The 72,089-nt window shown below is 35.5% G+C and overlaps 1 pseudogene; it reads left to right on the plus strand.

Annotated features, from left to right (window-relative positions):
• Positions 1 to 10,137: 10,137 nt before the first annotated feature.
• LOC143639825 (BCL-6 corepressor-like) lies at positions 10,138 to 58,433 on the plus strand (annotated as a pseudogene).
• Positions 58,434 to 72,089: the final 13,656 nt, after the last annotated feature.

Genomic DNA, 72,089 nt, shown 5'->3' on the forward strand with positions numbered 1-72,089 from the left:
AAGCCATTTTTCTTTATCAGTTTATATAATGAAGGACACCTATAATGATTCTATAATTTGACAATCGGAAGATATACTGCAGTAAACATGGATTTGCATATATCACTAAAATACACTGACTCTGAAGTCTTTCAGATAAATACTGCAGAATGGTATAGCTGGATCAGAGGGTAGAAAGTTCCATAGTAAATATATGATTTTAAATTTCCAACAACATGTATAAGTATTAATTTCTCCTGCATTGTCACTAGAATTTAATGTCATTTATACACTGATTGCCATTCAGACTGGGGTGAGATTGAATCTAAATAAATTCTTTTAAAAGTCATTTCCCTGATGGCCAAATATGTCTGGGTGGGTATGGAAGATGCCAATTCTGAGAACTTAATGACACTTTATGAAATGTGTCTTGTAATTGTGCTTGCCTTTTCTGCCCCACTCCTATATAAACAGTTTTTATATAATTATTAGCAATTTGTAATTCTTCATTTGAGAGTTGTCTGCTCATTTCTTTTGCCAGTTTATTGAATGGGATATCTGTGGTTTTCCTGTTGCATACTTTTAAAATATTATTTTGGCGCTAATATTTTTTATAGAAGGAATTGCTGGCAATGATTTATCTCTTTCAGTAAGAAAAATTCAGTAAGAAAAATCTCTTCATTCTGTTTTTCCATTGCTGTGAAGAAGCTGTATAGTCTGATGCTGTTCTATTATTTATTCTTGCTCTTATTTTATAAGCTATTAGTCCTATATAGGAATCCTTTGCCTACACTGTTAAGAACTACTCCAAAATCCAAATAAAACTCCAGGTCTTTTTGAAGTAAAGACAAAGGGTTTATCTGGCCTGGGCCAAGGAAGCAGAAAGGAGACAGTTCTGTAGCCCAAAACACTGAATGCAGGTCAAGGAGCCTTTTGGACAGAAAAAACACAAAGGAGTGGGGCAGGAAAGGCAAGCACAATTACAAGACACATTTCATAAAGTGTCAACACGTTCTCAGAATTGGCATCTTCCATACCCACTAAGGAAATAAGCTAGCACCAGCTTCATATTTTAAAGACATTGTGATTAGGGAACAGGAGATTGATGGTGGAGATGGTCAGCTTCTATGCAATTGGGCTTTTATAGGAAGGGGTGCCAACTGCTTGCGCAGAATGAGATGTATGAGCAGAATGAGGTCAGCATGACTTAATTTTCAAATCAAACAATAAGTGTCTTACTTGTTGTCTTCAGAACTTTCAGTTTCATATTTTGACTAAGTCATTGACCATTTTTAATTAACTTCTATATAACATGATAAACATTAACATAGTTTCACTTTTGTATATATACATACAGTTTTCTCAGGACCATTTGTTAAATCAGTTCTTTTCCTCCATGTATTTCTTTTTTGGAAAAAAATTAAAAATAAAAAAAAAACAGTATGATGATTTCAGATGTGTGGTTTTTGTCTTTGTATTTTCTGTTCTATTCCTTTAGTTAATGTGTATTTTTTTAGGCTAGTGCCATGATGTTTTTATTACTATAGCTCTGTAGGACAATTTAAGATGCCTCTAAATTTTCACTATTTTGCTCAGAACTTTTTTGGCTAGTGTGTATCTTTCATGCTGTCACTTAGTAATTCTAAGTTTTTCTCTATTTCTGGGAAGAATGTCATTGCTATTTTGAGGAAGGTTACATTGAATGTGTAGATTACTTTTGATAGTAGGGCCATTGTACCAAAAAAAATATGGTTATCCTTGATCTTTCTATCTTCTAATGTTTTCTTCAATTTGTTTTACAGTTTTCATTGTAGATAACTTTATCTTATTTGGTTAAGTTTATTACTAGGATTTTTTATTAGTGCATAACTTTCATACACACACACACACACACACACATATACATACACACACACAAGATTGGGATCATAGTTCTAAGATATAAATTGACTCTACTGTCAACTACTCTATAAGTAAAAAAGAACAAATAAAACACTTTGGAAAAAATAAAAAAAATAGAAAGACTATAGATTTTTGTATATTGATCTTGTATCATATTGACTAAATTTGTTTATCAGCTCTATATGTCTTCTGGTGCAGCTTTTCAGGTCTTCAAGTATAAAAGTCTATCATCTGAAATGAGGAATAATTTTTAATTTCACCTTTGCTATTTATATTCATATTACTTCTTTCTTTAGACTAAAACTTCAGGTACTCTATTGAATAGTGGTGAGAGTTGCTGTCCTTGCCTTGTTTTATATTTTACAGAAAATGCTTTCAGTTTGTCTCTATTCAGTATGTTTTTGATGTTGCATTCTTCAAATATATCATTTATAATGGATATGTTCCTTCTATGCCTAGAAGGAGGAAATAAAAAATCAGAAAGTAGATAAAGACTGCATAGTAAATTCGAATCACAAATTTAAAAATATGTGAAATTTTATAAAAATTATAGTAGAAAATATTGGAGGAATCAAAACACTGAAAAAAAGTACAAGAAAAAATAAAACCTAACATCAAAATGAACAAAAAAAATTCTTCCTGTTGAAGTAAGTTAAGTTGGAGAGATTTCTTTCAGGGACTTGTAGGTTTGGGATTACTTGTAGGTAAGGGGATCAGGTCAATATTCAGTCCTATATGATATATCATTTGAATGTCTCTGTGGATAGAAGCAGTGACCTGCTTGCTTGGGGTCCTTTATATTTAACTATTGTACAAACATACCACTTGATATTTCAAAACATTGGATAGAATCATAAGCCTATCAGTCCAGTCCTAATCCCTTCTAGTTCTGGATTGCTAAGTAACCTGGATTTCACAGTGTACCTCAGTCCACCAATTTCCAAAGAACTGTGCTCTATAATTTATCTACACCAGGTCTCTTTTCCTGGATCCAAATTCAGTCTTTGGAACTCAGCTAATGAAGAAGAAATACGTGAAGGGAAACTACATCTGGGAGGCAGGTCTTTGGAATGCCTCTGGGTATGGTGTGATAGATATGCCCATGGGGATCTGTTTGAGGGAGAAATGCTGCTGTAGGCACGAAATTTTGCTCTGGACCAAGCCATAGCACTCCCTGCCAAGTTCTCTACCCTCCCAAATTTGTGTACAGCTGTACCTGCCCCCTGTCACAAAACAACAAACTGTCAATTTTATATACCAATACCGTCTGATTGTTTCGCCTAGAAACATTATAAAAACTCATAGACCAGCAGACTTTGACTCCCACTGGCCAGTTTTCAGCTGATTGTTTTCATAGACTGGATATATATTCAGAGTTGGAGAAACCTATTTTTAACTGCTTCAGCAACATTGATGCCTTGTACTTAGCAGCTGCTCCATCATATATATATATATATATATATATATATATATATATATATATACACACACACACACTCGTCACAGTACACACATGTAAAATTTTCTCCATTTCCTTTCTGATTTTTGTATTTTTATGTTTTTTTAAATTTTGGAAAGTGATCATCTTACAGATGTGAATTAATATTTCTCTCTCTGTTTGGTGTGTGTGTGTGTGTGTGTGTGTGTGTGTGTGTGTATGTGGGTATTCTCTTCATTTTGCTAGTGTACAATACACAATCATGAATGGGCTATGCTTGGAGTTTTGCATAGCCCATTTTTTGGGGTTTGTTTGCCACCAAATAGAAAAAAAGCTTATTAGTTTATTTTAGGCCCAAATGTTAGGCTTTGTGGGTCTACAGTGTATGTGGAAATAGGTGTCTACAACAGGTGACTGATTTAAAGGATAGCAGAAACCTTACAGTTCCTATGTGAATTAAAATCTAGTCCTTCTTTACAGGTGGATTTCCTCCTACTTTCCTGAAGGTCTTATTGCCCTTGTCACTTCTTAAGTAGAAACATTTGCTTTTTCTCTAGTTGTTGATACCCTGAGTCAGTGGGAGGTGACAACAAATTGTGGCAGCCAGTGTGCCCTCATGGAGAATTTGGTGTCCAGATTGGATTCTGTGATTGAAGACAGTTCTGTAGTGATGGTTGAGACTGGAGAATCCTGCTTGACTTGGTCAGTTTAATATTCCTCTAATCTGTACTAGAGGCAGGATTTGGTTTATTCTTCACCACTGTTTTCTTCACTGTGGTTTTGGTTTGTTTCTTCTTGTGCTTAGTGATTTTTTTGAACATTTTTTTATCTTCCTTGACAGTCATTTACATATCTCTGAAGGCGTACATATTTATGTCCTTTACCCATTTTTGAATTGGGTTGTATGGTTGTTGAATTTTTAAGACATCTTTATATTATATGAATATATACTGATTATCAATATATGATTTTTATTATCTCCTAATATATGATAAGTTGTTTTTCAGTTATTTATTTGTGTTTATGTAATTTTAGTGTCCAAATTTCAGATCATTGTAATATTTATGATTTTAAGTAAAAAATAAATAAAAATTTTATTGTACAATGTGATGTTTTGAAATTTGTATATTGTAAAATTGTTGAATTAAGCTTGTTGATATATTTTACCATATAAACATTTGCACAGTGAAGGAAACAAATATAAAAGGCTAGTCTGTGGTACCCATTTTATGGGGAAATCATTTAATATTTACTGTTAGCAGTTTTCAAATGATAGTTGCTGACTGGTGATGATTGCATGTATGATTTTTTTTTACTGTAAGAATGTGCAAAAGTGATATACATTGAGTAGAGACTATAGCCTACATTTTCTCTTTTCTGTCGCTAGAGTTAGAGATACAGTTTTGTATTTCTAACCTGTAGGATATGTGGATTAAATGAATTTTTGAATTATTATATTTCCAATCACAGTGGGTTTTTTGGGGACATATTCTTCTCACAATTAAAAGAGCATCCATACTTTCCTAGCTGTAACAAATTTCCAGACTTTATTAATTTTCTGTGACTAAACTTTGTAACATTTGACCAATATCTCCCACTTACTCTTTTACCTTCATGGTTTTTAGTTCCTATTAACCAATATTATACTTGTAGCTGCTATAAGGTCAAATTGTATAGCTTCCATAAAAAATAATCATCTTTCAGTGCTTTTCTACACTTCACTTATTTCACTTACATAATAGGCTCTGTGTTAAGCTACATTATCTCAAAGACAGGTTTTATTCATTTTTTAAGACTGAATAATATTTATTTATATTTCTCATATTTGCTTCACATGGTCACTCAATGATGGTCACTTAGGCTTAGGTGGATTTTATTTCCTGTGTATTGTTACCATATATATATGATGAAACATATACATCTGTCCACCTTGGTTATATTTTTTGGATATATAGTGGTTATATTTTTGGTGTATCAATGGTAGTTGTATTTTTAATTCTTTTGAGAGGCCTCCCTATTTTTTTTCATTATGGCTATATTTATTTACTCTAATATCAGTAGCGTGTAGTGTTCCTTTTCTTCACATTTTCACCAGAGTTTTTACAATTTGTTTTTTTTTTGTTTTCTTAATAGGATTATTATTGAAGTGAAGTGCCTTGTTCTTTTGATTTCTACCTACTTGCCATTGTGTTTCTGTCTTCTATTGAGAAATGTCTGTTTAGGAATTATATCTGCTTTTAAATCAAGATATTTATTTCTTGTCTTTATGTTGATTTATGATATGTTTTGTTTTTAATTCAAAAGATGAGATGAATGACTTGTGAATATATTTTCACATTTTGCAGGCTAGCACTTTATATTTGTTTTCTTCACTGTGCAGAGTTCATGTAATATGATTTGTCTGTTTTTAAAGTTTTATATTATTGTTAATTGACACACAAGTTTGTACATATTCTTGGGGAACTTTTGGATGTTTCATCATTTGTATATATTGTACAATGATAAAAACAAGCTAGGAAGTATATTCATCACTTCAATAATTTATCAGTTCATGGTGATGAAGACATTTAAGGTTTTACTAATTATTTGGAAGTATACAGTGTTATTTAATATAGTTATACACCTCTGCAGTCTAAAAACAGAAAGTAATTATTTTGTTATTCTGTGCATGACTCAGCCTTTTGATGACCCAATCTCCATCTATTTCTCTTTCCCCTCGCTAGCCTCTGGTAACTACTTTGTACTTTTTGTGAGGTGGGGGTGGAGGTGGGGATTAGTACCAGGTATTGAACTCAGAGGCACTTGACCTTGAGCCACATTCCTAGCCCTATTTTATAATATTAGAGACAGGATCTCACTGAGTTATTTAGTGCCTCACTAAATTGTTGAGGCTGGCTTTGAACTTTCATCCTCCTGCCTCTGCCTCCCAAGCCCCTGTAGGCATGCACCACTCTGCCCAGCCCTACTTGGTACATTTTAAAGAATACTTTCTGTGTTCCATAAATTAGTGACACCTTGCCATGTTCATTTTTCTGTAACTGGGTTATTTAATCTAACATGATGTTCTATAGGGTTATCTATGTTTCTTCACATGACAGGATATAATTCTGTTGGGAGAGTAAATGATAGTTCACTGTGTAGTTTCTTCAATCCAGTGTGGTTCTAAGGTGGTAAAAGACCACAGAAGAGGCAGGCAAATCCAGAAATGCACAAAAGTCAGGCATATTCTGATGTCAAGTCCTAGGTATAAGTTTACATCTACTTTGTGGTTTTGTCTATTTATGGTATACTGGGAATCTATGTAGGAGAAACCAACTTGGTGTTACACAGGGACAATTACAGCAGATAAAACTCAAGAAGGATGCAGTTAGATTAAGCTGAATCTATACAATATGAATGTATCACACTTTTAAAATATATTTGTCATTTGATTAAAACTAAGGTTAATTTTTTTTTCAAAGTTGTGAACAGTGCTACAGTAAATGATGGACTTCCTTTTTTACTTGAATCATCATTTGGTTTTAATGTAGGTTAAAACAGAGGTGCTTCATAATGGCAGTTCTTACATGTACAGTTTAGATTCTGAAAAGATTTATAATATGAAGATTAAGTGAGAATTATTTCATGATATGGGTATGTCCTTTTAAACAGAGAAAAATGTGTATAGTGTTCATTTAAAAACCATACTGAAACTGAGGGGAAAGAACCTCCTGACCATAATGTTATAGGAGATTGATGGTTTCAGTTGATGTGAGACCTTAGTACTAATGATTGGTAATCAATTACACATTTATTTGCATCATATTAAGGAGCTTATTAAGGGATTAATAAGTAGACTTAATTAGAAAGACTCTGGTACAAAACGTGGGTCCCCATCTCTTGGAAGTACTCTTATTTAGATTGGCTGCTCCACTGTACTTTCCCCTGTTTATTGGCAAGACACGTGTACCTTTTCTTTAATAATATACATTTTGCTTAGTACTCTCAGATTGGTAAATTTATGGCTTCCATGGCTTATATTTCCAGGAAAATATGAAACATTCTACTGACTCTTCAGGTACTTGGAAGACAAATTCAAAAGATACACCACAATTTTACTCCAGGCCTCTTTATTGATTTAGAAATGGGGCAAACATTGTTTTTTGGTTTCTGTCCTCCAAAAATCAATTTCTGTTCAATTAAATAATACCTTTCTTCACCCAGGAAAAACAAACTGAACGTCCCACTTCAGTATTAAAAGACTTGGGGTATACCCTATATGCCTTTGAGGATGATGCTGAGAATTATTAGACTTGTCTTTCCACTTCCAGCAAAGGACTTTTGCAAAGAAGGTGACATTTCCAGAGTTAGTAAATGACTTAATAACCCTTCAGTCTAAAAGTATAAATGTCTGTGAGATTGTAGAATTCAAATTCCAAAAACTGTGAAGAAAACAGGCATGATGCTGCCCTTAGAGCTTGGATAGGGGAAGACAGAGGCTATGTGGATACTTTGTATTTAGTTCATCTTCATCTATTTCTGTTCAGTTTGTTAGGCTTATATCATGTTGAATTAGTTGTCAGTTTCTCTTCTGTTCTTTTTCTGCAAAGGTAGATGCAAAGCCCATAAAATCCTTGACCTGGAAATGCTGAGAATGAACCATGCTGGCGTGAACTAGGATGGACTCTGGGTTTCAGGAAACATCATGTATTCTGGACTGGGCTCAGAGGAGCATCAGGAAATTACCACAAACATTCCAGTTTTTAAAAAATGTTTCTTGCTAAAGTAATCCAGACACACAGTTCAAACCAAATACTCCTGAGACAATGAAGTCTTCCACCAACTCTAAAAATCCTCCAGATGGCCTCAATGATATGTGTGTGTGTGTGTGTGTGTGTGTATATATATATGGTATTTCAGGTAATTTTATATATATAATTACCTGAAATACAAAAAGATCCAGTGGTTGCAGAGGAAATTCAAAGCTTAAACAGGCCTGAGAGTGGCAAATGTATTCCTCTTAGCCTCAGTAGTACTAGTAATCCACAGCTGTCTTGGATCAATCCTTACACAGAGGAGGTCACTCCAACCACCCATGCTTTCTTAAGCCTACCAAATAATGTTCGCAGAACAGGTTCAAGGACTTGGTACCTAAGCAGTCCTTCAATTTTGGCTCAGCCACTGTATTCTGCAGTCTACTCTAATGGAGAGAATTCCATCTACCTTTCACCACCTCATTGTGTCAGTCCCCACATCCCATCATCCTTAAATTTGCCCTAGAAGCTCTCAACATTTTCATCGATTCAAGGCACCTCACCTCTTGGCAGCTTCTCACACAAAAGCTTCCATGGAAAATGGACACCAGCCCTGAGAACTCTAGAATTTCCCATTCCTTTTCCAAAATTCAGAACATTAAACAGCATTGGGTGCCCTCTGTCACAACGAGCTCTAGGGAATCAATAGGGGAGACAACTATTATGTTGTCTCTCTCTCTTCAGTCCTTATCCCAGATCTGCTTTCCCACCCTACTCACTTCAGAAACCCATTTTGAGGGTCAAATTTTGAATCCATACATGATAGTCAGCAGCAAGTTCTACAGGGCCACTCTTTCCAATGGCAATAATTTTAACTTTTTGGAAGAGGTAAGAAGTGTCCAGTCTGTACCTGGGAATTCCCAGAAAAGAGTGGTTCAATAGAAAAAAAAGCGATTGCCTATCTTCTCTATTGGAGAAGCAAGTAATTACCACCGGGAACAAAGATAAGCCACTAGGATTGTCTTCTAAAGAAGATATGGATATAGATCCTTCCACTGCTATCAACATGGGAAAGATGCCTCCTGTGGTCTTGATTCATTGTAGAACCAAAAATGGCTTAGTGCCCTCTGCAAATAAAATTCTGAAAGAAGCATTATTTCCTCCAGAAAATTATGTTCTACTCATATATATGAAATTGATTATTTTTACTCCTCAAACTTGATGCTTCCTGGGCCAAGACGGAATGAAGGAAACCATGTAAAATACATGTTAATGGAAAACGTGGTGTTGGACTGGGTGATTTCCAAGCAACAGAGTTTATCACTTCCCTGCATGGGTATCACAGATGCTGAGATCGCCATTATTTCAAGGTCATTTTTTAGGATGGGATGCTCAGCTTCTGTATCACTCCCTGCTAATGCCAGTGAAGGTGATACCAAAACTAGTAGGTATCCCATGGATACTGCATCATCCATTATTCAGCACATGAGCCATACTTAACCATTTCTATGAAACACAAAGGCAGCATAAGCATTACTGGTGTCACAGCCAGCAATCCAGAACCAAGTTTCAAAGCAAACAAGTTTCAAAGCTCAATATTTCTGACTCTAGAGGGAGCATTCAGGTCCTTATTGCAGGAGTTTCCTTCATTACCGAGTACATGAGATAATTGATACTGGTTCACATAGTATAGGACCAGTCTCTGTCAGTCTTTTCATCTCATGGCAGTTTGTTTCCTAGGAAACTTGCTCCAAAGTCTGGCCTGATATAGGCTATCAGATAACGTAACTTACAGTGCCATAGGTTTGGGAATGGTACATACCATGTCAATATTACACTCACCCACAGAGATCACTGAAGAGGAGAAACAAAAGAGGAAGTCCCAGCCCCAGTTTTATAAGAGAAATATCTGTGGAGACACAACTTTCAATCAATTTCCTGAGATACTGGAAGCTAATATTACAACCAGAAGTTTCCACCAAGAACCAGAGACTGAATCTCGGCAGGAATCAAGGAAAAACTAGCTATGAGATGTCCTTGTAAAATTTCTCCTAGAAAAAATTAGATGCTAAAACTGCAGTAAATATGTTCAACGAAGATTTCAAAGCTGGTTATGATGAACAGATCTCTGTGCCTGACAAGCAGCTAAATCTGGTCTTGTAGCAACACTGCAGTTTCATCATTCTGAAAAAAGTAGTTGGGACAATTGATAACTTCCTTGATGCTGATAATTTCAAACAGTCTTCAGGCCAACCAGTCTTCAGCTTAAACAAGGATGGTATCTTAGCAATAAACAATAAAGAGAACCAAGTGGGTCCACACTCAACTCTATTCCTGGAGCCAGCTTTGGGACATTGTGACCCTGCTATAATTTTGTGAGACCCAAGAGGATACCAAACCATGTTGTTTGGCCAGTTTCCTTCAGAGTGGAAACTCCACCCCTATCTATACCAAAGAAGTAGCTTATGAGGCAAAAATCAAAGAGTAAAGTTCTGAAATCAAAAGTAAGTGTCAAAGAGAATTAAAAATTCAATTCAGCAGGTTACATGGGGGACCAATTCAAGTGTGTCACTAATGAACTGTATGCAGAATCCAGACAACTCAGCTGGGAACAGCAAGCATTGTAAGTGAGTTCCCCACATGAATGTCAGTAACTCGTCAGTCATTTTAATGTACAAAGATGATTAGGGAGTATGGTAGGGCAGGGCACCAGGCATTTTTGATTTTTGAAGTTTATTGTAATTTAAATGTATCAAACATGGTCAGTAAGAGAATCTGAGTAGTTACTCGGGTATTTGTGTGTGTGAGAAAACTTTTAATTTATTCTGTAGATTATAAAGAAACTTCTCAAATACTGATAAAATATTTTAGTTATTATAAAGGATAACAGAGACTACATAAAGTTCATAGTTTTTCCAATTCTATACAATAAGATAATAAAATACCTAGAACTGCTGCTTAAAAATTCCCTTATGTAGTAAAGTGGTGGGATGTAATCTAGCATTAGATAGTTAATCATGGCAGATTTTTTTTATGAACTTCCTACTGTGTTTTACATAAATTTTAAAAAATGAATAGGCTAATTTATTTTTGCAGTGTTTGGAAAAAATACGTTGTTACATACTTATAAAAACAAGATGAAGTTATTTAATGATCTGCTAAAGATCTACTTTAATTATATCATGAAAGGATAATGAGAGAGCAATCTTTATGTCTGTTCAGTGAGCTATGAGCTCAGTTCTGTAAATTCTCTTTTTCAATCATCTTACTAGAAAATTACATAAACTTTTGAATTTTATTTCCAGATATCAAAAGGAAAGTGAATAACCTAAGTTTATCTAATTCACTATGCAGTTTTCCTCTTCTGTTTCTTTTTCGTGTGTGTGTGTTTCAGTATACCATCAAAAAGAAATGTCTGTCTCATTAATTTCTTAGGGGATAACGTTACAGTTACTGAATGTTCTCACCTAGCATCTGCTAATTATTCTGCATTTTAAAGTTTCCAATAAATCACACTGATAGATATTTGAAGAGAGACTTGGGATCCATACTCTTTGGAAGAAAAGCTAGGGATTCCAAAGTGTGAAGAAAGAGGGCTAAAAAATTATAAAATCTTGACTTTTCAGAACAATCACTGAAGAACAACTACAATTGAGTAGGGTAACACATATATCTTAGTGAAAGAGATCACTAGGCATGGATCTTTGCAGAAGTCAAATTCTTCCCACTCCCATCTTCCACTCACAAACTTCATTCTTTTTCAAATCATTCCTAGACTGCCACTCAAGCCCATATCAGTTCAGATCCCTCAAGTTGGGCATTTCCATGCTTGAAAAGATACTTCACTTGTGGTTGACCTCTGAGAAACAACACACAAAAAATTCCTTTTGTAAGCTTAGTTTGTTACCAAAAACAAGGAAGAAAAGGCAAAGATCAAAGTTTATCCTCATTCTTTCTTCCTCTCTCTTTATTTCTCTTGTCTCTCTCACACACAAGCACACACACAACTAGATATTTGATGAATGAGTACAGGAAGGAACTTGATAATTTGGAGGCAAATATTTATAAAATGTTGAAAGTTAAATTGTCACCAGGATTTTTGAGTATATATGAAATATTGTGTAAAATCTTTCTCTTTTATTCCATAACATGTACAAGATCAGTTTTTTGAAACTAATGTAATTCAGTGAAGACCCACAAATTCAGGGAGTAATGGTTTGGATAAAATTACCATATCATTTTCTTGATAGTTAGAAAATTTAAAGCAAAAGAGAGACATGATTTTCCGTGTATAGGTATGCATCTTTATGTCTTTTATATAAAATATGTCTTTTACATATATATGTGTGTATATATATATATGTTTATATATCTTTATATTTTTAAAATTATATTTTATATATACATGTGTGTATATATATATGTCTATACATATATCTACTGCTATATCTATATATATATGTGTGTATATATATGCTCCTTTTGGTACGTATGTATGTGTATATATATATATATATATATATATATATAGAGAGAGAGAGAGAGAGAGAGAGAGAGAGAGAGAGTCTATGAAAGAATGTGGTAAATAATTTTATCTCCTAAAATTTAGTTGTTTTGACAAATCTTTCTTCAGAAATCCTTTTGTTTAATGTAAAACCAATGAATAGCTTCTATGATAAGATGCTATCACTATTATTTTTCAATGACCTAGTATGCAATGATACATTTCTCTGAGATGGAGATGAAAGAGAGGAAACATGGCTACCCAGCAACCAAAGAATCCAAAATGCACAAATTCAATCCAATAGACTGTGATAGATGGAAAGAAAATCAGGATAAAAAGTTGAAGTTGCTCACCCTGGAGAAGGCCATTGTAGGCCAGAACAACCAAGAGAAATGTAAGTAAACCTGAATAGCTTGTGAGCAATGATATTGTTGGTAAGAATGGGATAATATCTCTTCTAGAACCCAGAAAGGTGAAGCAAAGGAACTGTTGGTTTAGATTTAAATAGATGGCTTTTGACATTCACAGAGGAAAGAGCTGATGGTTCTTTTAAATATTGTGGTAGGCAGGGATAAGGCAGTGTGAAAAATTATTTTTCTGAGACATGGTCCTATAGTTAATAAGTAGCATGTTATGCAAAAGAACTACAGCAGACATAATGTGGTATATATTTGTTTGTATAGATGATGGAATTTGCCAGCTAGAAGCTCTGAGGAAGATCGCCTAACTTATCCTCTTTGCTAGGTCTTTGTGGCATCTCTCACGTGGGGTCTCAGGTTCTGTGCTGTTTTGAGATTCTTCATTTATAGTTTCATAAATATCACCCTGGCTGAATGTCAACCTGTGAGTATATAGGAGATATGGGAATTCTGATGAGAATTTGCAGTAGGTGGGATTTATTAACACAATACAATCATATTACCTGCAGTATCTCACAGCTAAACTGGAGGACAAATGGATAATGAAAGGAATTTGAGATTTTCTGGACAAATATTGAAGTGCACCCTACTGTCATGGCTCTCTCCTCCTGGAAGATCAGCAGCTTCTGAGATGGTGGGTGGTCATGTTCTCAGCCACAAACATGAAGATGTCTTTTTCTGGGAAGGGTATTTTTATGAAAAGTGAATTAGGTTGAAAACACTCACTGCCAAGATTTTTATATTCTGTTTTTTATAACGTATGTGGCTGAGTTAAACTTTCATTTTAGAAATTGAACTAATAAATTGAACTAATAAAAGAAATTTCCTCATACTTGAAACTTCATTAAGTGCCTTCATTATAGGCACTTTCTGAATAATATCTTTTTTGCTAGCCACTGGGCTTGTGTGAATCTCAGCCCTGTTTATTGGCAATGCTTGGGTGGGTGGGAGCTGAAGGAAGCCTGAGTTAAGGAACTATGGGGAACTTCCTGTCTTAGGAGACTCCTCTGGAAGAGCACCTGCATTCTTTGTGAGGAATTTTGATTTTGGAAGAGAGATATGGCTGATGTCTGCACTACAGAGGGGGTGAATCAAAACAAGGAATCTTTTGCCAGAGGAAGGTGATTGAGCTATTTGAAGAGAGAATTTGTAATCAGGGCAATGCTGAATAATCTTGAACCCTTCCCCTTATTAGGGTTACCAATCATGGCTGCAACCATAGGAAGCTACTCAGTTGCCATGCTGGCTTTTAAATATGCATAACAAAAATCACATGTTGCTGTGACACAGTATAACAAATAGTGGCTGTGAGCCATATAACTGAGTTGCAGGAAACTATGTTAAATCATGATCAGTTCAGACATATTCACTTCTGCCTAGATTGCATGTACATGGACATAAGGCTTCCTGGTTTTTATAAAAGGCTAAAAGAGAAGAGATGATAACATCTAATGATTAGAGTCTGTCTCTACCTTTGCCTCACTGGGTAATACTCTGAGTAACATTGAAGTGGCTTCATTTGGGAAAGTACAAATCAACATGTGTGAAATGGAGGCTCTTTTTAAATGGTAGCCTGTATATCTTGAGTAGTCGCTGCAAATATCCACCAGGATATTTGCTGCTTCATATGAAGTTATGCTAGTATAATGTCTTATCAGCAAAGAGATGGGGGTTTACTTAAGAATCATAATCTTAGCTAAGTTTTTTTTTAAATTTTAGTTTTGTTCCTTATAATGACTATGAGGATTGGTAAAACAATGTATTAAAACTAGTTTAGAAAAAGTGCCTCTCAAAGATAGGAAGCTAAACTGTGTGAGTAATGTGATCTTACCGAAATGAGAATCTAACAACAGTCAGTTCCTAACCAAAATTTAGTATGTGTAACTACCCTTGATGCTATTTGGGTTCTCCCAGGATGAGGAAAAGGAGGAATGATTGTATAATGAGCAATAGTCTATCTAGTGCCATTTCTAGCTGATTAGGTATGTGAGTCACACAGGATCATCCTTGTGCTTCACCTTTACCTGCCTGCCTCTTTGTGAATGGTGGTATATGAAATGGTGCTTTATATTTCTATGTCAGCCTTTCCCATATGGGAAATCTCAGGATAGACAGAGAAATTGTTTGATGGTTTTGTTGAGCAAGGAGCAGGGAGATGAAGCCATTTGCAAAATGATTGATCACAAGGCTTCCTGATATTGTTTTATTTTTTCCTTCAAAAGATGTCAGAAGTTTTAGCAAAGATATATAGTGAGACATAAATTCATTACATTTTTTAGAAAAGGAACTAGGAAATTTTAATAGGATAAGACTTAAGTAGAAAATCTCTTTGAACAAGAGGCCTTAGAGGGGTCATTGCTATTATAAGTAAGAGGTGGCTGCATGAGATCTGAAATTCAAATGTAAGATGTAGTATTGAATGTGAAACATTTATGTTTAAGAGATTCTCTGTCTGATTGTAGAGGAGGGAATATCTACTATGGAAGGTGACAGAGTAAGGTGGTTCTATTTGGGTCACCCCTATTCAGTCTATGCTGCTCTCTGGCAGTGTCCCTGGAAGGCATTAAGTATCACTCACCTCTGTTTTCAAACTATTAGTTTTTCAAGCGTGAGAGGATACTTAAAAAGTTTGAAAGTACTTTTTTTCTTTTTAATTTTCACATGGTGCTTTTGAACAGTTCTTTTATTTTTATTCTGTATCAAATTACCCACTATTCCAGGGTCTTCAGGAAAGACCAAAGAATTCATGTCACATGCTTATATTTTATAAATAATGATGATAAAGTCTAAGCTGGTCTGAGAATCATAACATTCTTTGGTAAGTATTTTCTCTTCCTTTGATGATGTCCACCTATATTAGAGCTGAAGGATGCAGATTCATAAGTGATGTTTTTCTTTTCTGGTTAATAGGGTCACAGAATAGTCTAAGTAAGGTCTGACAGCCTAATCATCACTGCCAACACAACTATAGAAGTTGTTCTTTTGTCTGTGTTCACTTAAGCACAAACTGGGCTAGAGATTTAAGCAACCTATTTTTTTTTGGCCTAAGGTCAAACATTATAATAGGATTGTACCATGATGGAAAACCTACCTGGGCTATATGTTTGGGTTAGGTGTATCTACAAATACCTGAAGGGAATCTGATTGCTGAGTCCCAGACTCAACTCCTTGGTTCCTCTGATGTACCACTGTGAGAAAGTGAAATATTTGGAGAGATATTGACATTTCTCTGCTAGAATAGATGTGGCACTATTTGCCATGCCTTGGATATTCTGAAGAGGTAAAATTGTCCCTTATCTCTTCTTGAGTCTGTATCCTGAGGACAAAAGCTCATTTCTTGCCAAGTACAGAGAGAAGCTTTCCCAGAGGTGACTAAATGCTGGGAATGACCTTATAAGAAGGATGAAGAGGATGAGAGGGATGATACAAATTGGGAGTAATATTTGGAGTAAGTTGTGTAGAGGGGGGAAAGAATCATTCTATGAGGAATATGATTATAATTTCATCTAGAAATTGACTTCTGTAGCTTAGATTGGGGGACTTTGCTTCACAATTATTCTGTGTTCCTGAATTGTGGAAACTGGTCTCCATGAAAATCATAAAGGGTAACTTGGGCCTTTATTTATCTTCAGGTAACAGATTGTTTACTGATAAACATGGCAATTTTATTGACATAGCCAGTCAGGCCAGAGTGGCCTTAGGCCAATTGACCTTCAAAAAGAAGCATGTTAGGTCAGCATATTCATCCTTGTTCTTAGAACCCTCCCTCTACTTTAGGACTGTACAGTGCATGTATCTGACAGCTATTGTAACCCACTTAAGTACTGGGTTTACTAAATTGTTTTAGGATTTTGGATGATGGTTTTATATGGGTTTTTGTTTTTCCTGTTGAGAAGGTGGTATATACAGGAAACAGATTCAAATGCCTTGATCCCTGTCAGGATGAGTAATGGACAATAAAATATATTTAGCATCAGGGTGATTCAGAGTTCCATGGTGGCTTAGCCAGGCTACCGGATTAATAGAACAGAGATCATGTTAACCCAATAAATAACAGGTAGCAAAGCACTTTTTAAAATAACATAAATTTTCACAAGATGTTGTATTCATCCAGTCTTTTAAAACTATGAAGAAAATAATTACAGCTTAAGGTGGAGTCAAACAGCATTGACTTATGAGAGAAGATGACTTAACATTTAAGAAGCATTAGCCAAATTGTTTCATTATGATGATACTGATGCCCCACTTGAACTTAGTTATGTTATACAATACCACCTCATTTGTGTAAAAAAACTTTATCATTAGTCTTATTTCCATATTGAAGGGAGAGATCTTATCTATATTATTAGTGCTCTCTTGATAAAAAGTTAGGGCTAACTATGTGCCACATTATGTTTTTGAGACCTGTGAGGAATAAATATTGGAGCTAGATTATCATACTAAAGAAAAACAGATTAAGTTTTTCTATGTAAGAGTTTAAGAAAACCTTTAGGTGTATAAGTTTAGGCTCAAATTGACTCAGGAAAATCTTAACTCTGGCAGAGTCTTTTGTTATAGTTATTATCAGGTGTTTCTGCATAATAACTTCTTGGCTATACTTTCTTTTGGTGTGATTGACCCAAGCATGCATTTCAAATTACACTGAAAAGGACAATTGAACTTTAAGTATCTCTGTATGACCATTAAATATCTTTGCATTGGTTATGCTTTTCTTCCAATTGTTTAGGAACAAGTAAATAACTTTTGAGTACTTATGAGAAGTTTCTTATCTCCTTTACCGATCCTCTACCAGTTATGCCATTCATCATCAGGATCTTGGTAACCACAAATGTCTTACCTTGGAAAATTAGAGATATTTCCCTTGCCATTGACTATTTGCTTTACGGAATGTACACTGATTGGTTTCTTTTTCTCTAGGGTCTTCCTGGTCCCCTGATAGAGTGGTAGGTTGATCCATCAGTTAAAAGTCACTTAGAGAGGGTCCCATCATACCCTGCATACTTATTGACCATACAGGGCAACAGACAAAATATTAGTTGCTTTTCATTATTGACCTTCATGGCTTTGGTTTGCTCTCCAGGTCTTGGTTTTAAATATCGACTTGACAAGTTTGATTAATCTTTAAGTGATGTTAGTGTTTTTAGCTTTAATGTCTATCATTTAGTAGTTCTCCTTTTAATCTAATGAGGGTCAGAATTAGTGCTGAGAGTCAGCCATCATATCCTATCTGACCTTGAGGTGACAGCTTATTACTTTATATTAACTCAGGTTATTCTGATAAAATAGTAGTCCTGTAAAACACTAACAAGAAACAGTTATAATGTTTCATGAGGAAAATGCAAAATGAAATTAAGAAGGGCAAAAATATAGTTTGTATAAAAGCTTTGAAATAAGAAAATTAATTTCCATAATAACAATAATATGTTTTTAAAAATGTAATGTGTTTTCTTAGATATAGATGATGTAGAGTGCATGTTGACATTCTATGCGTATACGGAATATATTTTTTTCCTAATTAGGATCCCACATGGTTGTACTTGATGTGGAGTTTTACTTGTCATGTATTCATATATAAACATAGGGAAGGTATGTTTGATTCATTCTGCTCTTTCCTATACTTTTGATATCTATTTAGTTCTCCAGAATCCCATTTATTTGTCAACTCTATCACATATACAATGTTTTTTACTTTATTTAAAAAACTATTTTAGAGTCAGACCTGGTAGTGAACCATAATGACAGTGACTCGGGAGGCTGAGGCAGGATGATCCCAAATTGAAGGCCAGCCTCTGCAACTTAGCAATGACATAAACAATTTGGCATAATCCCATTTAAAAATAAATAATAAAAAAACTGGGAATTTAGTTCATTGGTAGAGCACCCCTGTTGAATCACCAGTACCAGAACAAATTTTACATCCTTTGAATACCTTTTATGATTTTGTAATGAGTGTCATACTTTAATATACATGAGTATATACCTATATATGCATGTATATGAATATATACATACACATACATTTACATTTTAAATGGATTTTACAATTGGTACTCTGATTGATATGTGAAGGTGTCACTCACAGTTAGCATCACAGTTAATCATATGATACCCTAGATTTTAACTACTTTAGCCTATTGTGTTTTTCTTTCATTTAATTGAGAATTCTTTCTTCTTCAATTAAATAACACATTTATAGTTTCTCTGTTTTATGCAAACTGCCAGAGTTGCTATTCTTTGACTTTGTGTAAAATAAGGGTTTTATTAGTTTAATAAAACTAAGGATTATGTGAAAAAAGTGAAGTGGAGGTTCTGTGAAAAAGCACATTTTGATAATTGACATGGTTGCTGAGTAACTAACTTGAAGATTGTGTACACAGTGTGAAAACACTGGACAAATAGATGATTTACATCCATTTCTACTAGTCAGGATAGCATGATGTGAGATTTTATCTTACTACTCATAATTGCTTGTAATTTAAAAATTATTAATTGCTTTCATCATGAATGTTCCAGGTTATATTTTTAGACTACAAGTGGACTTACAATAATATAATTGAAAAAAACCTGCATTTAAGGGGGACAATTATTGTGGATTTCTCATTTTGTGCTTTATTTGTTGATGATTTTAGTTGTGCCCTTTTCTTTGGAAAGTTCTGTTTCTGAGTATTTTGTTCCAAGAAAGTGCAGATTTCACTTTTCAAACAAGAATCTGTTAATAACAGATTACTTTGTGTAGAGAATAATAATAATAAAGAGTAGATTGAGACAAAGTACAGAGGCAGGGAAGGTGGCAGAGTGGCTCTTTGTAAAAATAGGTTACATTAGGTCATTAGTACCAATAACCATATTATTGTTTAGACTATCAGTAAGGTTGTGTATTCTGAAGTTTCATTTCATAGCTACAATGTACAATGCTATAAGTTTTGTGCAGTTCTCAAGAAGGTCCATTGTCTGAAGTGACTGTTAGGTGGGCAGCTCCAGGAGCACTGAAGCTTGGTGAAACACTGTATTTACCAAATAAGCAAATTCCTTTATTCCCAGGAGTTATGTGCCTAAGATTAAGGTCCAAGCTGATAAGACTCTATAATAGAGGGCATTACCATAGCAACCGAGCATCCTATGCCTTTGCACAGAAACTTTCCCAAGCACCAAGCATGCCATAGCCATGAAGTCATCCAGGACTGTGTCCAAAACACAAAATTTCTACAACTCCCCTCTCTTGTTATTTAAGGTCTTTGGATGAATAATATTAGTTTTCTTCTTAATTCTGGTAGAGGCAAAAAATAGGGTAAGCATTGACAACAACAAGCATAACATAACAAACTCCATATTAGTAAACATCCACCTATGAATAATTGACCCAAGTAGAATTGGGTGACCATGAAGTTAGCCGACTCAGTAAGTCTGCACCTCTATCATCTTGTCAGAACTTATCAATGTTATCATTAAAGTAACTTAATACCTTCAAAATAGAGTTACTGTTATCATTTAAGTTAAAGCAACACCTATTAAAACTCCTGACATCCTATATGATGCAATAATAATAACTTCTCAGTTGCAGCCTGATTGTCAAGTATGGTTTGAGGATATTGTTTTTGTTCTTCATTAAGCATATTAATTGTCATAGGGGTATGATTAATACTATTTACCAGAGCACAGTCCAGTTTTACAGTGGTTTTGACAAGTAGGCCAGGGATACCTTAGAGAAAGCTTACTGAATCATCACAGTTTTGTATCAAGGGGGAAAAAATTGTAAACCTTTTATGAATGCATTATATAGGATGGTAGCCTATTAAATCCTGTAGGGATGGTGAGAACAGTTAGCCTTTTAAGACAACAGTGGGTACCATGAGATATTTTTGTACATAAATTATAATGAGTTTTAGAAGTTAAAGAGTCTGGCTGTACTCAATTTCCATAGCTGGTGTACAACAGCACAATGACATTACTGTTAAGACCAAAGTATTTACAGAGATTTATGTGTGTTTAGCAATCAAATCAGTAACTAAGTTTTCTGGAGTACATTTTATCCCCATTTGAGCCAAGAGCTATTGAATTGATGATGTTAATTATTTTGTACCTGAACAAATCACTGGAACTCTATTAGCTTAGGGTCCTCTTTTAGTGTATCATATCTTTCAAGGAGAGTGATCAGTGTCCTTTTGTTTGTATCAGTGTCCTAATCCACAATCAAATGAAACTTGAGGATCAGACTGTGAAATCCTTGATGTCTTTTCATAATTGACAGTAATCGTGCATCAAGCTGGAGTCCAAATAAGAGTTGTTGGTGTAAACATAGTAGTCTGTCCTTTTCCTATGTGATCAAAGGCATAGGGTCTTGTTGCCTGGGTCTGTTGGAAACCAATATATTGCATAATTTTTTGGTAATGGCTGTTTGGGAATAAAATATCTATCCAAAGTGGATGACCAGTTGAGAGTATAAATTTTGCATTATATGTTGAGCACATTACTTATAAGTAAAACAATATTTAAAGCATTATTAATATGAGAGAGACTAGATCCCCTTTTTTTGTTTTATTTTAAAAGGTAAGTTTTAAGAGTACAATATGTTTGTTTAACCAAAGCCTGTCCAGTAGGATTATGAGGAATTTTATGATTTAAAATTATATTTTATTGATTACAAAATTGTGTAAAAGCACAAGATGTGTATGTAGAGACTTATCTGTTTTTAAATGAATTGGCTTGCCTTTGGTGGCAAAACAAAGCAATAAATGAGAAATGTAAGTAGATACTTATCAGACCTTTGGGCAGTAGCCCCAAAGAATTTAGAATGAGTATCAATAAAAACGTGAAGAACAATGGAGTGAGGATGAAAAGGAGGGAAACGGGTAACATTCATTTGTCAAAGTGTACTAGAATGTAGGCCTTATGGATTTACAGATTTTTACATAGGGGCCTGAAAGGTGAGAATAGTTGTTGACAATAGCATGCATGAACCTGTTGAGAAGATATGGAAAATATTTTCATTTGTAATCAAGCATTTTGATGAAAAAAATCCATGGGATTTTACAGTATATGAAAATAAAAAACAAAGAGATTTTGTAACTTTATCTGTGTGAGCTTAACCTTCCAACAAAGGTTTAGGAATTTTGGTGTGGCCTTGTGTGTATAAAAGAGGAAGTTAGGAGACATGTGAAACTTAAAAGAGTTTAAAGGGTTAACAAAAGAGATAGTAAATTGGAATCAAACAAGGGCATGATACAGTTATAAAAATATGAGGAACAAGTTTAGTTTTTTATTGAGAATGTGTAATAACAATAAAGTAATAGAAAATAGTTTTATCGCCAGGACAATGGTAGTTAATTCTGCTTGCTGTGGAGAGATTTGAGGTAGGATATAATAGTCAGTCCATTTATTGTTAATTGCCACAGTCCGGCTGCAGCAAAATAACTGGGGGGTGTCGAGCAACTTGTGTACATTGATACAGCAGGAGTGGGAGCCCTTTATTGTAGGACAGGAGGGGTATATGTACATTACACACAGCTTATTTTAATTAACATAAACTAGATACAGCAGTCAACCAATAAGGAATCTCCACACTTAATGGCTCACTGGCATTACTTCATTAACCACTCCCTCTAGCAAAATGCCAGGAGCCATCTTGACTTGTTTACAGACCTTAACAGTTAATAAGAACAGATATTACTCCTCTTTGTTTATCTCTATTTATGTACACATTTAATCCATTTATAAGAGGAATGGTAGAAATTAAGGAACAAGAGAAATATTTAACCTGATACAACAAAGAGAATTGTTCATCATGAGGCATGTGAAAATCAATTGGTGGTAAAAAATTGTTAATACAAATTTGTAAATACAAATTGATAGTAGACAAAGAACTATAAATATTGGATATATAAAGTTTTTCCATAAGTAAGATGTAAAACATGAATTTCCAAGTCTGCTATAGATAAAATGTCAGTATGGGCATCAGTATTTAATTGACCATACATAACAGTAAAAGGCAAAATATCATAACCTGACAAATGAAGAAAATATAATTATTCTAATATATGTGATTTTTTATTATAATCAGCAACTAGTGTTACAAAAGAATAAGGTGTCTTCACAAAAACCATCAATGAAAGATATTGAAATTTGATCCACCATTATTATTGATAATCTTTTAAATTTTTTGTTAAGCCTGCTTTAAAGAAGGAATTAAATAAAGAGAGGAGGCAATGTCCTATTTCTTCAACAACTAGAAAAAATGAGTTTGGCATTAGCTATAATTTTTAATTTATGTATTTAAGAAACTATACTCATGAAGATCAATCTCTTTTATGTTAAATTTATTTATTATAACATAAAATATAAGAAAACATGATTAATAGTATTATTTACCCCTGTTTTATTGAAGAAAAATTTTAGAAGTAATGAATATTATATATATATATATATATATATATATATATATATATATATATATATAATATTTTTTTTTTAAATTAAGACTTTATTATTGGTCATCTAGAAAAACTCATAAGTTAGAACCTTAAAGACATTTATATTTTTATTTGATTACTTGATTTGCATTAAGTTATTTGGATCCATTTTTAATTTAAATTTTTAATTTGAATGGTCATTTGTCTAAATGTCAATTTTGACATTAAATACATGATATATAGATATAAGACAAGTTTGTACAATTGGAAATGTCAGGTATAGAAATCTTAACAGATATCATGGATATGAACTCAAAAGAATTTCAGGTTAGCCAGCATTTTTGTCCTTGATACTTATCAGACTCATTGCCAACACATACATTTTATATCTTTGTAAGGATTTATTAAAGCAAATTTTTAAATGTATTCAAGAGTTAACTCTGGATAAATTGGCCTTTGGATAAAGACAGAATGTAAAAACCTTTATAGTTGGATAAAATAAGACTGATCAGAAAAATACATCAACTTATATAGCCTTGCTAAATAGGAGAGAAAGTTCCGCCTGATGACATCATTGAGCATCAGATAGAAATAGAGAATTACCCATAGTCTACTGATTAGTGATCATTTCCAGCCTATGAAAAAGAGGTGTGTCAAAAGTCTATTCCAGCATAAGTAAGCTACTCCCTTTACTCTTACTCTTACCTGACTGTGTCTGGAAGGGTCTCTATTAAGGCCGATTTATTATCTCAAACTCTCTGTGGACAGAGAACTTTTGGGGAAAGAACTTTTCTTATGCGCTAATATTGGTATCCATTTATAAAGAATAATAATAAAGAGTAGACAGAGACAAGGTACAGAGGCAGGGAAGGTGATAAAGTGCATCTTTGTCCAAGTGGCCACATTTATTTATAATAGGTCACATTAGGTCATTAGTACCAATAACCACACTATTGTTTAGACTATCAGTAAGGTTGCTTATTCTGCAGTTACATTTTGTAGTTACAATGTGCAATGCTAAGAGCTTTGTGCAGTTCTCAGGAATGTCCATTAGGTGGGGAGCTCCAGGAGCATAGGAGCTTGGTGAAACATTATAGTTATCAAGCAAGCATGTTCCTGTATTCCCAGGAGTTTTGTGCCTAAGATTAAGGTCCAAGCTGATAAGACTCTATAATGGAGGACATTACCATAGCAACCGGGCATCCTATGCCTTTGCACAGAAACTTTCCCAGGCACCAAGCATGCCACAGCCATGAAGTCATCCAGGACCCTAGTCCCAAACACAGAACCCCTATATGTTGGCCAAAATTTTTACCTGCTTCCTGAATCCTGCTTTCTTGTGCTTCTTTTCACCTTTCTTTTTTTTCAATTTTTATTGTTGGTTGTTCAAAACATTACATAGTTCTTGACATATCATATTTCACACTTTGATTCAAGTGGCTTATTAACTCCCATTTTTACCCCGTATACAGATTGCAGCATCACATTGGTTACACATCCACTGTTTTACATATTGCCATACTAGTGTCTATTGTACTCTGCTGCCTTTCCTATCTTCTACTATCCCCCCTCCCCTCCCCTCCCCTCCCCTCCTATCTTCTCTCTCTACCTCATCTACTGTAATTTATTTCTCCTCCTTGTTTTTCTTCCCCTTTCCCCTCACTTCCTCTTGTATGTAATTTTGTATAACCATGAGGGTCTCCTTCCATTTTCATGCAATTTCCCTTCTCTCTCCCTTTCCCTCCCACCTCTCGTCCCTGTTTAATGTTAATCTTCTTCTCATGCTCTTCCTCACAACCCTGTACATTTGGCATTTGTTTTTTAGGGATTGCCTAGCTTCACTTAGCATAATCTACTTTAATGCCATCCATTGCCCTGCAAATTCTATGATTTTTCTCATTTTTTAATGCCTAGTTATATTCCATTGTGTGTAAATGCCACATTTTTTTATCCATTCATCTATTGAAGGGCATCTAGGTTGGTTCCACAGTCTTGCTATTGTGAATTATGCTGCTATGAACATCAATGCAGTGTCCCTGTAGCATGCTCTTTTTAGGACTTTAGGGAATAGACCAAGAAGGGGAATAGCTGGGTCAAATGGTGGTTCCATTCCCAGCTTTCCAAGAAATCTCCATACTGCTTTCCAAATTGGCTGCACCATTTTCCAGTCCCACCAGCAATGTACAAGAGTACCCTTTTCCCCACATTCTCGCCAGCACTTGTTGTTGTTTGACTTCATAATGGCTGCCAATCTTACTGGAGTGAGATGGTATCTTAGGGTGGTTTTCATTTGCATTTCTCTGACTGCTAGAGATGGTGAGCATTTTTTCATGTACTTGTTGATTGATTGTATGTCCTCCTCTGAGAAGTGTCTGTTCAGGTCCTTGGCCCATTTGTTGGTTGGTGTCGACTCCGACCAGCAGAGTCGAACAAAAGAAAAACAAGGACCCGGCGGAACTGTGACAGGTTTTATTCAAGGCGCAACAAGAGGAACCCGGTACCAAGAAAGTGAGTAGTATAAATAGGACATAGGAGCCAATCACAGAGAAGGTCACATTTCAACCTTGTGGACACATAATAGGGAAGACAGGAAGCATTTACTGGGCCCGAGCTCTTGTGGTTTCTACCGGCAAATGGGGTGGACTTCCTGGTCCAGGCACAAACTTGTTTACGCCAAAGACGGCTGATTTGGCCCAAAACCAAGCCCCATCTTTCCTTGGGCAGGGGACAGCCCTCGGCCACAGGAACTGTCCCCGACAGATTGGGTTATTTGTTTTCTAATTGTTTAATTTTTTGAGTTCTTTGTATATTCTGGATATTAGGGCTCTATCTGAAGTGTGAGGAGTAAAGATTTGTTCCCAGGATGTAGGCTTCCCTATTTACCTCTTATTATTTCTTTTGCTGAGAAAAAAACTTTTTAGTTTGAGTAAGTCCCATTTGTTGATTCTAGTTATTAACTCTTGTGCTATGGGTGTCCTATTGAGGAATTTGAGCCTGACCCCACAGTATGTAGATCGTTGCCAACTTTTTCTTCTATCAGACACCATGTCTGATTTGATATCAAGCTTCTTGATCCATTTTGAGTTAACTTTTGTGCATGGCGAGAGAAAGGGATTCAGTTTCATTTTGTTGCATATGGATTTCCAGTTTTCCCAGCACCATTTCATGCTTTTAGCCACTTTATCAAATATAAGATAGTTGTAGTTTTGTGGATTGATTTCTGTGTCCTCTATTCTGTTCCATTGGTCCACCCGCCTGTTTTGGTACCAGTACCATGATGTTTTTGCTACTATTGCTCTGTAGTATAGTTTGAAGTCTGGTATCGCTATACCGCCTGATTCACACTTCCTGCTTAGAGATGTTTTTGCTATTCTGGGTCTTTTATTTTTCCATATAAATTTCATGATGCTTTATCTATTTCTACAAGAAATTCCATTGGGATTTTGATTGGCATTGCATTAAACCTATAGAGAACTTTTGGTAATATCACCATTTTGATGATGTTAGTTCTGCCTATCCAAAACAGGGTATATTTTTCCATCTTCTAAGATCTTCTTCCATTTCTCTCTTTAGGGTTCTGTAGTTTTCATTGTATAAATCTTTCACCTCTTTTGTTAGGTTGATTCCCAAGTATTTTATTTTTTTTTTGAGGATATTGTGAATGGAGTGGTTGTCCTCATTTCCATTTCAGAAGATTTGTCGCTGATATACAGGAATGCCTTTGATTTATGCGTGTTGATTTTATATCCTGCCACTTTGCTGAATTTATTTATTAGCTCTAATAGTTTCTTTGTAGACCCTTTTGGGTCTGCTAGGCATAGAATCATGTCAGCTGCAAATAGTGATAATTTAAGTTCTTCTTTTCCTATTTTTATGCCTTTAATTTCTTTTGTCTTTTGTCTGTCTAATTGCTCTGGCCAGTGATTCGAGAACTATGTTGAACAGAAGTGGTGAGAGAGGGCATCCCTGTCTTGTTCCAGATTTTAGAGGGAATGCCTTCAGTTTTTCTCCATTCAGAATGATGCTAGCCTGAGGCTTAACATAGATTGCTTTTACAATATTGAGATATGTTTCTGTTATCCCTAGATTTTCTAGAGTTTTGAACATAAAGAGATGCTGTACTTTGTCAAATGCTTTTTCTGCATCTATCAAGATGATCATATGGTTCTTATCTTTAAGTCTATTGATGTGGTGAATAACATTTATTGATTTCCATATATTGAACCAGACTTGCATCCCAGGGATGAATCCTACTTGATCATGGTGCACAATTTTTTTGATATGTTTTTGTATCCAATTCGCCAGAATTTTATTGAGGATTTTTGCATCTAGGTTCATTAGAGATATTGGTCTGTAGTTTTCTTTCTTTGAAGTGTCTTTGTCTGGTTTAGGAATCAGGGTGATGATTCGTAGAATGAATTTGGAAGTTCTCCCTCTTTTTCTATTTCCTGAAATAGCTTGAAAACTATTGGTATTAGTTCCTTTTTAAAGGTTTTGTAGAACTCTGCTGTATACCCATCCGGTCCTGGGCTTTTCTTAGTTGGTAGTCTTTTGATGGTTTCTTCTATTTCCTCAATTGATATTGGTCTATTTAGGTTGTCTATATCCTCCTGACTCAATCTGTGCAGATCATATGCCTTAAGAAATTTATCGATGCATTCACTATCTTCTATTTTATTGGAGTATAAGGATTCAGAATAATTTCTGATTATCTTCTGTATTTCTGAAGTGTCTGTTGTGATATTGCCTTTTTCATCCCGTATGCTAGTAATTTGAGTTCTCTCTCTTCTTCTCTTCGTTAGCATGGCTAAGGGTCTGTCTATCTTATTTATTTTTTCAAAGAACCAACTTTTAGTTTTGTAATTTTTTTCAATTGTTTCTTTTGTTTCAACTTCATTAATTTTAGTTCTGATTTTAATTGTTTCTTGCTTCTACTTCTTTTGCTGTTGTTTTGCTCTTCTTTTTCTAGGACTTTGAGATGAAGTATAAGATTATTTATTTGTTGGTTTTTTTCTTTTTTTAAGGAATGAAATCCAAACAATGAATTTTCCCCTTAGAACTGCTTTCAATGTGTCCCATAGATCCCAATATGTTGTGTCTGTGTTTTCATTTATCTCTAAGAATTTCTTAATTTCCTCCTTGATGTCTTTTATAACCCATTGATCATTCAATAACCTATTGTTCGTTCTCTAAGTGATGCATGATTTTTCATTCCTTCTTTTATTGTTGATTTCCAGTTTCATTCTATTATGATCAGATAAGATGCATGGCATTATCTCTACTCCTTTATACTGTCTAAGAGTTGCCCTGTGACATAATAAGATCTATTTTTGAGAAGGATCCATGTGCTGCTGAGAAAAACGTGTAACTGCTTGATGTTGGGTGGTATATTCTATATATGTTAATTAAGTCTAGGTTATTAATTGTGTTATTGAGTTTTATAGTTTCTTTATTCAACTTTTGTTTGGAAGATCTGTCCAGTGGTGAGAGAGGTGTGTTGAAGTCTCCCATAATTCTTGTATGGTGGTCTATTAGACTCTTGAACTTGAGAAGAGTTTATTTGATGAACATAGCTGCACCATTGTTTGGGGCATATAGATATATGATTGTATGTCTTGTTGGTGTATGGTTCCCTTGAGCAGTATGTAGTGTCCCTCTTTATCCATTTTGATTAACTTTGGCTTGAAGTCTATTTTATTTGATATGAGTAAGGACACTCCTGCTTGTTTCTGAAGTCCATATGAGTGATATGATTTTTCCCAACCTTTCACCTTCAGTCTATGTATGTCTTTTCCTATCAAATGCGTCTCCTGTAGGCAGCATATTGTTGGGTCTTTTTTTTTTTTTTTTTTTTTGATCCATTCTTCTAGCCTGTGTCTCTTAATTGGTGAGTTTAAGCCATTAACATTTAGGGTTATTATTGAGATATAGATTGTTCTTCCAGCCATATTTGTTTATTTATGTTACTTAACATGGTTTGTTTTTCCTCTTTGATTATTTTTTCCCCTCTAGTGTATTACCTCCCACTGTTGGTTTTCATTGTTATTTTCCATTTCCTCTTCCTGTAATGTTTTGCCGAGAATGTTTTGAATAGATGGTTTTCTAGCTGCAAATTCTTTTAACTTTTGTTTATTGTGGAAGGTTTTAATTTCATCTTCCATCCTGAAGCTTAATTTCACTGGATACACAATTCTTGGTTGGAACCCATTTTCTTTCAGCGTTTGAAATATGTTATTCCAGGATCTTCTAGCTTTCAGAGTCTGTGTTGAAAGATCAGCTGTTATCCTGATTGGTTTACCCCTAAATGTAATCTGCTTCCTTTCTCTTGTAGCTTTGAAAATTCTCTCCTTATTCTGTATGTTGGGCATCTTCATTATAATGTGTCTAGGTGTGGATCTCTTATGATTTTGCACATTCAGCATCCTGTATGCTTCTAGGATTTGGGATTCTGTCTCATTCTTCAAGTCTGGGAAGTTTTCTCATATGATTTCATTGAACAGATTGCTCATTCTTTTGGTTTGGACCTCTATACCTTCCTGTATCCCAATGAATCTTAAGTCTCTTTATGTTATCCCATATTTCTTGGATGTTCTGCTCATAGTTTCTTAACAGTCTTGCTGAGCTGTCTATGTTCTTTTCAAGTTGAAATACTTTGTCTTCATTCTCTGATGTTCTATCTTCTAGGTGTTCTACTCTGCTGGTAGTATTCTCATTTGAATTTTTAAGTTGGTTTATTGCTTCCTGCATTTCTAGGATTTCTGTTTGTTTGTTTTTTATAACCTCTATCTCCCTGTATAGTTGATCTTTTGCTTCTTGGATTTGTTTATGTAATTCATTGTCAAAGTGATCTTTTTTCATTGTCTGATTTTGCTGTCCAATATCTTCCTTGAGACTCCAGATCATCCGAAGCATGTATATCCTGAATTCTTTATCTGACATTCCATCTGCTGCAGATATTACCTCTCCTAACGTTGAGTTGACCTGCATTGCTTGTGGTCCTTTCTTTCCTTGTCTTTTCATACTGCTCGAGTTTCTTTCTGCTTGGTGAAACTGTTGTGTTATTGAATTCTCTCCCTATATATTTATATTGCTCTTGTATAGTTGCAAAGTCTCCCTTGCAGGCACGGGCAGCGGCTCTGACCCTCCTCCAATTGGGGCAATGTGCCTACCACGTTGGCGGGCTGTTGGGCCTGTTCTGCTGGTCGGTCTGCCTACCTTGCAGGCACTGGCAGTGGCTCTGCACTTCCTGGGCTGCTGGGCCTGTTCTGCCGGTCAGCCGCAGGTCTGCCCACCCTGCAAGCGTGGGCAGTGGCTCTGCCCCTCCCCCCGTCTTTTCACCTTTCTGTGTATTCTTCTCTTCTATCCTTGTAGGTGAACATAGTGACAGAAACAAGCATGGTTTCTTAGAAACCTTAGTGGACACAGATATTTCTATGGAGAACTGCTTCATGGAGAGGCCACTTGTGAGTGACCTGCCAGACCATGCCAGTGCCAATATACTGCAGAATCCCACACTCCTGCTGAAAAGGAAGCACACAGTTTCAGGTGAGAGCAGCCATACTGAGATCACTATGAAAGAGCTGCCAGAAGCCCCCTTGATGGAAGTCAAGCAAAGAAGCGTCTCTAAAGGTGAGCTTAGCTAATTTCACTGCATTCTCAGGTGTCTCTGTATGTGGCCAGGATGCACAAACAAGAGATATGGGTTGTTGAGTAGTGCTACTATAGACATAATCTCTGGGGAAGCCTAGGAAGTGGCAGTGGGCATTTCCATTCCCATACTGCTTCAATGATATTCTCACACTATATCTTTCCTATCTCTCTCTCAAAGTTAGTTAGTGGCACCTAGCCCAGAGATAAATAAGACAGATAGATGACCTGACAACCACCTCCATCTCCCTGCAACTATTAGTGATAGTAATAGTTTGTCCCTAAAGTGTGTTTGTTATTACTTCCCATTAGACAAGTAGCTTCTGAGGGAAATGACAATTCCTTAAAGCACTTGGAGAACCCTTAGTCTAGTGAGCTGGTCAACCTGAATATGTGCATCAAATTAACAGAGCACCATATTAAAAAATACCACAACCTGCTGCACCTTACTGAACAATGGGATCAACTGGCATCATCAGCAGACAGTAATAGTGAGCACCAAAGCAGAAAGTAGGTAGTAATGCAGAAGATTCAGCCTGAGATCACAATCCAATGGAATGGCACCACAGAAGAGAAACCCAACAGAAGAAGGGTAAAGGACAAAGATAACAGAGGCTGGCTGGAAAAGTCCCTCAAATCTAGTGACAATGAACAAGTTATAAAGGACCATATGTTGTCTGCCATCTACACTTCTGAAATGTTTAGAAATATCAGTCTTCTGTCTGTTTGTCTTGACTCTTTAAGAAATTTGCCATTTAGAGCTGGAAAGTTAAGCTAGTTGGCTTTTTGAGTGTTGAATAATTAAAATATCACTGCTTTGAAAATATTTTTGGCATATCACTAATTTTTATAGCAGGTTACACTGATCACTGTTAACAATGTGCTTTTCTTTCCTCACTGGCTTAAGTTGTGTAATGTTTAGTTCTTCTCTACCTCCCTCTAACATACCTGTCTCCTCTACTGTTTAGGCTTGCCTATGCTATCTGGATCTCTGCCTATACAGGGCCTTTTATCCAAAAATGCAAATGACAAGAGACAGGCTAAGCCAATCTTCAGATGGCCACATGTCAAACAGCAGAAATGTAAAGAAAGCCAAAATCCTGATGATCTATGCATTCATAAAAAAGAGGACTGCCTGTCTGCCTCCCTGATGCAGAAGTACTCTGACAAGAGTGAGAAACCATCTGGGAAGAGACTGTGTAAAACCAAGCACTTGATATGTCAGGATCCTAGGCAGAGCTTACCCCTGGCAGAGGAGTACTACATGGAGAATATTAAAAATAAGGTATCTTAACTCTTGTCCCATTATTAAGCATATTAGACATTGCCCCTTCCTTGTTACTCTCAAGGATAAAGCTTTTCTGTTTTATCTTTTTTTAGACCATCTGTAAATTATAACTCCATACTTTTTCCTGGATAATGGTAAAACTGCAAACTCTTAGTGTTTAAATTATCTCAATCTGTGCAACTTTAATATCTTACTTTCGGGAAGAATAAAAATCTTTTTTTTTTCCACACAGTCTTGTCACTTGGGAAAAAGGAGGGGAAAGTGGTAGATGTTAGAAGGACACAGATTTAACTGTGTGTATTTCCTGGTTTCATGTTAGATGACTGTCCAAAGATTCAGAAAGCTGCTGGAGCCCTATTTGCACTGTGATCTTGCACCTGGTAAGCAGGAACAGAAACCTTTTGATCAATTGGAACAACTGCTGCCAGTTTTCCAATCCACAGAGTTTCCATGCTCAAGTTCCTGTAAGGAGATCACCCAGTCTCGCCTCATGCCACCAGAAACACGGAAACTTGTTGTCAATAAGAACGCTGGTGAGACCCTGCTGCAGCGGGCTGCCTGGCTTGGATATGAGGTGAGTGTGTTTATGAGTGCCTCAGAGATTCAGAATCTCCCAGCATCTGGTGGCTGCTGCTGTAGGTACATGGTGAGGGCATTAGATGGAGGAAAGGGGTAGGGAGAGGGACTTGAAAGAAAAACCCACCCTCTTCACATCACTGGGTCCAGCAAGCAGTTATTTTCAGCCCCCCTCTAACTGGATTCTGGTGGTCTATTCAGTTCTTATGTGAAAAGAAAGTCTTTTTGATATTCTATTTATATCCAGGAAGGGAGACTATTGTGCACTTATGTCTGCTAGAATCTAATATAATCTACAAGCTGATAACTGGGTCATTTCTTTTTTAAATGAACCTATTTGGGTTTCTTCCCACTGCCTGTCTTTGCACTGGTAAATGAATTTAGAGACACCTTAATGCTGCATTACACCTCCAATTCTATTTTTTTTTAAAATTTTTGGTACAGGGTCCTCTAAGTTGCTGACTGTCTTGCTGTTGGAGAGTAACATCCCACAGAACTTAAGCAATTGCATGGTTTCTCAGCCTCAAGTTCTTGGAGTTTCACAGGAAGAATTTCAAATGAGTTGCATATAGTAGCAAGCAGAGTTTATTTTTATTAGAATGGTGGAAAATACATATGTTTGGGGCAGACTGAATGTATCCCTCAGAGAGGTTGATGTGGGTCTTATAACATCATGGATATTTTAAAGAACACATCTGGGTCCTTCCCCTCTAAAATGAAAAGATGCAGTTATTTGCTCTCTTTGTCAGGATCAAAATGCTCCAGAACTCAGGTGTTAAATCCTATGAAGTTCCTAGAAGTGAAAAACCTGATCAAAACATGAAATTAGGTCTTTTATCAAAATGTTCCCCTGAACCTTTTTAAAACTCTCTTTCTGCCCTTTTGGAGATGGAACTTTTGAAACAATGATTTTTTTTTTCATCTTCCCCCAAATTGACTTTGAATAAAGCCACTTTCCTACCGATTTGTCCTTGAATATCTCTGTAGCATAGAGTTTTATGGTTTAGCTTTCTTTCCTTTTGAAATAAATTTCTTTTGTTTTTGCCCAGTTTGATAAAATTATTTATTATCCTGCTTATCTCCTTGACTTGGGCACTCTCTTTAATATGTTAATTTCTTTGTAAGTTAGTATACCTTTACTGGTCCTTCCCTACTCCCCTGTTTATGGCTGACTCACATACACAACATTGTTAAATTGCTGAGGCTAACCTCAAAATTGTAATCCTCTTGCCTCAGTAATCTGTGATTATAGAGCGACATCACTGTGCCTATGTCAATTTTGATTATCAAAATAAGCCACCAGCTCTATTTGTGCTGTTGCTTATTTGTGCATGGGAGTTCTGAAAGTGGGTGTGTAGGGGGTGCAGCTAAGAAGTAGCTGGACATTGTTGGGGCTCAGTCAATTAGAGGTGGGAAAAGGGGCATACCTGAGTGGTCTCTGTCTGAGACAGTATCCTCAGCGTCTTCCCTCAGATGTTGCTACTTCTACCAATTTGGTGCAAGAATATAATAGCTTAGCTACAGAGCACTTGGACTTGGCTTCTCTTCATGACCTACTCAGTGTGGGTTTGTCTTTTAGTCTTTCAAAATATCCTTGGGATAGATTACTCACTCTAACCCTGTGTAACTTTCCCACCACCTATTTGTCAGAGGTAATTCTGATGTCAGTCAAAAATAAAATAGTTTGTTCCAAGAGTAATTTTATTTGGCTTTATCAGAGCAATGCATTGGAGAATGTATGCCATATTAAACTATAAGCATATTTAAAGAGGTTGAGGCAAAGAGAAGCTTGAAAAACAAAATGAGGAAGAGTGCATCATATACTATGAAATGATAATGGTCGATGTAAGAACAGGGTGCTTCTGTGTTTATATATTTTATTTGTGAGAGTTTATACTAGCAGTCCCATTTTGATTTTTGCTCAGTTTCACATTGATTTATAATCCCTTTTTATCAGGATTTTTGTAGAAAACAGAATGATCAACTGTCCTGTATTCAGGTATGGGATAAATGAAGGTATGCTGGTTTCTGCTAAAATATGATCCTGCAATGAACCAAGAAAAGAGAGGCTTATTGACTGGTGACCAGGAGTCAGAGACAAAATTCTTTTAGACACATTTGAGCAATAAAGTAATTTAGATAGAAGACTTTTCAGGCCACTTTTTACCTGAGTGTGTTGTTAAGTTCAGCTCTGTTTCTCTAGGTGATGCTTACTATCATAAAACACTGGCATTATTTTTTAGGGGATTTGCTTAGGTAGAATTTTGAAAACTATTTCACTTTCAGTAAAAGTTTTAAAGAGAATACTGAGTAAAACCAACAACACTATAAATCCAGCTTGTATAACTACTAATTCTGTGAAGATACATTTGTCTATATTTATAATAATTTTTATCAAATTAATCAAAGAAAATCAATTTTAATATAATGAATTTATACAGAAAAATATTAGATTTCTTGTTTTATTTTTATGTCTTTTTATTCTTATTTATTCTTTTTAGTAATAAAATATTGTTGACAGAAGTCTTTATTTGATATATTTATATAAGCATGAAATATGTCCTATTCTAAATAGGATCCCAGTCTTGTGAAGGTACATGATGGTGAGATTCACTGTGGTGTATTCATAGATGAATACAGATATGGAAGCTATGTCATATTCATTATACTGTCTTTCCTACTCCCATTTCCTTCCCTTTACTGCATTTTCCTTTGTCTAATCCACTAAACTTGTGTTCTTTCTCCCTCCATTATTGGTATTAGCATCCACATATCAGATTATTTGACCTTTGGCTTATTAACATTTTCTAATTTTTTTCATATGTTTAGAATCTGATTACAAATTTTTTAAGAAAAGAACCAAAGAATGGAAAAGATTTAACCATAGCCATGGTGAAATTTTGATTTGTTACTTTTATTGCATAATATAACAAGATAATAATCAATATCATCAAACCTTTATATTTGGTTCTTTTTAGTTATACCTGATAATAGAATACATTTTGGCATAATTAAAGAAGCATGGAAAATATATAATTAAATTCAAATTCCAGTATCGCTCTTCCTCTCCCCTTTACAATCCCCACTCCCTTTCCTCTAGATCATTCTGCTGTTTTCCCATTCATATTTTTTAACATTACTTTATTGTGGATGTACATGAGGATGAGATTAACTGTGGAATATTTGTATATGCATATAGGAAAATTATCTCAGATTTATTTCACTCCTTTTCTTGTCACATTTCCCGCCCCTTCCAGTCATTCATTTATCTACTCCCTTCCATTTTACATACTCCACTGAACACCTAACCCATCCTTCCCCTCATTGTATGTTAACTTATACGTATCAGATAACATTCAACCTTTCATTTGGGGGATTGGCTGATTTCACTTTATAGTCTGAAAATAATTGTCTCAAAATTCATCCATTTACTCACAGATTTTATGAAGTCATTCTTCTGTATGGTTAATACTGCATTATGAATATATACCACGTTGTCCTTATTCAGTTATCTGATAAAAGATTCCTATGTTGGTTCCATATCTTAAATATTTTGCATTGTCCTACTAAAATATTGCTCAGGCTCTATTGTTGTTGTATGTTGATTTAATATTTTGGATATATAACAAGGAATGGTATTGGGTCAAATGGTGATTCTGTTGCTATTTTTTTAAAAGAATCTTCATACTGCTATCTAGATAGGGTTTCCAATTTGTAGTCCTACCAGAAATGTATCTGTATATCCTTTTGCCCACATTCTCAGCCTTTGTTTATTGTCATTTTTACTCTTGATAATTACCATTCTGACTGGGGTGAGAGGAAAACCTCAGACTGGTTTTAATTTGTGTTTTTCTAATTGTCAGAGATGTTGAACATTTTTCATATAATGACTATTCATTTTTCTTTTTTGAAGTGTCTTTTTCTATTTATTGATTGGGTTATTTGATTTATTTGTTGTTAATTAAAATAGTTCTTTGTATACTCTAGAGATTATTTATCTGAGGTGTAGGTGGCAAAGATTTTTCTCCCATTCTGTCAGCTCTCTTTATGCTCTTGATTGTTTTCTCTGCTGTGAAGAAACTTTTTAGTTTGATCCAATTTCGGTCATTGATTATTTCTAACTTCTTGTACTTTAGGAGTCTTGTTGTACATGTTGAGTCCTAAGCTGATATGTTGGAATGTTGAACCTATTTATTTTCTAGGTGATATAGGGCTTCTGGTATATACCTAGGTATTTGATCCACTTTTGAGTTGAGTTTTATGCATGGTGATAGATAGGAGCAAAATTTCATTCTACTACCTATAGATTTCCATCCCCATTTATTAAAGAGGCTATCTTTTCTGAAAAGTATGTTTCTGACACCTTTGTCTAATGCCACAAATTAAACAAAATAGTGAGACAACTTTTTTATATTGGTCTTTCTTTGTGTATTCTATTCTATGCCACTGGTCTTCATGTTTCATTGGTGCCAGTGTTATACTCTTCTTATGATAAGTTTGTAGTATAATTTGAGTTCCAGTATTATGATGCTTCCTGCTCTCCTTTTTCTCAGTAGGGATTGCTTTGGCTATTCAGGTGCTCTTATTTTTCCAAATGAATATCATGACTGCATTTTCCATTTCCACTGTGAAGAACATCATTGGAATTTTGATGGGAATTGCATTGAATCTGTTTAGTGCTTTTTGGTAGTATGGCCATTTTGACAATATTAATTCTGCCCATTCAAGAACATGGGTGGTCTTTCCAGTTTCTAAGTCCTTTTCAATTACTTTGTTTAGTGTTCAGTAATTTTCATTGTAGATGTTCTTGATCTTTTTTGTTGGTTAATTCCTTAGGGTTTTTGTTTTGCTTTGTTTTTTGAGGTAGTTTTAGTCAGTTTTTTTTTCCACTGCTCTGACTAATGGACCCAATCAGCACAATTGTATACATAAAAGAGAGCAAATTTAAAAATCATATATATTATTATGGATGCATATTCATTATTTAATTTACTTGTCAAAGGAGAAATCAAAAAATTAAGGGAAGCACTGTATATGGTATTATGCTTTGTCTGAATATTAGAGCCAAAGTCAAAGTTACTCTTTTAATGATCTTAAACATATAACAAAAATAAGTACATGTAAACAATTATAAATGAAATTTTTATTTTACCAATAATTTTAAACAACTTAATTTATTTTTTAAAATATTTTTAGTTGTAGTTGACACAATACCTTTATTTTATTTATTTACTTTGATATGGTGCTGAGAATCGAATGCAAGTCCTCACACTTACTAGGTGAGCGCTCTTCCGCTGAGCCACAACCCTAGCCCCAGAAATCACTTAATTTATTACACAAAAATTATAATGTGAATAAGAGGCATTTGGGTTTATCATTTTAATTTATAGGCCCTCTCTGATGGCCACCATGAAAAAAACTACTAGGGAAGTCTTCCATGTAGGCACAATGTATACATGTACACATAGGTGATAAATGAGTAGCTGTCATTTTAGAATTTTGATTATGTAATAGGAATATAGTGATGCAAATGAAACAGTTGACCAACTGGGACAAGTTGAGGTCAACTTCTCTTATTTCTAAATAGACCTTTTACATTTAATCTAGAACTGTCTGATATATTAAATTCCTAAGTGATCTTGAATAACAAAATTAATGTCATAACTTCAAGTCTTAAATTATATGAGGTTTTTGTTTGTTCTTTATATATATATATATATAAATATATATATATATTTATATACATATATAAATATATATATAAAATATATATATAAAATACACTCTACTATCATATATATATGATAGTAGAGTGTATTTTATCATACATGGAGTATAATTTATTCTAACTAAAACCTCAGTCTTGGGATATATACATATGGTGAAATTCACTGTCATGTATTCACTATGGTGTATCTAGATATCTTGCCAGGTCCCAATATGTATATATATAGGAATTATATCATAGTCATTCTGCTATCTTTCTATTCCCATTTACCTCCCTTCCCTTTATTTTTTTATAATCTGCTGAACTTCTATTTTTCTCCCTCCTTGTTGTGGGTAAGCATGCATATATTGAGAAAATATTTCACCTTTGTTTTTCTGAGATTGGTTTATTATACTTACCATAATACTTTCTTTATGTTGATTATATTAATATACCTAGTTTATTTATTTTCCTGTCAGAAAACAAATGCTTTAGTTAAAAACAACTAGAAGTACTCACTCAGAAGACATCTTAAAGAAACTCACCTTTGCTAAGCACATATTACAAGCCTTTTCAAATAAAATTCATAGGGGTCTTCATCATAAAAAGGAAAATTGATTTAAAACACTCCAGGAAACTAATGCACTGGATAATAGAAAGGTAAAATTTATCTAAATACCTTGCCAGGTCCCAAGAGTCACTATTTCCAAAGGGAGTGGTAGCTCTAGATCCCACACCCATATCTCAAATATGTTGATGTAAGGTAAGTCAGAGATTCTTCCAAGAATGATACTTATTTAGGATTAGTGGAGCATTGTAAGGGGAAGAGGCAGGTGGTAAGATAGAAAACTCTGCATATTAAACTGTAAGCATTTTTAAAAAATTTGAGCCTGGAAGAAGTTCATAAAGCTAGAGGACAGTTACACAATGCAATTTGTCATAATGATTAATAAAAAGTTTGGTGTAAATCCAGATGTTGAAGAGGCATTTACTGGTAAGAATCCTTGAGGAAGTACTAACTGTATAAGGATGCAGGGTCTCAGTGCAAGCTTCTATTGCTGGCCAAGTCTTCTATTGTTCTGTTAGGAAATCAGGAATAAAAACATTCTTTTTGATATTTTTTGTCACTATTGACAAGTAGTTTTGATTTTGACAACTTTCATGGCTCGCAAAAAGAAAAAAAGGCATTTAAAATATCCTGGCCTCAGCCCTCTGGAAGATATTTTTTATACAGAATTAATTATGGGAATGAGGGTGGGTCAGAAGTGACAATTCAAAGCTTTTAAAGATTGGTTTAACCTGGAAAGAGTGCAAAGCTCTGGGAGGATTTCGTTACGTTGATATTTGCCATTATTGTTTACTGCTTACTTAGATTACATGTGTAATCAAATGATATTTTGAGCATTTTTAAAGCTTTTCCAGTTTTTAAGTCTTGAATCTCCCCTCTTTTCCAGGTATATATGATATAGCTTCTCTGAATTGGTATGGTGAAAATTTTCCTTCTTAGTATAGGGCTAGTTTCTTTCTAAAGGTATGCCTATTCAGTTGTATTTGAGCATTAGTGATGATGACTAAATTTTCTATGAATTGGACAAATTAAATTTTTACTAAAGGTAGTAAGCTATTTTATTAACAATGCTGTGTTTATGGACTTCACATAATTTCAGTGAGAGACATTTAATTATAGCCAGTTGCTATAGATTTCCCAAACAAAACTATTGGATTCTAATTGGAAATGAGTAAGTATACCTTCAGTTTTACTAATATGAAAAAAAATAGTTTCAGCATGAAGAAAAATGAAATGATATCACCTCCTTGTAAATGGATGGAACTGGATTATATCATACTAAGTGAATAAGTTGGTCTCAGAAAGTTATCAATGGAATGTGTTCTCTCATAGGTGGAAGGTGGTGAGAAATAGAAATTAAGAAAAGGAGATCCCATGCAAATAGAAGGGAGACTATTACCATAGAGAAAAGAGATTTGAGTGAAATTGACCAACTCTCATTCTTTCATTATGATTATTTTATAATAAATTCCACTTGTATGCATATCTATTAATGTACCAAATTAATGTTAATAGAGGAAGACCAATAGAGTAGAGGAATATAGAGTAGAGGTCAGAGAGAGTGGGAGGGTAAAACCCTGAGAATGGATAAGAAACAAATTATGTTCATGTATGAATGTCAAAATGAACACCACTATTATGTCTAACTCTGCTACACTAATGTAATAATAAAAACAATGTCAGGGAATACATTGGAGGAGAGAATACTGAGTCTCTTTACCTTTTCCACTGTTGGTGACAGCAATATGCAGCATTTAATGCCTATTACCTCTAAGCTAGAAGAGCATAATTAGCCGGCTTAACCCCTACCAGAGATTATTATTGTCTAATAGATTCTGACTATGACCAGATGGTCTCCCTCTGGTAGTCAAAGCTGATTGAGACTTTGGATACTTAACAAATCAGGTACTGAGAACAAGAAAATTCAAGGTCTCATACTCGAAGTACTGTTGAATTTGGGTTTAAACCTCTCAGTCTCAATTTCCCCAAGCAAGGAATGGAAATAATTCTTTTTTTTTTAACCAGGTATTACTGTGGTTTAATATGAGAAAGTCATTTGGGAAAATGAGAATGTTCTGTGATAGTAGTGTATTTGAATAAGGGTAGGCCCTAGCACAAAGGTTAACTTGTTGTTGGGTTACCACAGTTTTTTTTCCCATTCTCTAAAAGTCAGTAGCACTCTTAGCTGATATTAAAGTCACATATAAAGGCTTTAGCCCAACTATGGCGCAGAATTCATTAACTTGTAACTCAAGTCTGGCAAGTCAGGACCTGCTAAAATACAACTGCCTAATGTGGTATCCTGGACACCAGTGATCTGGACAGGTATCCTGAAGCTCAGAGGATTTTGTTTTCTTAAAACCCAATTCAATAGGAAAAAAGTCTTCCATCGTCATGCCTTTTTGTTTTGTTTCTTTTTGGGGGTACCAGAAATTGAAAGCAGGGATGCTTAACCAGCGAGATACATCCTCAGCCCTTTTTTTGTATTTTATTTAGAGACAGAGTCTCACTAAGTTGCTTAGGGGCTTCACTAAATTGCTGAGGCTGGCTTTGAACTTGCTATCTTCCTGATTCAGCCTTTTAAGCCCCTGGTATTATAGGTATGTACCACTGTCTCTGGCTGTGGAAGGTAACTGCCATGATAACCTTAAACACTGAGACTCAGCACCCAGGTTTGCCAGTGTGAAGCCATATATTTATGGGCATCAGCTGGAACATTGTAGTTAGCACCCAAGTAAAAATTCCTATTTGACCACCCTGTCTTATAAGGGACATGAAAGGAACTTTAGAACTCACATTTACAAATGGCAGATGAAACCCTATCACATGAGTACGTAAGAGTTTTCACAAAGGGAGGTCCAGTGTGAACCATGGAGTGCCTCCCTCTTGAATGGACTATTTGTTGGGCACCCACACACTGCTTAATCCTGTTCAAAGAACCTGACAGCTTTCGTGGATCATGACTTGTAGGAAGATAGTGTAACTTCTTTTATGGTTGTATAGTATACTATTTGTTTTAAAATGCCTGAACTAAGGTAAACAACAACAACAACAACAAATGTTAAACAAGGTACTCTCCACTTACTGGGACAAGTTTGTATTAAATGTGTATCGAAACTTTTTGGGGGCTGGGATTGTGGCTCAGTGGTAGAGTGCTCACCTTGCATGTGCAGGACCCTGGGTTTGATCCTTAGCACCACATAAAATAAGTGAAATAAAGATAATGTGTCCAACTAAAACTTAAAAGTAAATATTAAAAAAAGAACTTTATTGTTTTAGCAGGCAGGTTTACAGAAGAATTGAGTGCAGATAAAAGCATTCTGTAACATACTGTCTTACCTCCCTAATTTATGTTTAAGTGCCTACTATTACTAACCACTTGAATCAGCATGACATATTGATAACTGATGTTCAACACCAGTACAACTAGTAGTAGCTGCATTCTTTGTTTTTTTTTTTTTGGTGGCTATTATTATTTTTGTGCATGTGATAATAGATGCCTCTGGCTTGTCTAGAAATCTTGAGATCAAGGGATCCTCCCTCCCTGGTCTCTTAGTTGTTGGTCCTATAAAGGCATTTACCACCTTACCTACCTTCATATTTTAAGAAACTGAAGAAGTAAACTCTGACAAAAACAAAAGGTTTCTAAAGGTTCTAAAACAAAAGGTTTACACAAAATGTATTCTGAAAAGGTATTGGGTAGATTTGCTTTACTTGGGTCTATAAATGTGCAAAATCTGGAGTACTCTTCATTATATTCCTATCATTAACATAAACTCAGGTGAAATTATTATATTCACTTAGCCCAGGTGGAGCAAGTGAGGCAAGTAAAAGATGGGAGTACCTGAAGGATTATCTATAGAACATAGAGAAAACTTTCTCTTTAACTCTACAATAAAAACACACGTTTTCCTGCCTCGCAACCTTTAGGCATATGATATTCTAGCCAAGCTGCCACATGCCTCCCTCTCTAATTTGAAGAATGATTTTCAACTTAGTTAATTTTTCATTGGGAAACACTTGTCCATACTTTTTTTTGGTACTAGGGATTAACTCAGGATGCTTAGCCACTGGGGCACATCCCTAGCACTTTTTTGTAATTTATTTAGAGACAGGATCTCACTGAGTTGCTTAGTGCTGCACAGTAGCTGAGGCTGGCTTTGAACTCATGATTCTCCTGCCTCAGCCTCCCAACTTGCAGGGATTACAGATGTGTACCACTGTGCCCAGCTGTCATCCATACTTTCATGGAACCTTATGCTATCATTCATTTCCTCCTACTAAATGAGAATGAGTTGCTCTTGTACTTGATAATGTATCACTTAGGTATTATCACTTGCACATCCTATGCAAGACTTGAAGTAAAGGATTTTGAAGGATTCTAATTGTATATTCTAAATAGTTCTATGTAGGTTCTGTTTTTGTCTTCATATTTATAGAGGAGTAAAGGGAGAGTTGGATAGATGAAACCTTAAACACCCAGGACCAAGCAGCTGGGACAGTGGAGCAAGCAAAAAGAGCCCTAGACTTTACTGGTTTCATCACCAGTGGAGACCACTGTTTTCCCATCGTGCAAGTGTCCATGGCTTGTGCAAGCCACAGTGAGGGTTTGAGCCTGAGGGTATGTATATTTGAGAGCAGACACTATTCAGACAATAAGGTGGTAACGGAGTTCATTGCGAATGATCCGAAAGTGTTCTCCTATTCCTTTCCTGCAGGAAGTGGTCTTGTACTGCCTGGAGAACAAGATTTGTGATGTGAGTCATCAAGACAATGCAGGTTATGGTGCATTACATGAAGCTTGCACGGGTGGATGGCTCCAAATTGTGCAACACCTTCTTATGTATGGTGCTGATGTCAACTGTAGTGCCCACGATGGAACCAGGTCAGTTGTGTGTCTTGTCCTCAACTCAGCCCTGCTGGAAAATAAGCATTGGTTTTCAAGGTGTGTACAGTTTCTAAAAAGTGGATGAATGAACTCCAAAATTCAAATAGCAAAATTCTCTAGGATAATATCAGACAATCTGGAAAATTAGTATTAAAAGTTTTTGACCAAGAGGGGAATTGGCAAAGTCATGCCAGTAATTTGTCTCCCTACCTTGATTGAGCTGTCAGAATCTATGTTTTAACTATCTTGGAGTTCTGAAGTCAACTCTAGAGTTTGGTAACATCCAGAAGGAGATTTCAGTAGTAAGTTTCAGTTAATTTTAGTCAATTTCAGCTCTTAGAATCCTTAGCATGTTCCTAGCCCAGTATTACGGAGTTTTGTATTCATTTCTGCAGTAGCTTTCATGCAACTGTTCAGCACCAGGGTATGCAGAAAAGATTTTCCGTCCATTCAGGATCTGTTTTCATAACTGATAGCTGCTTCTGAACAAGACATAGGTAGACAAATAAATGTTCATTATTAATAATTTCATCTTTTCCTGAAGTGACTTTAGTGAATTTTCAAAGGTCAGAATCATTCTCTTTCCTTCTTTTTAAAAATAATTTTCCTCCTTTGGGAGTCAGTCATAAAATCTAGGACACCCTAAATTAGCCATACAACAAAGATACTTTGATCAAATAATTAAGCTTTAGTTATGTGGAATAATTAGTATTTTAGAGAGCTAAGTGACATCTTAGTATTTGCTAATATTTTGGGACTGAAATGTCCCCTAAATTCTCATGAGTTTAAGTCTTGGTCTACCAAGCAAAAGTTTTCATAGAGAAAACTGCTGGGAAGTGTTTGAATCAAGAGGGCCCTGAACTCTTTAGTGGATCAATTCACTGGTAGATTAATGATTAGATGTCATTATTGGAAAGCAATATATACTGTATGAAGTGGGCTTTGCTGGAAGAAGTAGTTCACTGGGTTCATGGTCTGGAAGGGTATATAATGACCTCTTGTATCTGTCTCTTTCTTGCTGTGTTTCCTGGCTGTCATGAGCTTAGCAACTTTCTTTCACTCCATCCTTCTACTATAATCAACTCAGGCTTAGTCACCAGAAATAGATCCCCTGAGAAACTCAAGAGCCAGCACAAAGCATTCTGCTGGGACCCTTCCACCAAAACTCACTTCCTGAAAAGTTTCCCCGCTGCTCTGATGTTTGCCATGTCCCTAGGTGCACAACCTCTGAAGCAAATATACCTCCAAAATTGTCTGGTTTAATAAATTCAGTGAAAAAAGATAGCGGGGTTGAACTAGTGGGTTTGGCAAGATCTAAGAGGACATAGAGCAAGTTGCAGTCATGACCCATTACTTCCCATTTCCCAATAGAATTTAGCCTTAGAAGCCAAGGATAAAATACCTTCTGAGCCCATAGGAGAAATTTTTGACTCTTTTCCCCATTAATTGTTTCCTTCATTGTTTTTAAAAAATATTTTTAAATTCTCATGTTTGTTTTTAATTTGATTTTTATGTTTTTCTTTTTCTCAGTTTTCAATTTTTTATTATCCCGCATCACTTATATTGAATATGTAGGTGTCTTTATATATTGATGACTTATTAACAATTCTAATTATTTGACTGATAAATATGGAAGTTCTTTCAATTTTTATATATCTTCCTCAATTGAAGTTTTACAGTTTTCATTGAAGTGATTGTTCAATTCGTTTGTTAGTTTATTGCTGGATTTTTATAACACAACTATATGTTATATTTGGATATTTAATATTCAAATATATATATGTATATATATATATATATATATAAAACTAGATATTGCTATAAGTATATTGTTATAAGTATATATAATACAATATAATACGTTTGAGTAGAATTGCTTTCTTATTTCTAAGAAAAATCATTATTGTATAAAAATTACTAAATTTTTTATGTTGATATTCTGCAACTCTACAGAAATTGTAGAGTTTGTATTCTGCAACTCTACATAAATTATTTAATTAGTTAGTTCTAATAGTCTTTGTTGGATTGTAATAATCTTTAGTGGACAAAATATTTCATACAGTATACAAAGCTCTTCTTCCAACTAGGAAAGCAGCAAATAAAAGGACAGAAAGTGCTCTAATAATTCTGTCAAACATCTAAAGCTTTGTAGGCTCCCAGGAATGGCATAAAAACAGTGGAGTTTTTTTTAATATCTGTGCAGGTTGCTATAGAGAGTTGTAAAAACCTCTGTTTTGGAAATTGTTTAAAGAAGGCTAAACTAGACAAGTCAAATAAAAAGTGTAAAACTGATAAAGTTGCTTCCTCCATGTCCAAAACCTTTCAGAGGCTGTGTAATTTATTACTCCAAGATATGGGATAATCGAAAGCCTCAAGGCCTTCTGTGAATTCCCTCTATCACAGACACATTAGCAAGGAGTTGTAATCTTTCATTCTTTGTCATGAGTCATTGTACTTTCACTAGTATAAACTTATGTACTGATTTTCTAGATTCCCCCAAACAATTTTATATTATATTCTATAATCAAGCTTTATACATTTTATTTTTAGGGTTATAGTATGCATAATTTGTGGTATTTGAACTACTGTTCCCTTTCAGTTATACTGTCGTCATCATTTATTTCTCCAGTTGTTTTTTTTTTCTTTTGTATATCTTTTCTTCCTCTCTCCTTTTTATTTTTGGATAGTTTTTTATTGTCTTCTTGTTTTGCTTTGTTTTGTTTTGTTCTGCTTTGTGAAGGTGTAGTTTGAACCCAGAATTTGTTATGCTGCTGAGACTCTTCTCCAGCCCCCTCTTCTCTATGTTATGAGACAATGTCTGACTGGATTGTCAAGGACACCTCAGCCCCACAATCTCCTTCCTCAGCCTCACAAGTTCTAGATAGGAACTATCACAGATGGCTTATATTTTTATGTAAAAATATTCAAATTAATAATTGGCATAATTAATTCTATTTTTTTTTTTCTCATTCTCTTTTTTGTACTTTCACCCTCTCTCAATGTTTTCTTTCTTCTGTCTCTCTCCCAAAGATACTCATGATTTTTTCCCTTGTGATTTCAGTTTTGTTTAGTTATTCAGTGATTATTGTTTATTATGTTTTCCTTTATTTTAATTTTACTTATTTTCTTATTTTTTTTTCTTTTTGCCTTTTTTGCTTGTCTGTTTTTGTTTTTGTTGCTGTTGTTCTTATTGATTTGATTTTGAGGGTGTTTTTGTAGTTTTCTTTATAGTAATTTTGTTAGAGAATTTTTTATTTGTTCTCTTTAGATATACATGGTAAAAGTGTATTTTGACATTATAAATACATGGAGTATAACTTTATAATATATAAAATATTTTTATAAGTTATGTGGGGTTTATGTGTGCGTGTGTGTATTTGTCTGTGTCTGTGTTTTCTTCTCTCTATGTACTTCCATAAATCTTCTTCTCTTTATACAATTTACTCTAACTCCCTTTACTTCCCATTTCTATTTTTTTCTTTTCTTTTTCTTTTCCTCTTCTTTCTTATTGATCATATTTTCTTGTATGATAAAATGAAATATATTAGAATAGAACTGTTCTTCATTTAAAAGAAATTTCTTAGGGTATTTTAGGATGTCATCTTCATTTTTATCTTTAACTATTGAAGTTATATAAAATATTTTAATGATAATTTTATAGATTTACTAATAAATGGTTTGCTCTCAAGTGTTTGCAGTTACTAATGATCTGGTTTTCCCTAGTTATCACACTATAATCTTAATGAGGAATTCTACTGATACACAGATTGCTTAGGACACAGTAAAATGGAAATAGCCCAAGAGAAACAACAACTGTGGAAGAGCAAACCATTCTAGCAAATGGGTATATCTCAATATATAAATACAGGAAACTTAAGAAAGCACAGGGTAATAATATCAGAAAAATTTTTTACATTTGGAAATGAGATGGACATCCAGCTAGAAGAGAATACAGAAATCCAGATAGAGTCAGTCAAGGAAAAAAACTTCTTCCCAGAACATTTTAATTAAAATGCTGAACATACAGAGCAAGACATAGTTTTAAAAGCCTCAAGAAAACACCATAGGTCACATTTAGAGGTAAGCCATTAAATAATCTTTGATTTTAGAGAAAAGATTCTAAAAGTCAGGAGTACTTGGAATGATAGATCTTAAGCACTCCCAGGAAGTAATAATTAATTCACTCCTAGTTAATTCATGATTACTAACCCAATATTACAGAAAATAATCAAATACTACACCAAGAATAAATTAAAAATTAAATGGATAAAGTTATTTAGAAGCACAGATAAGCAAATGTATTAAAATTTATAAATAAACCAAAATGAAAGAATAAAGTGAACATCTCTTTATAAGAAACTGAATGCAAATTGATTCTGTTCTTCAACTAAAAGACATAGACTTCTAGTGTGGATTAAGAAGATCAAATTATATTCTTTTTAAGATTATCATTTTATAGTTTAGACATCCACAGGCTGAAAGTAAAATGATAGAAAAAAAGATGCTTCATGCAAATGGAAATGAAAATCAAGAAGCAACAGCTACTCTTATATTTTTAAGAGAAAACTTCAATCCAGAAGAAAAAGCACAATTTAAAAAGAAATTAAAGATAGAAAGAAACAAAATGATATCGAGTATCTATGCCCTCAAATCTTGGTGAAGCTAAGTGTGTAAAACAAATAGCACTAGACATAAAGACACAGTGGACCCCACTATGAAAAAGTTGGGTGATTTCTATACCCAGATTTGGTGATTTCCTCTCACTATTAAATGGGTCCCAACATAAAATGAATAAAAAGGTTTTATTCATTAACTATTGTGTTTTGAACGGACTTGTCAGATATCTGGAAAATATTTCATCAAACAAGAGCTGAGTTCATATAATTCTATAACTCTTTGGCAACCATCCCCCAAATAGAACTTAGAACACAAAGCAAGTCTGAGCAATATATTTTTAAATATAAGTATAAATATAGATAAACTTATTTTTTTATTTTTATGGAATGAAGTTAAAAATCAATAGCCATAAACTTGTAGGAATTGCATAAATAGAGCTTGACTAGTATTATGAACAATGAATAGATAATGGAGGAAATTAAACAGATTTCTAAGAAACTTATAAATTTGAATGAGAACGAGATGCCACACAACAATATCAATATAGAATTTTCAGAGGTAATGTATAATTACATAAAAAATCAGGATGATTTCAAATATATAAACAAATGATGCACCAAAAGGTTCTAGAAAAAAAGAATAAAGTATTTACAATATCAGTAAATGGAAAAAATAAATAAGATCTGAAATTAATGATATAGAATTTTTATTAGTGTGAAGGGGTAGTGAAACAGTTAATTATTTGGAAAATAATAAACTCTCCTCTAAACAAGAGTCAATTAAATCAGACATGAAAAAGCAGATATTACTATAGATAATTCTAAAATGCAGACGATAATTTGCTAAAAATATTAAACTTATATAATTACTGATCAGAATAGTGATTACCAAAGCTAGACAAAATGGGTAGAGATTATGTAATGGATAAAAAATCACAGACAGGTGATATATCTGGAGTTCTATTATTCAGAAAATGACTATAGTTCACACCACTGCATGATTCAATATAGAAGAGAAGATTTTGTGTATAAATAAATTATATTTAAATATATATATATATATATATATATATATATATATATGAGATATATTTGTAAGATATCAGTGTATTTTGATGAATTTAAAAAGCTACCTAACAATCTTTGTGGTTACATATTAAATGTGAGAGAATTTCCAGCAAACAATTTAAAATAGTAGTTGCCAGGGTTAGAAGTAGAAGATAATAGAAGATAATAGGGTTATTGGGTATTTGATACAAAGATTAAATTTAGTGTTCTGTAAATGGAGCATAGCAATCATTTCAAAACAATGTTATGGACATCTTGCAGTGGACTGAATACTTAAAATAGATGGTAAAAATTATGTTTGTAGTTCTGTACAACCCTAAAAAATAATCAGAACTCAAGTACTTATGACATACTTAAAAAATTTTTACTGCTACTTATATTTTATAAGTACAGGGTTTATTGTGATTTTTAATTTGATGTTGTGTGTACATACATGTTTGCCCATGGATAGATATGGTGTTTTGAGTGTTTAAAGGCATTAACTTGTTCCATTTCTTATTCCTAATTTTTCTCTTTTCAAAAATCAGTGACCAAGGTATACTTGTATTGAAAAAGAAAAATGATGTACACCAAAAATGTAGTAATGTAGTATGAATTGGATCACTTATTTCTTTGAATTGGCAGTTTTCCACTGTGGTTTAACAAAATTTTCTGCTCCTGTGAAGGTTTGTGGTGCTCTGAAGTCCTCCATGCCTTGCGTCTGGCTCCTAATTAATACAAGGACTTAATCACTTTCTACTGTCACTTGTCGGGTACTCTCTTGGATACTGAGGCAATCTAGAGAGTTTCATCTTGCTGTATTTGTGTCTTTTGTCCCATATCATTGTTGAACAGGGAGAAGGAATATAATCTTGTCCATAACATCTCCTTGTTCAGAAACTCCCCAAATACATGAGCTTCTATAAGTTATAAGGGATATTGTCTTAAAAGTGCCTAGTTTTGTCTATCTGCTGACTCATTGTTACTAAAATATAAGTAAGCTACAAGTCCTAAGAGTAGAGAGGGCCACTGCTCCATGTTGGCACTATGTGTTTTTGTCATCTTTACCTTCAGCTATGTTCCTAAATTTTTCCTTGAACTTGATTTATTGTAAGAAATCCAGGCCTGAGTTGGTCCAAGAATATTTCTTACTTAAGATTGTCAGAGGTCTGGCTGTGGGGGTTTTACTGACAAAAAGAAATTGCAAAATTAGAATATGTTTTGGTCTTTCACAGATTCCAAGTAGTATGACCTCATAATTTTGTCTTCCAAAGAACATGAGTTAGAAATACTTATTTTCTTGTTGCTTTTTTATTATTATTTTTATTGGTTATTCAAAACATTACAAAGATTGCAGAATCACATAGGTTACACATCCACATTTTTACATAATGCCATAATAGTAACTGTTGTATTCTGCTACCTTTCCTATCCTCTACTATCCCCCCTCCTCTCCCTTCCCATCTTCTCTCTCTACCACATCTACTGTAATTCATTTCTCTCCTTATTTTTTTCCCTTCCCCCTCAAATTCTCTTATTTGTAATTTTGTATATCAATGAGGGTCTCCTTCCATTTCCAGGCAATTTCCTATTACTTATTTTTATCTAATTTAAAAACATGCAAGTGCATGGAAACATTTTTTGAAAGTAGGTCATATTAATTTCTAGGATGATAAATAGATCATGCCATCTCTCTCTCTTTTCCTCCCCCTTCATCCATCTCTCTCCTGTTCTTTCTCTTTCCCTCTCTTTCTCTCTCTCCCTCTCAAGAAATATTTTTATTAAAAAAATTAGATGATAACTAGATTATTTATGGAACTTACTCTGTTGACTGGTTCAGTCCTAAAAGTTTGATCTTTGATTGCTCAAAGATCCTGGAATTTGCTTTCAGGAAATCATAATCATTCTGTTAATCATTTGTTTGCACTCAGGTTCTTTCAAAGTATTTTATAGGCATGTTTTTAAATTGGATAACAATTATTTGTTATGTTTGCTCCATTATTTTGAGGTTTTTTACTTGTGGGTTAATATTATTAGTTTGATAGTATTTTGAAAAACTCTTTTTTTTTTTCTTGAATTCCCACTTAGGCCTTATATTGAAACAGATTTACATTTGAGATTTACTCCTGAATTAGCCCTTTAATCTTCTATGTTAAAGAGTTAAATATAGAAATAACAGTATTTCATTGTTTGATGCTGGGCTAATCAATGTATTATGCCAAAATTTCCTTCTTGTTGCTGTCAGTGACAGCACATGCAAAGGGACTTAGCACACATGTTATATTCATTCGTCTTTGCCAATATTTAAGGGATAAGCTCCAGAAACTAGTAGGTATCTATTAATTTAATTCTGCTACATATATTTTATAGACCAATTCATAATGCAGTCGAGAATGATCACTTGGAAATTGTCCGCTTGCTTCTATCCTATGGTGCTGACCCCACTTTGGCCACCTACTCAGGTAGAACCATCATGAAAATGACCAAAAGCAAGTGCATGGAAACATTTTTTGAAGGTAGGTCATATAAAGTTCTAGGATGATAAAGTTCAAGAGACATTTTTTTATTAAAAAATAGATGATAATCGATTATTGAGATTTGGATTTTAATAGGCAAACATTTTAAATATTTAAAATTTTAGGACAACATTGACATGGAACTTTTTGTACATTATGGCGTATGTTTCTAGTGAAGCTAAAATTTATTCTATGTATACATTTATTTACTTCTACTAATACTTTAAAAGATTTTCTAAAGTCACTTTGTTTTTCTACAACTCATTTTTAACCAGAATGACTCGTTTTTACTCTTGAGTTTGGGAGATGGAAGATGCAAACTTGCCATGCATTAATTTATTTGGTTTTGTCTTTGGTATTCAGTTAGCTTTTAACACATCATTTAAGAAACAGTCTTATATGATACCTAAAACAAATATAAGGTTTTCAGAATAAATTATTGTGTAATTTTTGCTAAAAAAACAGCAGTAACTCACATTAACCACAACTTGTTTAACTTATTAGATATTAACCAGTACTATGAAGAAAGAAGTTTATTTTTTTTGTTTATTTTTGAGGCATCAGTGTATGATCTGTTCATAGAGAAGATAATTAGGCATTTATTTTTTAGAATAAAGCAGAGAATCAGCTGTTGAAGAATTGTATAGATGTGCACAAAGAAATATGTTAGAAATTGATATGCATGACTATTCTGAATTTATAAAAAAAATCTTGTGACTGGGCTAATATAAACATAGATATAAAAAGACCCTGTTTTCAGTGCAATTTTATTTTTAACACCACTGCATGGGAGTTTTGTTGCCTCATATCATTTCCTGCCTGCAGTATTCCCTCCTACTTTCCTTTCCTTTTCTTCCTTACTTTTCCCCCCTCTCTTTTCTCCCTTCATTTCCACCTTACTCCCTTGTTTGTATAGTGTTGGATGACTGTGGGTACAAGGTTGCAACCATAGTGTAGGTTTGATCAGTATTTCCCTAATAATCAGAGATCATGGAACATTTTTTCTTCTATGTTGAACATCTTTTTTTCCACACATTGGTCATTTTTCTACACTAATTCTATTCATATTCTTGGCTTTTGTTGTTGTTGTGTTTTGTTTTTCTTCTTCAGACAGTGTCACTATGAAGACTAAATGCTGTCCTGAACTCTTGTAATCAAGCAATTTTTGAGTACCTGGGTCTACATGCACATAGTGACACAACACTATTCCTGTTCTTATATAGATTCATAATATATATATATATATATATATATATATATATATATATATGTATATAATAGGATATTATAATAACTTTATATGTCTTTTAGGAATGATATAATGGCTATTATTATAATTATATTAATACATGTATTACATATGGATTAATAATATGTTATTATAAATATATGTTATATTATTATTATATTATATTATAATACATATATTAAATTTTCTCATTAAGTTGTTCATTCTGGCCTAAAACCTCTCTGTGATTCTCCTGCTTTCAGTCTGCTGAGAACTGAGTTTACAAGATCATGCCATCTCTCTCTCTTTTCCTCCTCCTTCCTCCATCTCTCTCCTGTTCTTTCTCTTTCCCTCTCTTTCTCTCTCTCCCTCTCTCTTTACACACACACACACACACACACACACATTTTTAGAAGGTTATATTTTCAGGTATTCTATTCTATTCCATTAGTGTTTATGCTAGTGTAACATTGTACCATATGTTTTGAATATTATTTTTTGTATTGTTTTATTTTTATTTTATACTTATGTAGCTCCAGTTGATTAGATCTAGTACTTATTTGATTTCATAGAGTTTTCATTTTTATTAGTACATTATACTTATGCATGACAATGAAATCATTTTGACCAGATCAGGCATACATGGAATATAAATTGTTTTATTTCAGTTATGCTACTTTCTATCCTCTCTCCCTCTCTTCCTCCCTCTTATCCTATTCTCCTTCATCTTTTTTCTACTCTTTATTGTTTTTTAAATTGACATTTTTTTGAATTCCCACTCAGTTTTATTCTGTGGTCCCTCCCTTTTCTTATCACTCTTCTCTCATATTCTGTTCCTTTCCACTGCTTAACAGATTTACCTTCATTTCATACTTTCCTTTTGTCACTTAATTTACTCTACCTTCCCCATATGAGAGAAAACTTATATTAAGTTATAAAATCAGAATATAAGAGTCCCATATTTCCTTTTCTTGACTATCTAGAGTTCATTGAAATTATAGCTGAATTTTCGGATCTTTTGTTTTGTTTTTGTTTTTTCCTATGTCTGATGCCAAATGACATTTAGAATTTTGACATTACTCTGATTTTTTAAAAAATGTAACCTTTATTTATTTGTTTTAATGTGGTACTGAGGATTGAAGCCAGGGCCTCACCTGTGCTAGGCAAGCACTCTACTACTGAGCCATAACCCTAGCCCAAGGATTCTAGATTTTTTTAATTATACTTTTGTCTGAATAATATGAAGTCTTATAGTCCGTGGACACTGAATGTTCTTCTCAGTGATGTGTTTGAATTTGAATTTTCAGATAGCCTTCTCTTCCATGTTACATGATTCAAGTATCCATTTCTCAAAGATGTGAGTCAATGGTTGATTGCTTTAGATAGGTTTTATAATTTTCAATAGACAAATATTTTGTCTCATTGGTTATTTATAACTCATTGAATTTATTACTTTAGATGGCATTGTAAATATACTTATTTCCTTAATTCCTTTTTTGTGTATAGAAAAACAACTGATTTTGTGAGCTGATTTTAAAAAATTTAAAAGTGAATGCATTATAATATATAATGGCATATAAATAGAATTATATATAATACTATAATAGCAGTAAATGTTGTAGCTTGAAACTTTGCTGAAATAGTTTATTGGTTTTCAAATAATTTGAGTTTGTTTTCCCTTCAGATTATTTAAATGACCTTCAGGGTTGCACTGACAATGAGTTGAATGCCTCCTGGGAATTCTATGGGACCTCAGTCTGTGGTGAGAGTGTTTTTTATTTATAGTTTTGTGGAAAGTAAATCAGTTACAGTACTTTTCTCTGTGATGTTAGTGTGCGGCAGTGGGTGGTGGGCACTATAAAAATAATTGGGGGGGAGCGTTTTTTGTTGTTGTTTAAAGTCCTTTGCTGACAGCTTAATCTTGTTCTAGCCCACTAATTTTTTCTCTTTTCCCTTTCATTAGAACCAGATTATAAAGCTGGAAACAATGTTTTGGCAAACCCTCCAGGACCAGAGGACAAGGAGAATGAAGATGGAGCTAACAGTGATATGTTTGAATTTGAATTTTCAGATAGCCCCCTCTTACCATGTTACATGATTCAAGTATCTGTTTCTCAGGGGTGAGAATCAGTCATATGGTGATATACAAACTGGGTTCACTTTGAAGTAATAGCAGAACTTAAAGACACTTTTTAAAAATTCTTTTATTTGTTATTATAAGATGTATGTAACCAGAATATATTTTGACATATTGTATACATATGGGGATAACTTTCCATTGTTATGGTTGTATATGATGTGGAGTTTTACTGCTCATGTGTTCATATATGTTCATTCTGTTGTCTCTCCTCTTCTTATTTCTACTCCCTTACCTTGATTTCTGTTGCCTAATTCAATGAACTTATATTTTTCTCCCTGCCTCTTATATTATGTAGCATCTACATAGCAGAAGGAACATTCAAAATTTGGATTTTTGGTATTGGTTTATTCACTTAGCATTATGGTCTCCAGGTTCATCAATTTACCAGCATATCCAATAGTTTCATTCTTCTTTATGACTGAGTAATGTTCTATTGTGTGTATATAATAAATTTGCTTAACCATTTATCTGTCAAAGAGCTCCTAGTTTGGATCCATGCTACTGTTGTGAATTGAGCTGCTATAAACATTGATATGGCTGCATCACTGTAGTATGCTAATTTTAAGTACTTTGGGTATAAATCAAGGAGTGATAACTGGGTCAAATGGTGGTTCCATTCTAAGATTTTTAAGGTATATCCATAAGCCTTTTATGAGTGAGGGAATGATGTCTAAATATCCATGCATTTTATAAAATCCAGTAAGTCTTCTCTGGAAAACAATAATTATACTCAACACACTATAAATTGTTATAACTAGAACACCAGCAAGACTAATGTAAGGATCCAAGTCCAAAGCATTGATGTCATTAAGGAATAAGTTTTGTGGTCTTGGAAATAGAGTCACTAAACTAACTGGGAAAGAATACTAGGAGGTTGATGAAATAATTGTAGAAATTTGAGTGAACATTGTCAATACTTCAGCAGAGTGGCCTTGCTTATGTGTGGTTTCATTTCCTCTAGTTTCACTGTATGTAAAGAGTCAAGGTCCAAAAATATAAACCTGAAAATTTTGGAAGTAAACTATTTGTTAGTTTTAAAGTGCATGCCATTCTGAGTAGCATTACGAAATCTTGCAGTGTCCTGCTGTATACTCCATGTACAGAAAGCTTCCTTTTAACCATCACATCCTTATTACCTTTGCAATTCATTGGAATAGTTATCAGATTGATTTTGCTGAGCCTATGTAAGATATCTAGGTGTAGCACTTATAAAGTAATATTTATTTTACCTAATAATGGCCCTAAAACTCAAGTATAATAATGTTGGCAGTTGAGATTTTTCAAGAGATAAGTGTTGCCTGGAGATGATAAAATAAAGTACTTTGAGATCACCATATCTACATAAGTTTTACTACAGTTTATAATTAAAATAATTTTTTATTGCTTTTGTTGTGAATCCTTCATTGTACTTCATCTTAGGGAAATAATTTCATCTTAGGGAAAAACTTACACATGTCTGCATATATGTATCATACATGTATGTGTATATACATGTACATATGTATATAAATATTTATGTGTGTCTTTTAATACATATATGGAGGACTCCTGTACAGATAAGGGAGACTGCTGTTATCTGATAATTTATTTTTTCTTATGTAGGATTAGTAAAGTCATTTTACTGATACCTGCAGTCTTTTTTATAGTCATTTATGTTATTTCCAGGTCTTTCCTGGAAAGAATAATAAGACACTGTGTCCTTGAGACTTATCCCTTGTCAAGAGACTGGGCTCTTGTATATGTCAAGGGGTTATGTTCTGCAGTGTATTGTCAAAGGCTCTTAATGAATAGACAGATTCCCCTGGTTCTGAAGTTATATGAACAACATTATATGTAGTAAATTTTGATAGTAACAGATAATATAACATAGTTTTGCATGAGTTTGTTAGGAAGATAATATTATCTAAAAATTGTCATGCTAAAAATAGAAGATGTGAGCAAAAATGAGGGAGAAGAAAAGATATAAACATTTGTGTTCAAAATTCTCTCTTTATAAGAACGGAAGATGAAAGAGGTGCTTTAAATTATTTCTTTAAAAATTTTAAAAATTAAATAAATTATTTCTTTTGTGGTATGGTTGTGTTCTTAGCTCTGTACTTCATGAGCATAGTGGGATGTATCATGAATCACACAAGTTATGGCCAGAACTGAAGGAGTAGGATATTAGTTCATCCCATCAGCCATGACAGAAATGATGTAGTAATTATGAAGACTCTCACAAAGATGTTGCTGATGCTTTGTGTAATCAATTGATCTTCTCTGGATTTCTTTTAAAGCCAGATAAGACTAGAACTACTGCAAAAGTAGAGACGTTATCTTCATTTGAAAAGATGTTGGTCAATGATTAGCTATACTAAGAAAAGGCAGAGGGCTTCAACTATAGCTCTTGTTTACAGGCATAGACTTGTTTTGTATTTTTTCAGGAAGACAAGTGTTGACAGTACTGTTAATATTGCAAGTATTATTATTATTATTATTATTATTATTATTATTATTATTATTATTATTAAATCACCATATTATTTTTATCTTACAGGCCACGAAACTGGTTATTGCTTTCTGATGTTCTTAAGAAATTGAAATTGCCATCCTGTGACTTCAGTTCCAATTTTCCAAATATGAAAATTGTCACAATTAAAGAGTTAGAGTTTTATAAGCAGGTTTCCACAAGTGCCTTGTTTGCTTGCTCCAAAGACTTGGAAACATTCGATCCAGAAGGTCAGGAATTATTACATTTGGTTGAATTCACAAATGAACTACAGATTCTTCTGGGTTCATCTGTGGAATTGTTAAATCCCTTTCGTGAGAACTTAGATAAAGATCACTGCTGAGCAAACCAGACTCAGGGATATAGTGTGTTCCTGTGTCAATATGTGTATATTGGTCAAAATATTATTATTTTGCTATTGAAAGAATGTTATTGCATATGGAATACACATGTTTTTTGTAAAACTACTTGAGTTTAAAACTTAGATGTCTTTAAAATTAGTTGCCATGATATTGTTTAAATGTTTAATTTTTGAAATCTGCCAATATGTTGTTTTTATCTGCAATTTGTGTTTCCTTTCTTTTGCAAAGGACAAAAGCAAAGAGTAAAAGAGCCTCACTCATTGACACTTTTTTTAAATAAAGAAACCCTGATGAAAGACTTCCAGTTGTCAATTTTAAAAGTAATATCAAAATTGAGAAATTATTTGATAAAACAAATTTGTGAAATCTCTTGGTGTTGTAAATCTGTGTTTTGTATGCAGAGAATCTTTTCTAGCTCAGTGTTTGCTACTTGTTATAAGGTGTATTGTAACCACATCTACACAATTAATGGTTTGAACTACATCCTTGTGTAAAACTTAGGCAACTAGTTTTCATGCATCAAAATGAAATGTTTTGTGGCTTTTAAAAATACAACTGAGCTAATTTTTTCAATATATTGTAAAATGTTGAATTGTATTATACTAATTTGATCTTCCTTTAAATTTTTTGAATTGTGTTTATAATTTTTAAATTTCTATAAGCAAATTCTCTGCCTTTGTAATGGTGTTATAAAACTTAGGAAAATATAAAACTGAGAAATCAATGATTGAACTATTTCTCAACTATGTTTTGCTAAACCTTTGTTTCTTTTTAAAATAAAATGGCTGACAAATTTCTATAGATAACCCTTAGTTCAACTGTGTAGTCAATATAAGTAAAATGGAGATTCCTAAGGAATTTTACTCAGAATAAGATCTGAAGTTCTATCCTAAAATCTTAGTTCCTCTGTGCATGTTTATGTAGTGTACTTGTGCAAATTCATTACCTTCTCTTTAAATAATTATATAATTTTGCTGAGATATAATTTACATATGAAAGTCACAAGTGGTTTTTAATATATCATTCTTGTGCAAACATCTATTTTATCAAAAGGAATAAAGTTATTATCCCAAGAAGAAAGCTGTATGTATTAGTTGTTTTCTCCTCATTCCCTGGGCACACTTCTATCTTCTATACTTTTGTATGTGAGGATTTGCACACTCTGAACTTTCATGTGAATAAAAGCTTAAAATATGTACATTTCATGACTGACTTAATTTGAAATATTTTCAAATTTTATACATGTTGTAACCTTTTTCTTAGCAGATACTTTTGCTTTTTTTCCCTTTTGTTTCTTACAAATACTGCTTCTGTGAAAATTTACTGTCACGACTCCTTGCCTGCAAGGAAGACACAACTCAGGAATCTTCTTTCAGCAGTTTATTCAGGCCCTTGATATTTCTTCTAATCCCCTCAGATGCCCCTCCCAGCCTTAATAAAGCATCTCAAGCCCCAATGCGAAGCTGCCACGTGGAACTTTCTCATAGGGTGTTGAAAAACCATGCGCCAACTCTCCCAAATAAGGAGTTGTTTGTCACAGACCACAGCGGAGCCAGCGCCATCTTCTAATGGCGACCATAATCTGCAGAAGCGGCTCACCACAGTTCCCCCTTTCTGTTTTCTGAAAACAATACAGGCGAGAGTAGAGGTCCTATCCCACTGTGCAGAAGTGGCTGCATAGTATGGCTCAGTCCTAAGGAGGGCCCTTCCCCAGATCTGAGGCCATATCAGCAGACGCCTTTTTTCGTGGGGCGGGGCGTGGACATCAAACCCGCATGCAATAGGACATGCTCTCCTTGAAGTCCACTTCAAGGATCACTCAAGTGCAGTGCCTTGCCTCACATCCTGTATCGTGACGATGGTGGACGAAGGGGGATAGCTGAGGCTGAACTGTGGCTGTTTACAACGACAAACAAGTTGACAACACCCTGAAAGAAAGGCACGGACTTTAAGGCGATAGAGAAGCATTAGTGTGGAAACCCATCTGCGTGCAATGGCAGCAAGACCGGCAGAGTGCAAGGGCTTTCCAACACTAAGAGAATAACGAGGAAAGACATGCCGATCCCAGTGCAACATTATAATAACTGGGGGTGCAACGACCATGTCAAAGATTTACTGTTTAAGATGCGCAAGCCAGACTTGAAGTGAATTGCCATTTTCTAAAGCTGCAAGAGCTTGGATGATCATAGCCTTATCGTGAGCACTGCGGGCCTTGAGGCGACAGAGAAACCACAAGCAGAGAAACATACTGAAGCAACACATTGCACCAAAAATGCTTACCCCCACCCACTCTTTAAAAAAGGAAAAGGCAGAAGATATCCAATCGGCGAATTGACCCAAAGTCACGGGATCAACACGGGTACTATTCAAGACAGCTATCTGGGTTAGTTGAGACTGGATCATGTCTTCCGCTTCCATGGACCAATTTCCGGCCAAATATTCGCCAATGATGCGGGAAGCATTCCTGCAATCATTAAATCTGACAGAGGTTATGCATAAATGTGCACGTTGGTCAACACAACCCAAAAGCACCAAGTCAGCCAATTCTTCTACCTGAGCTTGAAGTAAATCTATTCTTTGGTTGGCAGCTAAAATCCCTGACAAAATATGTTGATTAATTGTATTTTGGGATTCAAGTATAGTGGAAGTTTGTTGGACAACTTGATTAATGGTGGCAGCAGTTTGTACTTGATTGGCCATAGCCACTCCGGCCGTAACCGCTGCAGCAGCAGATACCGCCACGGCTGTCACTATAGCCCCTGTGATTTCAAAATCTCTGCGGACTCTAAGTAGCTCAACAATAGGGAATTTATCAGGATTCGCAGTGACCGGGATTGGGACAAAAGTTGGAATTTTCATAACCACTGCTACAGTCTAGGAACCATTCCAACACTCAGATAAGAGACAGGTAGTATGAGAACAATCCAGCATCCCCGACGAGGTGGCATTAGCCAAAAGGAATAAGAACGGGGATTGGACACAGACCATTGCAGGGGGCAATGTGGCATTATACAACAGAGAGTTGAATGAAACAGATGTAAGTCTATTACCTCGTTCACTTTCCCTAACAGTACCAGAAACATTAGCCAGTCAACTTTTGGCTCCTAGCAATTGAGCCAGTGCAGAAATATCGGCTGAAGCCCCCTTTTCATTGGAAATCAGCCATTGAAACCAGGACCAATCTACTCCTGTAGAGGAGTTGGCACTGTTGTTAAAGCTATAAACATACCTCTTAAGAGAGGGGGAAAGGGAGAAACCTTTAGCAACTTGATGTTTCTCCCAAGAATGATCTTGACAAGGCGTAAATGTTGGGGGGAAACCAAGATTAGGGGAACAGTAAGGAGAGGCCTTGAAATGAGTGGCATTATAAATACTTCTAGAAGAAGGAGGCACTGGGATTAGTACCTCGGAGATAATAGCCAAGGTAGTTTTGTTAAGAGCAGAGCTGCTGTTTGCGGGGGTCCCTGAGCCTGATTGCTTCCCCGAAACTACCTTGCTCAATACAGCACTGATAATGCTCCATGAGACCTGACTGGACCGCAATGGGTCCTCCCAGTTAGTCAAATTTTTGGTCTTAAGGCTAATGCAATTAGCGTTTTTAAGGCTGAAACAAAAAACTCCTGTGAGATTAACTTGAGATTGATTAAAAATGCTCTCCATGTCCCCTCTAGGAGAGGCACAGGGAGCAGACATCTCACATGAGGTAGAAAAAAGAGTGGGGAGGACACTAGAATTACCATGAACCGGCATCGGCATTGGCCATGCCCGTGCCATTGCCCACCACTGCATTGGTGTCGCCTGTGCCATCGGCACCAGCACCAGAGCCAGAGCACTTAGCAGAATGAAGATCCTCATCACAGGATTGCTGTGGTATCTCTTGTTGCTGGTCAGTTGATGTCAAGACTCTTCTTGTCAGGCGTTCAGGGACCCACAACGGTTCCGTGCGATCCTGGGGAAAAACACATACAGATCCTCGTGCCCATGTCAGCACGGGGTCGGGGCCATTCCATTGGCCCATAAGAACATCCTTCCACTTTACATAGCCAATCACAGAGGGCTGAAGGGACACATGTCTATCAGCCGCAGAGCGACCATGAATATCCAAATTCAAAAAATTAATGGTAAAGAGAGCTAAGGACAGGCGTTCTTTAGGAGTGTGTTCAGCTCCTATTCCCCCTTTTTGTTTTTGTAAAGTTTCCTTTAAGGTGCGATGAGCACGCTCAACAATGTCTTGTCCTTGAGGATTGTAAGGCAGACCATGAGTAAGTTGCACTCCCATAGTAGAACAAAAAGATGTAAATTGTCTGCCAGTATAAGCAGGTCCATTATCAGTCTTAAGGGATGCAGGTGCACCCCATGCTGCCCATGCCTCTAAGCAGTGAGTAATGACATTATGTGCCTTTTCTCCTGATAAAGCAGAAGCATGGACAATTCCAGAGCACGTATCAACGGAAACATGCACATACTTGAGGTTACCAAAGTCAGGTATATGTGTCACATCCATTTGCCAAACAACCAATGGCTTCAATCCCCGTGGGTTTATTCCATAATTAGGGGGATGAAGAAATGTGACACAATGGGGACATTGCAATACTATCTGCCGAGCATCCACTCTTGAAATGGAAAAACGCCTGCGCAGCGTTAATGCATTAACATGGAAGTTTTGGTGAAACAACTTAGCCCCCTCTAAGGAGGAAGCCAAGCATATCAATTGACCTCTAGTGGCTGAGTCCGCATAGGCATTACCCTGGGATAACGGACCAGGAAGAGAGGTGTGAGCCCGGATGTGCATTGGATAAAAAGAAGCAGTGTGGCTACAGATAAGCTGTTGAAGCTGATTAAAGTAAGCAGATACATTATGGGCATCACTAATAGCTCCCATGGCCTCTAGGACTTTTAGTGCTTGTACCACATAGATGGAGTCCAAAATGAGATTAAAAGGAAAAGAACACTGTTTAAAGACTTCAATAACAATTTGTAGTTCTACCCATTGTGGATTTCCAGGAGCAAATTGATGCTGGATAGGGGGAGAGTCATTAATTACATAGGCTCCCATTCCAGACTTGGAACCATCAGTAAAAATGTTAACAGCCCCCGGAATTGGACTGGATGAAGTTACCTTAGGGAAAATGATAGAATGTTCCTTAACAAAATGGAGTAATGGATGAGAAGGGTAGTGATTATCAATACCTCCTTGAAACGAGCAACACAGAATAGCCCAGTTGTCTAGAGTAGCACATAAAACATTAAGTTGAGCTTTAGTGTAGGGTATGATAAGAGAAGAAGGTGATTGTCTGAAAAATTGAATGCTTTGTTGAATCCCTTTAAGTGCCAACGCTGCAACAGCATCAGGATAATATTCTAAGGATTTTCCTGGGGATACATGTGGGTGGATCCATAGTAAAGGCCCATCTTGCCACAGTACTCCAGTAGGTTGCCGCATAGTGGCAAGCACACATAACTGGAAAGGTTTATCACTCTGGAGCCTGCATAGAGTAGCATGCTGTATAGCTTCTTCTACTTTTATAAGGGCCGCTTTAGCCTCAGTAGTGAGGCTACGAGGGGAAGCAAGATCTGGATCACCCTTAAGAGTAGCATACAAAGGCTGGAGCACAATATTAGGAATATGTAAATATCCTCTTATCCAATTAATATCTCCCAGCAGTTTCTGAAAATCATTTAGAGTTTGGAGATCTTGAGTCCTGATGGTGATTTTTTGCGGTTTTAGTTTGTCATACCCAATTGTCGCTCCCAAATACTTAATAGAATCCCCCATTTGAACCTTTTCAGGTGTGCGATGTGCAGTCCATATTGAGCTAACAGCATCACTAGTTCTTTATAAGCCTCATTAACTGTCTGTTCTAATTTTGCGGCCAATAACACATCATCCATATAATGAATGATCTTGGTGGAGGAATACTTATGTCTGAGAGGTGCGAGTGCCTTCCCCACATACATTTGGCACATTGTGGGACTATTAGCCATTCCCTGCGGCAACACTACCCACTCAAACCTTTGATCTGGTTCCTCGTGGTTACACGAGGGAAGGGTAAAGGCAAAACGTTGTGAATCTTTAGGATGCAAAGGAATAGAAAAGAAACAGTCTTTAATGTCAATAACAATAATATGCCAGCCTTGAGGAACAGAGGAGAGCAGAGGCAGCCCTCTTTGAATGGGCCCCATAAGTTGCATTTGAGCATTAACTGCTCGTAGATCATGCAGTAGGCGCCATTTCCCTGATTTTTTCTTAATGACAAATATGGGAGTATTCCATGGAGAAGTAGAAGGTTGGATGTGACCCAAGTCAAGTTGTTCTTTGACTAGATCATGGGCTGCTGCCAATTTAGCCGAGGGAAGAGGCCACTGAGGCACCCAAACCGGCTCCTCGGTGAGCCATATTATGGGTATTTGAGCCCCAGTGGCCCCTAGGAAAAACCTAGACCAAACCTGTTAAGCTTTTGATGACCTTGCACAGAATGCTTATGCCCCTGTAGGTGTTTTCCTAGTCCTAGACCTGGCCTATACCCCATATTTTGCATGATTTGTTGAGACACTGGGGAATAGTCATTACTAAGAGTAAACCCCATGTCTTTCATCAGATCACGGCCCCATAAAGAAATAGGTAAATCAAGTACATAAGGCTGAAAGGTACCATCGTGTCCTTCCGGGTCCTTCCAAGATAGATGTCTACAGCTGATTTGAGGGGCTTGGGCATATCCAAGTCCTCTTAGGGACTGATCAGAAGTCTGCACTGGCCATCCCTTAGACCAGTCCTTAAGGGCTATGATACTACGATCTGCTCCTGTATCCAACAATCCCACAATAGATTTACCTTCTATGCTTAATTCCAAAGTGGGGCGATTGCTCATATCCAGTGACAAATAGGCATAATTCCCTCCGGTGGTACCAATCTCATTTCCCGTCCGTGACCTTGAGTCAGCAGGGCAGTAGTTATGCAAGCTAGGCAAAATTAGCAATTGAGCAATCCGATCCCCTGGGGAGATAGACACAATGCCCTTTGGAGCTTCCACCATAACCTTTATTGCCCCTACAGTATCAGGGCTTATGACTCCGGGGAAAACATGAAGACCTTGTCGGATAGAGGATGCACGTCCAATTAGCAAGCCTACAGTGCCAAGTGGTAAAGGCCCTTTGAACTCAGTTTCCACCAATTGGACTCCCATCTTAGGTGTTAATACGAGTCTGGAGGTGGAACAGAGGTCCAATCCTGCGGCACCTGTAGTGGTTCTCTGCGTCTCGTGGGATGGCGCAGAGAAGGCCATGTCTCGGGTTCGGGTGTGACATTCTCCATTGCCCCATATATTTGTGGGCCCTGGGATCAGGGGCTCCTTCGGCCGTTTTTTGGGCCAGCTGAAATAGTCTGTCCATGGATGTCCCTCACTGATCTACACTCTTTTGCCCAATGTTTCCCCTTTTTGCATTTTGGACACAGCCCCGGTTGACGAGGGCCATTGGAAGGGCCACCGTGAGGAGGTCCAGTAAAATTGTCTTTTTTGGGACAGTCACGTTTGAAATAGCCGGATTGACCACAATGGAAGCATGTTCCGGCACCAGGATCGCCCCCTTTTGCAATCCGAAGCACAGCAGCTGTAAGACCTGCATTAGTTAAAGGTCCTCCAATCTCTCTACACACTTTCATCCATGCTTTTATGCCCTTGTTTTTATAAGAAGTGATTGCTGCTTTACATTCCTTGGTGCATTGCTCAAAGACCAATTGCTTGATAAGGGGCATGGCTCTATCAGGATCCCCAAAAATCTTTCCAGCGGCATTTACCATCCATGCTACAAAATCTGAAAAGGCTTCTGTAGGGCCTTGTAGAATCTTGGTCAAATTACCAGATATCTCTCCTCTATTTGGAAGGGATTTCCATGCCCGAATGCAAATGTTGTTAATTTGATCATATGCCTCAAGAGGGAATCCTGTCTGTTCATTAGCAAATCTACCTTGTCCCAAAAGCATATCCTTGTCCCAATGGGGGTGTCCCGCCGCATGGTTTTGGGCGGCCTGCTCTATCGCGCCCTTTAGCATAAAGGCTCTCCAGTCCAAATATTTACCTGGAGAAACACAAGCCCGAACAAGGCTAGCCCAATCAGAGGGAGTCATACAGTATCTAGACAGACTCTCCACCTGAGTTAGTGTGAAGGCGGCATTCACCCCATAAGTGCGCACAGACTCCGCCAGGGTCTTCACAATTTTGAAATCTAAGGGCTCATGGAATCTTCCCCTATTGTCATCCTGGAAAACTGGATAAGTAAGACCCATCTCAGCGTTAATAGCCATCCATGTTTGGGCATGGAAAGCTCTCCCCGAAACATCCCCACCATAGGGCGGTGGATCCGGAGGATCATTTTTCTTGAGCCCCTGATTATTTTTGTTCCCTTCTCCTATAGCTAAACTCCCTAGCTGATGAGACAGCCTCCTGAGCTCTTCCTCTTCATCCTCCTCTTCCTCTGACCCACTTTCGTATGGGGGTGTGCGCAGCGTACTGAGATCTGGATACAATTGTCTCCTCCCCTGTTTTACGCTTCGCACACTCCCATTCTCCTGAAATACCTAACTTCTTGCCGTCTCTGATTTTTCCTCATGTAAGTGCTCTAGAACTTCCTGTCCTTTAGTAAGTGCTTCCTGACATCTGCCATCTGTGAGGCAACTATGAACCATCTTCCAAAGGGGTATCACCCCACCTTCTAATATGCCCTGCTCAGAAGCAAAGTCAAGATCTTTGCCTAACTTATCCCAGCTAGGTATAGTAAGGCTGCCCGAAAACGCAAACCATGGTGCAGCAATATCTATCTTCTGTAAAAATCTCTGTAAAGTACTACGTTTCACTTCTAGGCCCTTGGAACGTAACAGGCCATCTAGGGCCAGGAGAAGCGGACTTGAAGATGCGGCACCCATGACACAACAAAAGACGCACAAAAAACAAAAGTGAAAGTACACAGTGCAGCTGCAATAAAATGTAATGCTCTCTCTTGCTTTACAGAGGAGCTGCCCCACTTTGATCGCGGATCCCACTTACCTGGGACTAATCCCCGCTTTGATCGCGGATCCCACTTACCTGGGACTAATCCCCGCTTTGATCGCGGATCCCACTTACCTGGGACTAACCGGTGCACCACCCCTGACTACTGAAAGTTCTGGTTCCCAGGTTTCGGCACCACTTGTCGCGACCCCTTGCCCGCAAGGAAGACGCAACTCAGGAATCTTCTTTCAGCAGTTTATTCAGGCCCTTGATATTTCTTCTAATCCTCTCTGATGCCCCTCCCAGCCTTAATAAAGCATCTCAAGCCCCAATGCGAAGCTGCCACGTGGAACTTTCTCATAGGGTGTTGAAAAACCATGCGCCAACTCTCCCAAATAAGGAGTTGTTTGTCACAGACCACAGTGGAGCCAGCACCATCTTGTAATGGCGACCATAATCTGCAGAAGCGGCTCACCACAATTTACCTAAAAGCCTTTATACCTAAAAGGTTTCATACCTTAAGTATGAGCCTATAAGTGACATTATTGGGTCATATTATATATGCTCTTTAGACTTCGTTTTCAAAATCAATTCATTATTTTACATTCACAACAGTAGGGTAAGAACATTCCAAAATATCCTTTGATTGTAGCTAATTTTTGGTATGTGTACAGATACTTTTGTTTGTTTTGATTTGCATATCTGTGATCACTAAGTATGACCACTTTTCTATTTATTTATTTTGCTTGTGGTTTTTTGTTGGGACCTTTTAGCTCCTTTGGGACTGTGGCCATTATTGGGTGTTGGCTGAGGAGGCCTCATGGATTAGCATTTCCGTATATATGACCTGGCTGGATTGGCGTCAACAGGCTTTTAGCTCGCACACTCCGGCTTTTGACCTTAGTCTCGCCTAATGGTTTAATCTAAAATCTGCCTAGGCCCCTTGGTGATAGTGACATAACTGCTCCTTATTGTTTCTTGCTGCTGTCTCTTCTTACTCCCTCCTTCTATCACTATATAACTTTGTCCCTGACACAATATAGTTGAGATTGTTGCACCTTCATGGTTGACTCAACTCCCAACTCCGTGTGATAGTGGGCCAGGTTGGATGGCAGACCAGGTCCCAATACTTACCCTCTAGCTCAGCCCAGGAGACACTATCTAGTCTAGTGCACTTCACTATCTCTGTCGGAGGGCGGTTCTGACAGCTGGTGCCTCTAAGGACAGACTGATCCTGCCTGCCTCCCACATACCCTTTTTGCAGGGGGTAACAGTTTTTGATGAATGTTTGGGCATAGTCTATTTGGTTCTGTATTTTTATAGATGCACTAATTCTCTCTGGGATATTGGTTGTAATACTTGTACCTTGAAATCCAAAGTATGACTTTTGTGGACAGCATACTATTGACTAAATATTTATTCCACTAATTTTTATTTTCTTTGATGAATTTATTTACACTTAATATAAATACTGTTGAAGTAAGATCTGTCTCTGCATTATGTTTTCTGATTACACTTCTTTTTTCTTTTTCCTAAATTGTATTGCTTTTTATTTTAGATTGTTTTTTTGAATGCACTACTATGGTTTGGATATGATTTTAAAGATTTTCTTTAGCATTTATGTGTGGGAAGTTTGATCCTTGTGTGTTGATGTTTAGGGATGATATGACCATTAATAGGTCAGACATAAAGGTGAGGTCATTATGTTATCAGGTGATAAGCCCATGACAATGATTGATATAGTTTTTCTCACAGAATTTAAGTCATGTTCTGATTTCTTGTCTTGCCATGTGATCTATTTGGAGTACCATGATGTTTTCAACATAGAAGAACTAATATGGGGTTCATGCATTTAAGACTCCAGTACCGTACAATCATTAAACCTGTTCTCTTCATAAAGTATTCATCCTCTTTGTAGTAGCAGACAACGGTCAAAAACAGGCACTACTTTAAATTTTTATCAGTCTTCATATATTTTTCTTAGTATCTTTATAAGTAATACCTTAACAATTATAAATAATAATTTATGAGTGAAATATAGTCATAACAACTTAATTTTAAAAATATACAAAACTTTTTTATCTATTATCCTCCTGATCTCCTTGTTATTAGTACAACCCATTTTTTTCTTTTAAAAGTGCTTAATAGTTATACATAATATTTGGGTTCATTTTGACAATATCAGGCATGGAATTAGATTTACTCCATATCAGTCCTTAAGGACTCTGCTTTCCAATTTCTCCTCTCTCCCACCCCCTTTATTTTCCTTCCTTTACCTTATTTGTCTTAATGTCGCTGATTGTTTTGGATTGATGCTTTATAAACGTATATGAAGGTGGAATTTGCATTGTCATGTTTATACATGCATATAGGGAGTTTTTTCTGTATTTCTTCAATTTTATGTCCCTCCTACCTCCCTCTGAATTTCCTATTCCTCTTATCTTCTGGGTTTTTTTGTTTGTTTGTTTGTTTTGTTTCATTTTTTCTTATTTTGTTCAAGCTTCCACATGAGGGAAGATATTTGACCCTTGATATTATGAGTTCAGATTATTTCACTTAATATGATATCATTTTTCTGTCCATTTAACAGGAAATGTTCTTTATTATTCTTTATGATTACTCCATTGTGTATATATACTACAATTTTTTGGTTCGTTCAATTATTGATGACTGTAAAGTTATAGAACATTAAAATTAAAGCCAATAATCTTACTGTAAGACTGGTGCATGTTCAAGATCAAAATATATAGATTAACAAAAGATCCCAAAACACCAATATTCAGCTCCTGCCTACTGACTCAGCCTGAACCAAGGAAAAAGGGGATTTCTCTAAGAGCTTTGCAACTCTGGGTTAGTGACCTCCTAATCAGGGAGAATCTTAGAGAACTAAAATTTGATCAGTAAATCTTCTGCAAGGAGAAGGATGACTGCAAAAGGGAGATACCACAGATGCTCCCAAGGAGTGCCATCTCATGGAGAAGACCCTAGTTCATCCTAGCTAGAAAATAGCACTAAAAGAGCTAATAAGCTTCTCTGAAGTTCCTCTAGAGTGACTGTGGGAACTCATCTGACTCTTAACAATAGATTACTATCAAAGTCAGTTTGACCAGCTTGCTCTTAAATACTAAGCAAAAATAGTTTTAACCCAAAATACATACATCTCTGGGAATTTAAAGAGGAAAACAACAGTTCTTTTAATAGAACTTAAAATGTACACTTTGGTCAGTCCCACAGCCACATTGCCTTCAAAATTCTGATGGTTTTTACCTTTGCAAAGCAAATATTAATCCTTGCTTACCAAAATTAAACTGGCATCTATATTTTAATCTTTCTTACTCTTCAAAATGACATTTTGCCCCACAACCAAAGCCTATTCATCCCAATAACATAAGACACAGATGTAGAAGAGCCCCCCAAATTATTCCCTACTGATAGGGCCAAAAAAATATGCACCAGGATTGGCACAGGAACAGTGTGATTAGGAACTTCTATTCACTGTGTAAAAATAGCACAGATTATTGCAATATCCAAATGTCACCAATTATGTACTGACTTTATATAATAAATTAGACTCCCTGTTTTCCTGTAAAGCTGGTCAGTAAAGAATGCTGTAAACCAATTGGGAGTGATATCAGACAAAGTTGAATAGCCCCAGGACTACCTAGATTATGAAAAATAGGTGTTAACTCTGGAGACTTTTTAGAGGATCTGGAATGGTGATTATCAACATAACAAATTTTAAAATGTTACCCATGTTAATTTTTTCCATAAGTGATCTGTTTCACAGGCTGTGTATTAAGTCCCTAATCTGGACCCTTCTAATATATAATCTTAAAATATATTTTATGTTAAATGTGAGAACTGGTATATTACAATTATATGTCAATCAGACTATATGGCAAAGTCCAGGACATACTGTTATAATCCCCCAAAGGCCAGTAGCCACCTGGTTCCCTGTAAAAGTACTAAAAGTTTTATTTGATGGCTAATTGCTGTCATTGTTATCCTGGCTGGGGTAATTTCTTCTGCATCTACCTTCAACAAATTTCAGAAGAATTTTACTGAGATTCAATAGCAAAATACATAATCACTTAGCAAGACTTGATATTTTTCCTAATACTTCTCTGGCTTGCTTGTTATAAGGCTGGGTAAACAATTGCAAGATTTATGATGAGCTGAGAGGTTTTAATATCATTTACCAAATTCTGTGTTACTAGAGTTTTATATAATGTCACAAAGAATCAATAGCAAAATATACATAATCACCTATTAGATATGGAAAATTACAAGCCCCAAAAGCAGTGAGACCTGGGGAAAGGGAGGTGAGAAGGAAAGCCATACATTGAGAAAATTGATCCTTTCCTTGACAAAGAAGTGTCCATCAAATCTTGGAAAAAGTTGAAACATTAATCCTTCTGTTTAAAAAAATCCTTTCAGATACCTCCCAATGACCAAAGGACCTTCATCAGGTCAAGTAAGGTAAATCCCAGAGACTGACCACCAGCTTGAGACTCCCTCCCATCACTCCACAAAACAGATTCCAAATTCCTAGCACTAAAATTGACTCCTTCACGGATTGACAGAACAAACTCCAAATTCCTGAGTGTCCAAATAAATTTATATGCTCACTATACCACCTCTCAGAATAACCAA

Source organism: Callospermophilus lateralis, chromosome Y (genome assembly GCF_048772815.1).
Source record: "Callospermophilus lateralis isolate mCalLat2 chromosome Y, mCalLat2.hap1, whole genome shotgun sequence".
NCBI classification, from domain to species: Eukaryota; Metazoa; Chordata; class Mammalia; order Rodentia; family Sciuridae; genus Callospermophilus; species Callospermophilus lateralis.